The sequence below is a fragment of the Phaenicophaeus curvirostris genome, chromosome 4 (genome assembly GCF_032191515.1).
Source record: "Phaenicophaeus curvirostris isolate KB17595 chromosome 4, BPBGC_Pcur_1.0, whole genome shotgun sequence".
NCBI classification, from domain to species: Eukaryota; Metazoa; Chordata; class Aves; order Cuculiformes; family Cuculidae; genus Phaenicophaeus; species Phaenicophaeus curvirostris.
In genome coordinates this window covers 55,483,275-55,555,363 of record NC_091395.1, presented here as the reverse complement: position 1 = coordinate 55,555,363, position 72,089 = coordinate 55,483,275, and positions in this window count along the sequence as shown.

Sequence of the window (72,089 nt, the reverse complement as noted above, 5' to 3'; positions counted from 1 at the left end):
TTTCTAGAAGTGTACAAGGACCCCTTCCTTTTTAGGTCAATGTCTCTACGAATATGTTCACTATATAAAGTGTATGAATAAACTCTAATGTCAACATAAGATTTACAGCGGTGAGTTCAGCAGTTTGACAAGGCCTCTAATCTTTCAAAAGATATTTCCTTAGAGGATCATTTGAAAACATTCATGTCTATTCTCTGTCATCAAAAGTTTTCTAAGACTGGTTCTGCCCTTTTAAAACATTTGTTGTTTCCCTTTCTGGGTACACTGGAGAAAAATGATGTTTCATAAGGCCAGTGCTCTATTGGACATGATTCAACACAAATTTCTTGATGTAGTACTTGAAAAGGATGTTCCAAACAACACCTCATTAACATGAGCAATCACCCAGTCAAAGTTAGCTTAAAGCTGACATGGAAGGAGGTTTTGGTATAGAATATGCCTCTTTTTCCAATTCCCGCTGTTTCTCAAAGCACCACATGTTTTCTGTCAAAATCAGAGGTCATCATTTAATCAGATTTGCAGTTAGAAGGACACAGTCTTTCAATCAACCCTGATTGCCTGTAAAGATGAACCTTGTGATTGTCTAGACAGGCAGAACTTTGCTCTGATTCAGTGATTCAGTAGACTTTTTCTCATTTTTATCTAAAGCCTTTGTTTCTTTCTTTTTTTTTTTTTTTAACATCTATTTCCTAGGTTCTGGAGTAAAAAACAATTCAAAGACCTTTCTTTCCAAAAATTAAGATTTAGAACCATAGTTGAATATGGATTTTCTTTGATTCTTTCAGTTCTCTTTTCTGAGCTCTCAGGAACAAGCCATTATTAAACACAAAATTTTATGTATTGTTTCCATTCTGGGAAGAATAAAAATACAATACAATTCACTTGTTCTTGCACCTCACAAGAAGCATTTTTGACCTCTTAGAAGGTTCTTTCCTGTCAAAATACATTGTCCAGAAGCACTTGCACTCACTTCACCACTATGATTACAGTATTATTGGCATGCAATGGCTTTTTCTGAGTTAACATTCAGTTCAATGTTACACAGCTTCTTGGGTGAGAAAGACTGAACTATGACCTATTGCTGACTTTTGTCAGTTTATACACCAGTAAGAGATGTAATTCATCTAATATGAATCGTTAAGGACAACTGAAAGCCCCAGCAGACACTGTTGCCCTCTAAGTTCAGTAGTCTTCTAAAAAATTTGAAAGCTCAAAGCACAGTCTGGGACCATATGAATTTATAGATGTCTCCAATTTAACTCATGTCAAGCTCTGGCTTGTATCCTGTCTCAAAGTTATCCTTGCTTTCTGTTTCCTGATACATGGTCTACAACACATACTGAATACTGTTTTTTTCCATGCTCAGTTATAATATTTTATATTTCTATAAAATAGTGCAGATAAATTTATATAGACAAGCAAGTAAGTTTAGGCTGTAGAGGACAGCTTTCCAGGAAAAACAACAAATAACCAAACAGCTTGATAAGCTGCAGAAGGAAAAAAAAAACAAAAAAGCACTGCAGAACTAAAGATCACCAGAAAAGTCTTGAAACCACATAATCACAAAGGCCCAGAATAACAAAGCACATTTACGCAAGTAATTCTTATTTTCAGTTTAAGCAATGGCCCTATTGATCCCACATTTCTGATGAACAGCAAAGCAAAGCTTAACCGCATTCCCTGCTCCCAGGATAGCTCCTTCACCCCTAATTTTAATTTTGTATTCCTGCATCTCTTCCATTCTCTATTGATCAGGTTCTTTATACTGCTCACATACAGTGCTTCACAGATTCATTTAAAAAACTTTAGCCTGTCTTCAGGTATGCAACATTTTCATCTCTGGCTCTTTATACAAATGAAAATATATTTTAAAAAAAACTGAACAAAGTAAAGGACAGCATATCTGATATCAAGGATTATGCATTTCATGAATTCAGTAAACTTGAATATTTTATTGTTGTTCTAGCAGTCAGGGGCACATGTAACTACAAAAGAGCATATAAATCTGCATTTATTTAAAAATACAACCATTTCAGCATTGCCTTGTGGATGAGTTAATCAAAACACTTGGTGAAAACTGGGTGATTTAAACATTGAATACCTGCAAACCTACATACTAAATTAAAAAGCTGACAGTTGGGGAAGAATAAACATGAAGATTTTCCTCACTGACACAGTAACTTCTTTTAAACAATACTTCATGGGTCTGTAAAGCTACTATTCTGCTGTCATTCTACATTGATTCTATGATTCTATCAATGACCTGGATGAAGGGATTGAATGCAACCTTAGTAAATTTGTGGATGATGCTAAGCTAGGAGGAAGTGTCAATCTGCTGGAGGGTAGGGAGGCTCTGCAGAGGTATCTGAACAGGCTGGATCAACGGGCTGAGGCAAACAGGATGAGGTTTAACAAAGCCAAATGCCAAGTCCTGCACTTGGGGCACAACAACCCTATGCAGTGCTACAGACCGGGGGAAGAGTGGCTGGAAATCTGCTTCGCAGAGAAGGGCTTGGGAGTGTTGGTCAACAGCCGACTGAATATGAGCCAGTAGCATGCCCAAGCCACCAAGAAGGTCAATGGCATGTTGGCCTGTATCAGAAACAACGTGGCCAGCAGGACCAGGGAAATGATTCTGCCCTGTACCCAGCATTAATGTGGCCACACCCTGGATACTGTGTTCAGATATGGGGCCCTTCATTACAAGAAAGACATTTAGGTGCTGGAGCATGTTCAGAGAAGTGCAACAAAGCTGGTGAAGGGGCTGGAGAACAAGTCTTATAAGAAGCGTCTGAGGGAACAGGGGTTGTTTATCTTGGAGAAAAGGAGGCTGAGGGGAGACCTTTTCACTGTCTACAACTACCTGAAAGGAGGTTGTGGAGATGTGGATGTTGGCCTCTTCTCCCGAGTAATGGGCAACAGGAAATGTTGCAAATGAACTTTCATTTATCGTCTGTATATTGTTTTACATACGAGCTACTGGATTTTGAGGATGGGTGTACTCTAAAATTGATTCTTTACAGAGTGTTTCACTGTTCCTTTGAAATTTTGCAAGCTCATGCAGATTCATCTGTGTATGTGTCTTACTGTGTTAAATTAATTTCCCTGAGCAAGTTTGCGGACGACACTAAGCTGGGTGGAAGTGTCGATCTGCTGGAGGGTAGGGAGGCTCTGCAAAGGGATCTGAACAGGCTGGACCGCTGGGCAGAGTCCAATGGCATGAGGTTTAACAAGGCCAAATGCCGGGTCCTGCACTTGGGGCACAACAACCCTGTGCAGTGCTACAGACTAGGAGAAGTCTGTCTAGAAAGCTGCCTGGAGGAGAGGGACCTGGGTGTGTTGGTTGACAGCCGACTGAATATGAGCCAGCAGTGTGCCCAGGTGGCCAAGAAGGCCAATGGCATCTTGGCTTGGATCAGAAACGGTGTGACCAGCAGGTCCAGGGAGGTTATCCTCCCTCTGTACTCGGCACTGGTGAGACCGCTCCTTGAATCCTGTGTTCAGTTCTGGGCCCCTCACCATAAGAAGGATGTTGAGGCTCTGGAGAGAGTCCAGAGAAGAGCAACAAAGCTGGTGAAAGGGCTGGAGAACAGGCCTTATGAGGAGCGGCTGAGAGAGCTGGGGTTGTTTAGCCTGGAGAAGAGGAGGCTGAGGGGAGACCTCATTGCTCTCTACAACTACCTGAAAGGACGTTGTGGAGAGGAGGGTGCTGGCCTCTTCTCCCAAGTGACAGGGGACAGGACAAGAGGGAATGGCCTCAAGCTCCGACAGGGGAGGTTTAGGCTAGACGTTAGGAAAAAATTCTTTACAGAAAGGGTCATTGGGCACTGGCAGAGGCTGCCCAGGGAGGTGGTTGAGTCACCTTCCCTGGAGGTGTTTAAGGCACGGGTGGATGAGGTGCTGAGGGATATGGTTTAGTGTTTGATGGGAATGGTTGAACTCGATGATCCGGTGGGTCTCTTCCAACCTGGTTATTCTGTGATTCTGTGATTCTGTAAATTTTCTAGCAGATTAAATAGCACATCATAACTAGACTCGTTTTTAATACAGATTATATTTTCTACAACTGTACCATTTCATTTCTGTTGGAGGTAATAAGATGAAAAATTGTAAACTATACACTATTTCCTTTACTATGTAAAGTCTAGAAAGATCTGATACTGGTAATAATTAAGACTCCAACTTTTGTAGAGATGGTCTATGAAAAGTGTTAATCTCTGAGTCAGAACTGGCCAGAATTTAAATGAACACTCCTAAACTGGTTTTTTTTTAAATTTTATTTGGGAAAAACAGACTTTTCTCCCTCTCCTCTTTCTTGTTCTGTGGGTCTTGGGGGATTTGTTTGCTTGTTTGGCTGATTAGTTGTTTTTTGATTTATTTTTTCTTGGTTTAGTATTGTTTCATCTAGTCAGTCAAGTGAATAGCTGAGTATCAACCTACAATGGGAATATTTTACAGAAACCCAAAGGATCAGCTGCTTGGCTGATCTTCTACTTGACTTCCCACCTACTACAAGCCATAGAGTTCCAAGAAAAATTGACCTTTAATCTGATCCAGTACAGTATTTGTATGTGCTGAAAGTTATCAAGTGCTCTCTGTTGTTACATTTACTTACAGTATTTTTTTTGCAAAATCATACTATTACATACATGTAATTCTTTCAATTTAGCTGATAAAGTACATAGCTACAGATTAAAAAAAAATAGATCAGAAGGACCAATACTATCTGTACAAGAAAGACAGACATAAATTATCTCCTAATTGAGGTTCAATCATAGTTTCACAGAAGTCTGAAACTCTACAAGTTGTTGTGGATATAATTTTCTAATACAAAGGAAGGAAGCATCTAGGATTTTTTCCACACTTGTTCTAGTTTCAGGTAAAGTAGAGTCAGTTTCCTAACTTCAGCTAAGTCTCATCTAAGTCGCTTCATTTTCTGAAAGTTAACTGCATGCTTTTCAGAAAAGGTTCCTCTCTAGAAGTGATAACACAGGGCACCGGTATGCATAAAAGCCATTGTTTATACTTGTTCTTGTAGTAAACAAGGCCATCCTCGAGCTGGCAGAGTGACTTAAGTCAAAGAGGTGGAAAAAGGGTCACGTCCGCAGGGAGGGACAGACAGGACAAGGTGACCCCAAACTGACCAGCTGTCTATTCCATCCTATAGACATCATACTCAGCATAAAACTGAGATTTCACAGTGGTCTCACTCTCTTCTTTGACAGTTGACATCCAGTGAGGATCTGGCCTGTCTGTTTGCCCCTGATCCTGGATCCATGAATTCTTGAATCCAGTTCCTGTGCCCTGCTCCTTCCTGCTGCTCACCATACCTGCCCTGTAGCATCTGTGGTAACATATAGTCATTGAGGGGTGGGGGTGCAACTTCATATATTTGTATATATTTTATAATTAACGATTATTATTGTCATTTTATATTGAAGCTATTTTAATTTTGGTTTCCAATCTGCCAGTCTTTTCATCTCATTTCCCTTTCTTTTTTTGCCTGGGGATAGGGAAGAATAGAACTGGGAGCCCAGCTGCTTGGTTTTAGCTTCCGAAAATCATCGTGACACTTGAGAACACTACATTAGTCCTTTGCTTTTAGAGCTTTTAAAAGAAAGCAAAACTACTCATAGCACTAAGCTTGCAGGCAAAATGCCTTTTTTTCTGCTTTAGGAAACAATCTGTTGTAATATCGTATGTACTAATGGTTTGATATATATACATATACAAAAAAAAATGTAGGATATATTGCTTTCTGTTAGCAAGCACCAACATGTAGAAAAAGGCTGCTCAGATAGACAGTATAATTTCTGTTGCAGGAGACCCTTTTCAAACAACCAGCTGTCTTCTATCAATGACATTTCACTGTGAACTTCAAAAAGAGAGATTCCAAGTCTATCACTTAAACATCAATATGTATATATGACAGGAATCTCTCTCCAATAGAGAAATCTATCTAAGAATGGCCTTCTGCTGTTGATTGGAGTATTTACACGTATCTGTGACAGTTCAAGGTAAAGATACAACAGGTAAGGCATGTTTCCATCAGACCATTCAGGGCTTTCTTACCTTTTTCCTTTTCCTAGACTTACTATTTTATACTTTTACTATGCTTCAAACAGTTTGGATATGCTTCAGTACAAAAGCAAAAAGAAGAATTTTAAGTCTCCAGAGTTCAAAAAGCACAAGAAAATATCTCTACCCAGGACTCTGCTGGAGACTCTTATTCAACAGAGACAGGAAATGCTGAAGTTCTTGTCAGCAGAAACATGGCTTTTTGATAAAATCACTAGCAGCTTCTCCTTCCTAAATCTGGTCCAGTCTCCAACTTGTAAGCCAGTGGGATTGCAATTACATAACTAGAACATTGTAACACTTAAGGAATATGACATTAATTTGAGGTTTGGAATTGTAGCAACAATTTACAAAAGACAATGATTTTAAACTTTTCACTTAGAAGGAAATATTCTTACTTCAAATAAATAGCTTTAAATTCTTGAAATCAATAGCATAGCCCTCATGAAGCTCTTTATAATTGATCAAGACTAAAACATTCTCTCTGTATGCACCTTTTACTTCTAAAAATTCACCTCCACTGATATATATCAATTTGAATATATTAATTCAAATTACCAATACAAAGAACCGAGATTTGGCAGTCATAGACAAATACAAAGAACATTGTAAGTCCACAGGTTTTGAAAATAAATCCCAGCATCACAGAAAGACAAAAATGTCTTCAACTCAGTTTTCACTAATAACAATACTTCTGCTGCCATGTTCCAATACTTTCTTGAGATTCCACTTAATATATAAGAATGTAAACAATAATAGGAGCTCATTAAAATGATAGTCTCTTCACTCACAATGTTGGTGAATTTAATAGGCTGAATGACAGATGCAACAAACAAAAGAATCATAAGATATGCAAAAACTGAAGGGAGAAAATTTCAACCAGTATGACAAGCAAACGACTGAGTTAAATTTGTTTAATCATCTTATCATAAAACAGCCTCACTATCTCACTCTTATTTAGACAAAAATGGTATTTTTGTCATTCATGGCAAATACTTCTGATGAACTACTATGTTATTTTACTTAACCAGCAGTAAATACATCTGCACAAAAATAACAAATTTGTAGAAAATACACAGAAACATGTTAATCCTACAGCAAACCACAAAATGTGGCTTTCAGGGGAAGGTATAATTTGTCCACTAGAAGATGTTTTTCTTTTGTTCTCATGGTCACTGTACTCTGTGGAATATGAATGTATATGCCTTTGCACAAAGATGAGAGCCACAGAAATGCATGATAGATAGGACTGTAGTGCTATCAGTGGAGAACATAAACATCATGTTAGCCTCCCATGCACGTATTCCTTTGCCCTTCAACAGCGAGACTCTCGACAATTGCACCACAGACTTGATATAGTAGATGCCGTCCAAATATTGTAAAGCTACTTCCATTTGTGTCATTGAATCTCTGTCCCAGAGATGGTGTTCCCACAGCTGCAGGCACATATGTGAGCTAGTAGTCTCATATAATAACACATATAATAACACAGGAAAGCCCTTTAGATCTTTAATTATTTGTCATTGCCATCAGACAGCAGGTATACACAGTGTAAAGCCTCAGGTGAGATGCTATGCTACATCTGCCCAGTTCTGATTCACTCACCTAATCCAGTACAAGCTGGAAAAGCAATTAAACAAGATAATAAGATTTGTTATGTAACTGTTGCAAACTCCTCATTTTTTGTGCCACATCTGGGATGGGAGATCAGAATGTGTTAGAAACCATTATGAAAACCATGCATTGACTTTCGGTACAGAGAATGTCAATGAAATTAGCCTTTCACCACATGACCAGCCAAACTATTGCCAGATTCTCTCAACAGTTTACTTTAAAAAGCAGCACATAGTTGAAACAACTGCTCTCCCACCACATCCAAGATTCTGCAGAAAGCTGAGCCAGAGGTGCAAGCACTATGCACAGAGGTCAGGCCACCAACAAGGAATGAGGCACGCTAAGTAGCTAGAGTGAATGTCCTGTTTCTTGGGTCCATGGTGCTGGTCAACAGTAGTCCAGACAGGCCAGAGGCCTGGTCTGAGTGAGACAACAATGCAAGTGCCATAGAATAAAAGTCTTTCTCAGAAAAGAAATCACAATCCATCCACTGCATCCATCTTTCCTAGTAAATAATTTTTAAATTGCATACCACTGATTGCTTTTTTTCCTGTCTCTGCCCTACCTAGAGGTTCCCCTGTGACATACAATTATTCTTATTTTCATTGAACTTTTAGAATTTCAGATCTGCAAAATGATAAACCAATAAGAGATGGAAGAAACATTCATGGTGAGAGATTAACAGATGTTGAGCATATCTCTAATGAGATACAAGGTACGAACAACAAACATGAGTGAAAACTTCTGAGCCAAGAAGCTTGCTTCAGGATCTCAACCAAGCACAGAAGGAAGTTACATATTCACTTCAGATTCTTACATCTTCCCTGTCACCAACTCACAGCTCATCATATTAGAACATGCAATGAGTTTATCATCGTAGCAAATCTTTTTAAACAGTTGGTGCAACTATAAATTAAATTATAAGCTACACATTTAAACAGTTCAACAAAAGTCAGTATAAATTTAAATAATCCAATTGCTGAATTCAGATAAGAAATCAACCATTTAAAATCAAAGTATAACCTTAGGCTGAGCTCTTTACCTTCTACCTCTAACTGACTGCATTCTAATATTATGAACTGCTCTTTATGAAACCATAACCAGCTGAATATGACCATGTGATTAAAGAGTGTGTAAAGAAGGCATCATATCAGAAAGCTGAGTGTGATAATTATTCCAGTCAATTAATTAGTAAAAAATTAAAATGATTTAATTACCTATATAAGTTTTCTTGATTCTATCAGCCATTAGATACTTTAAACCAGAAAACAGTTGACAGAACACAGAATGTTCTGTGCATTCTTTTTCATGGAAGGAAAGCATGTCATGACCTCAAAGTGACTAAGTTAATTTTCTGTTGAGTACTTAAAAGCAGGTAATTCTGGGTCACAAATTCTGTTCTGTACCAGCATAAAGCCCTTTGGTCAAGGCTACAGGAAAAAAGCATATACTGAAACAAGGAAAGCATTAACTAATTCACATCATAGTTTATTTAATTCTGACTATGAAGTCAATTAACATACAGGTACTCATTTTTTGAAGATTTTTGCATTAAACGTCTCTGAGGTATTCTTTTTCTTTCTTATCTGTTATTTAATTCCCATTATATCCTCACCCTAATAATTCTAGCCATTATTAGAAGATGCAATGTATAAAGAAGTAAATTTTAAAAAATGTTCTAGTATTGACAAAAAATGATCCAACATAGATACCATTCATTTTAAATAGCCACAGTGCTGAAGGATAAGGTGAGGATTGGATACTGTTTGTTGAGCCCTGCTGAAAATTCACAGTCCTAAAGGAGCTTATACCTCTTTTATACTTTTAAGTGGCCTAACTATTCTATGATTCTATGATCACAAAAAAATGTGAAACTGCATCTGTAGCTCTTTTCATTTAACAAATTAAGAAAATCAATTGCTATCTCCTTCAAAATAGTTCCCTTCTGAGTTGACACACATCTGTATACAATGCTGACAATGTTCAAAGTGATTCTGTAGATAATTTTCTGAAAGGCCGTTGATGATCTCCATTTTTTTTGTTTTCCCAGCTTCTACCAAGATGAAATGGGTTCCTTTGAACACTGACTTAGTCTTCAACATCTCTTCATTGTAAGACTCACTAAACAAAAAGGTTCCATCACGGATTTCTTCAGTTTCACATTTGATGTATGTATGCAATTTACAGTTCACTCTTGCACACTGACATTTTCCAACCAAGAGTAAGGAAACATCTGTATTTGAACATGCATTCATTCATACTGAGTCAACCAATCGAGTTGAGTCTTATCTCAGTGTGGCAGGTTAGAACATGCTCTATAGCATCTCATTGTCCCTTTCCTCCCCGTCTTGGATCCTGAGTTTTAGGGTTAGTCTCTTTTTTTGGTGTGAGTCAGATCTCATGTACCACTGATTACAATAGCTATGACATTTTGCATCAGATTTTTGTCTTTTTGCTTCATGACTTTCTCATATTCTCCTTGTAATTGCTTCTTCTTCAACCTTTGAAACATTTTAGTAATAATTTTCAGTACTGAAATTCCAGCAGAGTTAAGAGTTGTACACTTGAAGTACCAGATCAAAAGTAGTTCTTGTCCTCACTACAAAGACAAATTTGAAGAGAGCATTAAATCAAATGTGCTCAACCACTGGAAAGCCAAAGCTATTAAATTGCCTACAGCAATAAAACAGTTGAAACATGGCAAATTGTAGTTGTTATGGTTACTAGTTCTTCCTCTGAAGGGTTTTAATATTAAAGCTAAAAAAAAATAAAGTGTAAATACAGAGTAATGTGGAATAAGGCCCTCATGCTTTAAAATGCCACTGTATGACCTCAGTACCTATTAACTTCAATGAACAATAAATGTATACGACATTTAGGAAGAATGAGGTTCTAAACTATTTACATGACAGTTGTGCTCCATTTCTGCATGATCACAAGCCTCCATTTATTTAGATAGAGGCAAAGATTATTATTCTAAATAGAAGTATCAGTTAAAATTGACCTTGTGAGTTAGATATGATTTCCATAATAATTGTTGTTGCATTTTTGCTGATGTATGCAGATGTAACTAAAACTCTAGTTCATTGCAGGAGCTGATAGAAAATTGCCATTCAGTTTTTGAAAGAATACCAAATACAGGGTGATGGAGGATAGCAACATAAGGAGTTGAAAAAAGTCACATATGAAAGGAAACTGGAAAACCGAGGACCTTTTTTTTTTAATTATAAAAGGAAGAGGAGGACATGCAACAAAATAAAAAAAATACAGTATAGAAGCAAAACTATGCAGAATATTCATAGAATAGAATCACAGAATGGTTTGCATTGGAAGGGACCTTTAAAGGTCATCTAGTCCAACCGCCCTGCAATGAGCACAGACTTATTAACTAAATCAGGGTGCATAGAGACCCTTCCAAGCTGACCTTAAATGTTTCCAGGAATGGGGTTTCTACCACCTCTCTGGGTAACCTGTTCCAGTGTTTTACCACTCTATGTTTTTGTAAAAAAATTCTTCTTTATATCTAGCCTAAATCTACCCTCTTTTAGTTTAAAAGCATTACCCCTTGTTCTATCACAATAGTCCCTACTAAAAACTTTGCCCCCATCGTTCTTATAGGCCCCCTTTAAATACTGGAAAGCTGTTACAATGTCTCCTCACAGCTTTCTCTTCTTCAGGCTGAACAAGGCCAACTCTCTCAGCCTTTTTCCAAAGGACAGGTGTTCTAGCCCTCTAGTCTTTTGTTTGGCCCTCCTCTGGACCCACTTCAACAGGTCCCTGTCTTTCCTGTGCTGAGGGCTCCAGGGCTGGATACAGTACTCTAGATGCAGTCTCACCAGATTCGAGTAGAGGGGCAGAATCACCTCCCTTGTCCTGCTGGTCATACTTCTTTTGATATAGCCCACCAGTACCCTGAAGTCCTTCTTGGAAGGGCGGGTCTCAATCCCTTCCTCTCCCAGCCTGTATTGATACTGGGGGCTGTCCCAATGCAGGTGCAGGTCCTTACATTTGGTCTTGTTGAACCTCATGAGGTTCACACAGGTCCACTTATCCAGGTCCCTCTGCACGGCATCCCATCCCTCAGTCATGTCAACCACACCTCTCATATTCCTTACTTTTAACGTAAACATACTGACATTAAATGGCAAAGCCTTTACAGGGCTAACTTACTCTAGTTAAGTCACATTGCCAGATACTTTGGATATTCTTGCATACATTGATGATGTTTTTTATATCAGTCATTATCACAATCAAGATACTGGACTACAGAGACTACTTAACTTCTCCACATCAGTATATTTAAATCAGTTCAGAACAGTTTCAGGGAAAAGAATTTTAATATTAATTTTTGTCAGGTCTTCACCCCACCCTCCACACCAAACCCCACCACCACCACCTGAAGATCTAGCTTCTATAAGCACTTCTAGATCAGAGGTATTTCTGGTTATATTTGATAACACATTGGCCATTCTGAAAAGAATGTCTGACAAGCAATTAATTACTCAATTTAGCATTACAAATCCTATAAGCTTAGGAGACATATGCAAGAAAACATAAATACATATTTAAGGCAGTAAAAAAGTAAAAAAAAAACCCAGAAAATACATAAGCTTTGGAAAAATATTAATGCAATAGCTCTTCATAAGATACGGATTAGATGATGAAGCAGTTTCACACTCTAAAAACGAAATCATGGAAAAGAAATCTGTGAGTAATTTGTCTATCAGCTACTGAAGGCAAGTAGCTTAGGAAGTGACTGAACTGTCAGCTACAGAAAAATAGGAAAGTATGTAGGAAAACCTTTGCATTGTTCTTATTATTCTTACTTCTTTCTATTATTCTGGAAGCTTCGTATTATTCTCACATTTTTTTCTACATAGCCAGATGGGGTGCTGGGCTAGACAGACATTCAGTCTAAACCTGTATGACCATTAAAATGTTTTCCTTTTATATCTTATGATATTTGCTTTTGTGGCCTGGCAACTGTAAAGAGACTGTTCGCTGAATTATATTTCTCTACCCCCTGTTTCTGAGTTCTCATCAAATTAGAATTTATTTGATGGCCTAGCAGTTTAATTATTACTGGCCAAAATTTAGATTTTAGCATATCTGTTATGTTTTGACCTACCAGAAATTCAGATTTAGATTCAGTGATTTGGGCTTCTTCATGGTTTTGGGTACTTGAAAATAACCCTATGCACTCTTCCTGCTTGGCACAAAAACCAGATACATAATTCCTACAGCAAAGAGAACTACTATAGGAATTATATATCACTACAAGCAAGGCATGGACATAAATCTAGTAAATCCAGTAAAGAGCCATGGAATTCATTAGGAGGTTGAAATATCAGTGTATGAGGAGAGGCTGCAGGAGAGCTGGGACTATTTAACCTGGAGATGACTCAAGGAAGATCCAATCAATATTTATAAATAACCAAAGTGGGGCTATAAAAAACTGAGCCGGGCTCTCCTTAGTAGTCTCCTGGGAAAAGAGAAGAGGCACAAACTGAAATACAAGTAATTCCACTTAAAGATATGAAAAAACTCTACTGTGAGCATGAATAAGCACTAGCACAAGTTGCCAAGAGAGGTTGTAGACTCTGTATCCTTGGATATATCAAAAAACCATCTGCACACTGTCCTGCATAACTATCGCTTGAAGGCACTGCTTGAGCAGAGAGGGCTGGACTAGGTGGCCTCCAGAGATCCCTTCTAATATCAGCCACTCCCTTATTCAAGGTTCAGAGCAACTATGATATCCACAGAAAATGCCTGAATACAGAACCACAAAAGTGCATCAAAGAAAGCAATTCAATGATTCTATAATATGAAGAGAAAGGTAAATCACACATTGGCAATTATGAAAGCTAAAGCATGGGATGTCAAGAATGAAAACCAGTGCAAATAAATGTTATCATTTTCAGTAATGTATACTTCCTAGTATTTTTCATAATAGCTACCTAGTGTCAAGTCTGATATCTGATGTAATGTAAATTAGCTGCTTTTACCAAAGAATTTTGCTTTTATTTTTGCACAGCCAATTAGATTTATATAAATGTATGAATACATGTGAACATCAAAATAAGAAAGGCTTCTAAACTATGCAGCATAAAAAAATATTGAAAACTGCCAGTGATTAGTTACTAAGGTAGATTCCCATGCTTCACACTCTCAAGCTTTCATAATACTGGGGGACTTCACCCACCTTGACATATACAGGAAAAGGAGCAGGGAAAGCTTTAGGCAGTCTAGCAGACTCCTAGAGTGCTTTGAAGACAATTTCTTAATCCCAGTAATAGACACCCCACTCAGGGATATGCAATACTGATCACCAGTACAAGTGAGGTTATCAGTGACATCAAGATCAGAGGCAGCCTGGGCTGCAGTGATCACAAGTTGGTGGAGTCCGAAGTCATAGAATCATAGAATCGTAGAATAACCAGGTTGGAAGAGACTCACCGGATCATCGAGTCCAACCATTCCTATCAAACACTAAACCATGCCCCTTAGCACCTCATCCACCCGTGCCTTAAACACCTCCAGGGAAGGGGATTCAACCACCTCCCTGGGCAGCCTCTGCCAGTGCCCAATGACCCTTTCTGTGAAAATTTTTTTCCTAATGTCCAGCTTAAATCTCCTCTGGTGGAGCTTGAGGCCATTCCCTCTTGTCCTGTCCCCTGTCACTTGGAAGAAGAGGCCAGCACCCTCCTCTCTACAACCTCCTTTCAGGTAGTTATAGAGAGCAATGAGGTCTCCCCTCAGCCTCCTCTTCTCCAGGCTAAACAATCCCAGCTCTCTCAGCCACTCCTCATAAGGCCTGTTCTCCAGCCCCTTCACCAGCTTTATTGCTCTTCTCTGGACTCGCTCCAGAGCCTCAACATCCTTCTTGTGGTGAGGGGCCCAGAACTGAACACAGGATTCAAGCAGCGGTCTCACCAGTGCCAAGTACAGAGGGAGGATAACCTCCCTGGACCTGCTGGTCACGCCGTTTCTGATACAAGCCAAGGTGCCATTGGCCTTCTTGGCCACCTGGGCACACTGCTGGCTCATATTCAGTCGGCTGTCAACCCACAGCCCCAGGTCCCTCTCCTCCAGGCAGCTTTCTAGACAGACTTCTCCTAGTCTGTAGCACTGCACAGGGTTGTTGTGCCCCAAGTGCAGGACCCAGCATTTGGCCTTGCTAAACCTCATGCCATTGGACTCAGCCCAGCGGTCCAGCCTGTTCAGATCCCTTTGCAGAGCCTCCCTACCCTCCAGCAGATCGACACTTCCACCCAGCTTAGTGTCGTCCGCAAACTTGCTAAGGGTGCACTCGATGCCTTCATCCAGGTCATTGATAAAGACATTGAACAGGGCTGGACCCAGCACTGTGCCCTGGGGAACCCCACTTGTCACTGGCCTCCAGCTGGATTTCACACCATTTGCCACCACTCTCTGGGCCCGGCCATCCAACCAGTTTTCCACCCAGGAAAGTGTGCGCCTGTCCAGGCCAGAGGCTGACAGTTTCCGAAGCAGAATGCTGTGAGAAACTGTGTCAAAGGCTTTACTGAAGTCCAGGAAGACCACATCCACAGCCTTTCCCTCATCCAGCAGCCGAGTCACTTTGTCATAGAAGGCGATCAGGTTAGTCTGGCAAGATCTGCCTTTTGTGAACCCATGTTGACTGGGCCTGATCACCCGGTTCTCTTGCATGTGCTTCATGATAGCACTCAAGATCACCTGTTCCATGACTTTCCCTGGCACTGAGGTCAGACTGACAGGCCTGTAGTTTCCTGGGTCCTCCCTGTGACACTTCTTGTAGATGGGCACAATATCAGCCAGCCTCCAGTCCAGTGGGACTTCCCCAGTCTTCCAGGACTGTTGGAAGATGATGGAAAGGGGTTTGGCCAGCACATCTGCCAGCTCCTTCAATACCCTTGGATGAATCCTATCCGGCCCCATAGACTTGTGGGTGTCTAGTCGGGCTAGCAAGGCTCTGACCACCTCCTCTTGGATCATGGGAGCCTCATTTTGCTCCTCTAGCTCCTGGGTTTGTACACAGATGGAACAACTTTCTTTACAATTAAAGACTGAGGCAAAGAAGGCATTAAGTACCTCAGCATTTTCCTCATCCCCTGTCACTGTTGTTCCTTCTGCGTCCAATAGGGACTGTATGGTCTCCCTAGTCCTCCTTTTATTATTTATATGTTTATAGAAGGTTTTTTGTTATCTTTCACAGACTTTGCCAATCTGATTTCTAGTTGAGCCTTAGCCCTTCTGATTTTTTCTCCACGCAATCTCACTTCCCTGCTGTATTCCACCCAAGAGGCCTGTCCCCTCTTCCAGAGCCCATAAACATTTCTCTTCTTCTTGATATCACTCAAGATCTCTCTGTTCAACCAAGCTGTTTTTTTCCTCTGTCGGCTTTTTTTCCAGAACATGGGGATGGCTTTCTCCTGAGCTGCAAGGATTTCCTTTTTGAAGAGCTCCCAGCCCTCCTGGGCTCCCTTGCCCTTGAGTACTGTCTCCCATGAGACTTCGCCAACCAGCCTTCTGAAGAGATCAAAGTCTGCCCTCTGGAAATTTAATGCTACTGTCCTGCTAACCACCCTCTTCACTTCACCCAGAACAGAAAACCCTATCATCTCATGATCACTTTGTCCTAGGCATCCACCTACTGCCACATCCCCCACAAGGCCTTCTCTGTTCACAAACAGCAGGTCCAGGAGGGCACCTTCCCTTGTTGGTTCATTCACCAGCTGTGCAAGGAAGTTGTCTTCCACGCACTCCAGGAACCTCCTAGACTGCTTCCTTTCTGCTCTATTGTACTTCCAGCAGATATCAGGAAGATTGAAGTCTCCCACAAGAATGAGAGGCATTGATCTAGAGATTAACCCCAGCTGTTTATAGAAGAGCTCATCAGCTGCTTCTCCTTGGCTGGGTGGTCTGTAACAGACTCCCATCACAAAATCTACCTTCTGGTGGGCTCCTTTGATTTTAACCCACAGGCACTCAATCTCCTCATCACCACAGTCCATCTCAACCGTGTCCAAGTCTTCCCTTACAAAGAGGGCTACCCCACCTCCTCTCCTACCCTTCCTATCCAGCCTGAAGAGTTTGTACCCCACCATAGCTGCACTCCAGTTATATGAGTCATCCCACCACGTTTCCATGATGGCAACAACATCATAGGCTCCTTGCCCTACGACAGCTTCCAGCTCTTCCTTCTTATTCCCCATGCTGCATGCATTGGTGTAAATGCACTTCAGCTGAGCTGGATGCTCTGAAGCTGGTGCTTCAGATGGCTGGAGCACCCCTACAAGAGAGTTGGGCTTATTCAGCCTGGAGAAGATAATGATGAAAGGAGATCTTATAGCGGCCCTCCAGTACCTGAAAGGGGCATACGAGAAAGCAAGGGAGGGACTTTTTACAAAGTCATGTCGTGATAGGACTAGGAGGAATGGGTATAAATCAGTGAGAAGAAGATTTACACTAAATATAAGGAGGAATTTCTTCACAATGAGGGTGGTGAGGCACTGGAACAGCTCACCCAGGGAAGTTGTGAATGCTTCCTTCCTGAAAATGTTCAAGACCAGGTTGGATGGGGCCTTGGGCAGCCTGATCTAGTGGGAGGTGTCCCTGCCCATGGCAGGGGTCTTGGAACTAGATGATCTTTAAGGTCTCTTCCAACTCAAACTATTTTATGATTCTATGATTCTATAATTCTCTTGTTCAGCGAGGGGAAAAAAGAAGAAAAGCCGTATGTCAACTGGGTCATCTAAACTTCAATGGCATGCCACAGGAACTCTGAATATTGCAAAACTAGTGCATCAGTTGTATAATTTTCCCTTTGGATAAAGTACCTCATGATTTTTTTATATGCATATAATAGGAACAGGCAGTGATTTAGTGGATCATGCTATCTTTATGTCAGAAAAGTATTACAAGATTATTTTAACTTGTGGAAAATTTATCTTTGATTAATATTCATTGTTTGCTGCAAGATAAACTTGACCTTGATTTTTACTTACAATATTAAGCTTTCTGGGTTTTTTTTTTTTGATTTGTTCTGTTGTTACTTTTTTTGTGTTTTCATCAGACACTTACTTTTTAACAGATCTTTAGGGATTTTGCTTAAGTTTATGACTATACAATAGTATAAAATTGTTAAGATTGACAATCTTTGGGGATTAATGTGCTTTTTCATCACTGTAATTGCTTTTTGTGAATAGAAAAAATTACAAGGAAAACCTGGGGGCTGGTTATGAGTATTCACATTATATTTTGCTAAGGGATTTCAGAAGCATCCACTGCCCTCAGCAGTAAATGGCTCAGTAACTCCTCTTGCTTGACCCTGGAGTCCAGCCCAGAGATTCACTGATCACCATCCCAGGTCAATGGGCAGAGCTACTGCCTTCTCATTTGCAGTTTTAACTGGTGGTGACATTGAGTGTGTATCCCAAACACACCCAGAGAACATCAGCACAGCCAGCTACACAGGCTACCAGGGAGAAAGTGTTGCCTTCAACATCACCTACATGCAGGGCTGACATTGAGATCAGCACAGACAGCCATGTCCCCTCCTCCTCTTCAGCCAGTAAAGGCTGAAGCTCTCTATTGACACTACCCACAGAGCACACTTTCAATTCACAAATCCCTTGAGCATCATCATGACCCCTCTGTTCATCCAACACACTCAACCAGTTTTCAGACCCTCTTACCCTTCCCATTTTCACCCAAATCAATGGCTGGTCCAGCGTGGGGCTCATTAACAACTAGATGCATGTACTCACACTTGTCTCACAGGTACCACACACTCTGCCTTCCTGACCCAAATATCAGCCTAAGTCTTTTATCTGCCTAATAAGACTATCCAGACCCAAAGTCTCTTACTCACTGGATGACAATATGCAAAACTTTTCTTTATTATTCATTTTTATTTTTGTTTGTGCCAAATACTGTATATTTCTTACTATTTTAATTTAAATTTTACAATACTAAGTCCTACTCCATAATGCAAGCCTGTTGTCACTAGACCAGTCCAAGTAAGAACATAACTGCTCAGCTATGTTCATCCTGCTATCTTCCACTGAATCTCAAGCTTTCAACCCATACCCTTCACTACCCTGGAACCTGGAATTTTAAGAATATTTTGGAATTTGGTTGAAAGCAAAATGACTTACCCATAACACTTAAAACCAACCAGTAATAAACTACTCTTTTTTCCAGATAATACATGGTTCATATGCAACATAATGATAACTGGTCATTTTGTACATGTTTGAGAAAGAAAAGGAGAAAGGAAACATTATTGACCAACACATTGCAGATGATGACAAAAAAGGAAAAAAAAAAAGGAAGTAAAGTATCTGCTAAATAATTCTATATAATTTTTCATCTACCTCAGTACTGAAGTGAAGGAAAAATTACTCAACTAAATGTGGGAGGGGAGAGAGCAAAATATACTATAAAGTATTTATGTTTCCATACCTTTAAGACACTATTATAACTAGGCAGCTGTTTCTAGGGTGGCACACTGTGTTACGGCAGTGTTTAAATCATTTTGAACATATAGGAAAAGTAACAACAATGGTGTGGCCAGGATTGACTACCATTTAACAATAATACGTACATTTCACTCATGTCTTCATTTTGATTTTTTTTTTTAATAACTAGGTAAATCACAGCAAATTCACAATTTATGAAGATCCATTCCTGAGTTGAAAGAGTGATGTTATAGGGCCTTTAGCAAAACAGGAGAGAAAAAGTTTTTAAGCGGCAGTAGTTTTACTGTTTACAACCACTGTATAAAAAGAAAAGTAGTAGAGTCAACTAGTGATTCCACTGCGCCTTAATTTTTTTCTAGATATAGTTGACAAGTGTTTACATTTGTATTTTGCTTTTTACATTTTCAAGGTATTACATGCAAGTTGTATAGTTAATCCTTACAATGAGAGTGTTAAAGTTGCAGAAAGTAAGTCTGAGGACAAAACAACTTCTTGAATAGGGAATTAAAGACACAACCATAATAAATATTTGGGAAATGTTAACAGCTTCAAATGTCATGCTTCAAAGACACCTTGAAGCCTCTGTTAAGAGTAGCAGGACAGTTTTCTGTTTTGCTCAGTCTTTACTTTCACCAGTGTCTGGAACAAATTCTGCAGCTATAAGCATTACATTTTCACACTATAGACTTCACTTGTGAAGACAGTCTCTAACGTGAATCCCTTTACAAGTGCACATCTATTTTGCTCACAGATGTTATAATACTAAGACAGATGTAAGACCTGTATTATAGTGATTTATCACAGAAAGCATCCTTTAAGATATATTTATGAGTATGTGGAAGATTAACAAAGGAGTTTAAAAGCACATCCTATTCTGTTTCCTAATAGTTTGAAACTCAGAGACCTCTCTCTTCTTTTCCTGTGTGAGGTTTACAATGTTTCAACAAACACATAGAAAACACCTTAATAATTCAAAGTGGCACCCTGAAATTTTATATGGAGAATAAACAAGACCAACTTCCCTAAACTGTTCAGAAGTATTAGATTATTTCTGATATGTACTCTACATGGTTCAAAGTGTTTGTTTTTACAATTCTATCACAGAAACAAGAAACAAGAAACAAAGGAGCCAAAAAACCTTCATCTTGCAGAGTATGACCTGTTAAAAGACATCAGATTAGCATTGTTTATATTCACTATCATCTTGGAAAATGTGTGTTATCACTCTGTTGCCTAATTCTGCAATCAGAGTCTTAATTCTAAACAGAAAAATAAAGTTAATGCAGCTGTAAAGTCCAACTTTAATTCTTTGTTTGCCTTAAACTTTTAGTCCGAAGGCTGGCCATTTATGCCCTTGTTTTGTGGTGCCAAAAATGGATGGAGGAGGGGGTACAGCAGCAGGTGCTCCCCATAGACTGATCTTAGGATATTGCCTGAGCTTCTGCACACACATGGCAAGACCACCCCCCACATGCTGATGGGACACAGACTGGCCTTATAATAGAACTCACAAGGAGCCACGTGGTGTGCATGCCCATCCCTCCAATCTGACCAACCTGGACCACATGGCCTGGAAGAAGCTGCTGCTGCTGCAGTGCCCAGGTGTTCCTGAGGAACTGCTGGCTACCTACTGATGTGGTGATTCTTTCTTTTTCACTTCTGTCTCTCTTTCTCCCTTCTCTCTCTCTATATATAGATATAATTTACCATACAGTGTTTCCTTGTCTAGTATCAGTGTGTGTCAGATCAAATCCAAGTGACTTTGGCTGTGTTCGGGGATCAGATTTTAATCTGACCAGATTGAAATCTGTTTCCTGTAATTTGGGGAATTGCACCCCCATAGCTCAGCTGTGCACCTGAGTATTTTGGTCTGTTTATTTTAGTCGAAGCCAGAATAAATTTTGCTTTTGATTTTCACCCTGAGAGTGACCTTATCAGCCTCTGGTTCACAGCACAGATAAGCAAACCACAGGTAAGCGACCACAGTCTTTTGACTGTGCAAGTGTGTAGCTCCTGGGTTCAGGGCATGACATGCAACAAAACAAAAACACCTGCAAGACCAACCCTATAACCCTATAATTTGGGAACAAAGAGTGGGAGGGGCAAGTTAAAGAGATGGTTATAGAATTTCTTCTAATCTGTCACAGTGAGACAAGGCTCAACTGAATAACTTCATGCTGTACCAGTGGATGCCTGTTCAAATATAATCATTTTCTTACCCTTTGTTGGAAAATGTCAGCGTGTGCCAGTCCATAATGCTTGGTCTGTGAAGAAGTTGTTAGATAATAAGAACATCACTTGGTTTGAGCACCCACCCTGTTCACCAGACCTGGCTCCCTGTGATTTCTGCCTCTTCCCAAAGATTAAGTTGTTGCTCAAAGAAACCCGTCTTTTGTTGGCAGAAAATGTGAAAGCAAAACCAATGGAGATCCTCAACACCTTTTCAGAAAATGATCTGCAGAATTGCTTTGAATATGGCAGCATTGTATACAGCTGCATCAACTCAGAAAGAATCTGTTCTGAATGTGATCATAGATTATTTTCTTAATTTTTTTAAATAAAAATACTTACAGGCACAGACTTGGGGTTTTTGTGTTGAACCTTGTATGTACAGATCTTGTATGGCTGGAAGTCTAAGTTTTGTAGCATCATAAGCTGTCCTCTTCTCCAACACATGACTTCTCCCAGGCTTTGGACCTCCTACTAAGCAATATCATTTTTTCCCCACAAGCCTAAGCAAAGGATCAAATAATTTCTCTAAAACAAATATTAATTATAGAATCCTAGAATCATAGAATGGTCTGAGTTAGAAGGGACTAATTAATCTAATTCCATTCCCCCTGCCATGGACAGAGGAAAAATATAAGTATTAAGAGAACTTGTAAAACAGGTTGTTAATAACATGTTGTGATACAATAACCAAACTAAAACTAAATCATAAAAGACACACTTCTCACATCCCTCAACCAGTGGACATGTGTCTGCACCTTATGAGTTAATTAGACTGTTATATTGTGCATGCTTTATATATCTAGGAAGCTAGAACACAAAGAAAGGGTTCTGCTATTTACCATGCACGGTATATTGTGGCCTATTTTAAGAAATCATCATAGTATACAATTATTTTTGTCAATAGTAATGTCTTATTTATAGAAAAAAATATAGAAATATTATCCCACTAGGCATATGTTTCATATAAAGTTGATAAATGTGACCAAATTAAAATATCATACAGGCAAATTACAAAGAAAATTAAACTGTTTGCCAAAATGCCTGAGGGGAGCAACAGATTTTTTGATTCTTATAAATCAAGGCTGGATTGCTTTCTGGAAGGCATTTTTCTTCAGACTATTGGGCTCAATGATGAAATCCTGTGGTCTGTGCTATCTCAGCAGTCACATTAGATGATCTACTAGTTTCTAGTTATCTGTGAAACTGTCAGCTGTATTTAAATGAGTACTTTCTTCATATCATCCTTCTATAATTGGATGAGGTTGAGCATTGCCTTAGACTACCCCAAGAGCAAGGTTAGGTTATATTTACATGAATACTTCTCTTATAGAATAGTTCTATAACTGGAATTTGTTAAGGGTTACTTTAGACTACCACAAGTGAAAGGCTAGGCTATAGAATAACAAATTTTAAAACCTTTATGAAGATAATAAAGATCCCTAAAACTCTGTCTTTCTGCCCTTCTGTTAAAGAATAAAATTAACAGCACTAAGCATATACTGCTGCTGCTTCATGGCAGAAGTCATTGCTCTTCATGGCAGATGTCAGAAGGGCAGCCATAATGGCGCCAGTTACTAACTATTTATTATTTTTTGTAATAGAAAATACATTGTTGACATTAGAATGGCTCAGAAAAATAAAGGCATGCTTGTTTCTTTCATTAAATAAAAGGAAGAAGTAGCTATGCAAACAGATGATAATGGGGAAAATGGCAAGAGATTTGGATCCTACAAAATATCACAATTTACAGTCATAAATCAAGTAGGCCTCCAAAATGTTTTTGAATTTCAAAAGAATTACTTTTCTCAATCAGAAAATGCACAACAATGCTAATTGTTGGCAGACATGACTCTTAGTCATGTTAAATTGTACGGTTTTCTGCAAGCAGTCCCATTAAGGTTATCAGCTATCCCTAGGGATGTGTGCACTTCCATTCACTATTCTGAAATAAGCTAATCAGCATCTGAAACCAAAATAACACTTTTCATGTCGGGACTTGATATGATACATCATACAATAGTATTAGGTAGGTGCAAAAATAACTGCAGTTTTTAACCATCAAATTTAAAGCAGTATATTTCAGCTCAGAATAAAATTTATTAATCAAAATAAGAACCATTAGAATTAATGCATTCTTGCCAACTGGAAACAAGTCTATTTATACCAGTCACATAGATTTCTGGAGTTTGAATTCATCAAAGGCATTTTGAGTTGCCAGTTGTTTGCAGAAAGCATTCTCTTGCATGAAGTTGTGTAGATGCTTGAAAACATGGTAGTCAGTGGGACAAATATCTGGTGAGTTAAATGGGTGATGTAGCATTTCTAAGACCAATAGAAACTTCCAGGTATCCTCTCTGTATGAAAGTATTTATCTGCAAAACAAATCTTACTGGTTTTAGTTTGACTGATTTCCAAAATGACTGATGGATTTTACAGAAGAGGTAATTTTAAGCTACCTTCATAATTTTTCCACACTTTACGAAAGCCTTTCTCTTTTACTTAGTTGCGATTTCATTTAATTTATGCATGGTTATAAAGATATGGGATAATTCTTAAATAGAATTATTACAAATGCAGAATTAAACAGCAGTTCTAGACAGTGCACATTTGCAGATCTATTCAATATTTATGGATTGTGTGGGTTATGCTTGTAGCTGTAAAGTTCTTCTTAAAGTTCATTTAATCTAATCCACTCAGTCGTCTCAAGAGACAAAGATCCTCAATTAGTGTCATGTCAAAGCTTAGTCATTGTTTTGACATTGCTGAGATAGAAGAACCTTTGATTCCTGAGGCTGCCAAGTGGAAACATGTAACTGCAATGATTAATCAGATTATTAAGAGGGGGTGGGGGCTGTGGGAAAACAAATAAGAAAAGAAAAAAGTTAATGGTCTTCTCTGAATGTGATTTAGGAGCAAAAAGACCGAGGACTCTCAGTTCTTCAGCTGAATGGCTAAAGCTATAATGTAATTTCTTGTCAAATGCATGCAAGAAAAATACATTTACAATATAGTTCTACCATACTATTAGACATGATAACTGCTTTATTTATTTAGGAAATAATTTTCTGCAGCCAGTTCAGAGTTAGGGCTTTTTATTTTTTCAATTCTTTATTTACACACAGCCTAAGAGAACAAATTTATGCGTGTACTTTAAAATTGATGTACATCTTTGTTGTGTTCAGATGAATGTATAACAATGAAAAGTAGCCCTCTTTACATGTTCCATGAAAAGAGAGGGGAAGGGCTTATTCTCAGAAAAAAAAAGATACTACAAAAGTTTGTATGTATGAGTGACATGTTTAGAATACAATATCAGCAGACAGATTTTGTCATTAATTTCAACAATGAGCTTATTAACATTTCTACAGCTTTTCTTGCAGAACCAAGAGTAAAGATAATGGAACATCAGCAACTATATTAAGCATTCTCTTCCAGTTAGGCAGCCACGTAAACTCATTATCACTTGGACGTTAGATCATCTTTCAGAATCTTCACTAGTTTTTTTCTAAATGTACTGACTGTAATTCATTAGTCTATCCAGAGCTGTGAAAATGATATCATTTAAAATGGTTTGGGTTGGAAGAGATCTTAAAGATCATCTAGTTCCACCCACCCTGCCATGGCTTGGGAGAACTTCCACTAGATCAGGTTGCTCAAAGCCTCATCCAACATGGCCTTGAAGACCTTTAGGTATGGGTCATCCACGACTTCTCTGGACAACCTGTTCCAGTTCCTCATCACTCTCACAGTAAAAAAATTTCTTCCCAATATCTAAATCAGCATTTCTGTATGCTTCTTTTACAATCATTGTGTACTCCTGAGCCTAACATTTAAATGCTATGCCCTCTTTTTAAATTTCACTGTTCTTATATTCACATTTCCAGGAAGTTTGGACTTTTAATTTTTGCTTGTAATATACCTAATGTTTTTAATTTCTCTCCAGCAAAGTTCCCTCTGCAGTTACATAACCTAAGCAAACCTATTAGACTAAATAGAATCTGACATCTCTTAATCCATTTATTCCTGTCTCTGTTAATGATACCACTGGAACAGAACTACCAAATACATAAGCCATATCTTCTTTGTTTCCTTGCATGTTTCACTAAACAAAATCAGATTTTAAACAAGCAAAAGAATAAACCAACATCTTTTCCTCCTAACTCAGTCAGATGGGCAAGGTGTGAAAACAAAAGGAAGATGCAGACAATAACTTTATACTGTGTGTATATTTATATGACATATGAGGATATGTACACTATATAGATATATTCTTCTCAATTCATAGAAATATTTTATCTTAAATGTAATTATTTGGGAAAATGTGGAAAGTACTTAGTCCACTAGATCTGAGGCCAAGTACTCTCTAAAGAGTCATCATTAATGCCATGTTGTTTCTTCCTGGAACTAGGATTTGGCCAGAAGTTTGTTACCATATTTCACCTTCAAAGCCAGTTCTTAGGCAGTCAGCCATACAGAATCTGATTATTGATTATTTGAAATTACATACATCATTTGAGGTTGCTGATCAACACCTGACCCAAGTGTCACTCTTCCTCCTTCAAAGCTAATACTATCAATTATTGTGATTTCTCCCAAGCCTATTGTAACTGTCCCTGTATAATAAGGTATTGTCCACATCAACCTTTATATCCACATTAACATTCTGTTTTCTCATGTGACATGATAACATCTACAATTGCTGTTCAAAACAACTGGCTTATTACTATATGCACGTTGGCAGTATTTCTGATAAGTGAATAGTATGGCTGGCAAAAAATAAGAGCAGCCCAAAATCCTTCTGTGTTTTCTCCTTTAGTTTTAGCAGTTTATTCTTCTTAGTCATTCTCATCAATCCCACTGAAGCTATCTTAAATGGCTGCTCAACAACGTTCACGAGCATGAACTTGCACAGTACCATGTCACTGTCATCCCACAATTTCACCATGTATATTTCTTGTGAGAGCTCATCCATGTTTTCTCAGATATACTAAAAGATAATGCATGTTCCTACCACACAACTGCATGATTTCAGATCAAGCTTGCCACCCTCAAACAGAGACACTCTTACAATAAAAGAGTCACTGTAGGATGCCCTAACCATCATTAAAATTCTTTCACTCAGGAAAGAACTGCAGAATTTATATCTTCATCAGTCCATTGACAGCTCTTGATCCATCTGACAAAGCGAATCTTTTTGAAATGACTGTACCAAAATCCACTGCCGGTTTAATTTCTCATGAATTAAAAATCATTAATCGCATGAATAGAAACATGACATGTGGAGAATTAAAAAAAAATACTAGAGATTCTTTGTCCTGAGACATTAAAAAGAGTTTGAACTTGTCTAGTCTTTAGCCTTCCTCAACTATCAGTCTTAATATACGTGATAATTTTTGACTGCCTGAGCCATATCTCTGGAAGCTGGAAGCAAAAGAACATCACCTACCCTTCTGGTTCTGATGTATCTTCTACAAAAGCTAAACCAGTTACCTCCTAATGACCCAACTAATGCTATTAAAATGTCTGTTAAAGGGCTGCCTTCTTTGTGAAATTACAATTACCAGTAACACCCTGAACTTCAAAGACTGACGGCACTCAACAGCAAGCCAGTGTCAACAACCTTAGTCTCAATCTTTCAGAGTTTTTCCCACTAAAACTTTCATAACAAGTAAACCCACAGTTCATGACAAAACCTGGCAGCCTATAACAGTGAATGCTGCCAGGTCTCCTCTATTACTGTGCAGAAGGTCCTTCACATACTGAAGAGGCCAGCACCCTTTCTGAAATTCAGATACATATACGTTGACATTTTTCAAAAAAAAGCAGCATTACTCTTGGATCACTGGTGCTCTGGGAGGGTTCCTCTCTCTCTCATCCTGAAAACAAAAAAAAAGCAGTCGCTATGCCATCTAGTCCCACTATGTGTTCTACTCAGAACAGGATATTGTGTCAAAAAAATAAAGTACAAAAGCCCGTACCAACCTCAGGATTCATGAGACATTTGACATCTGCTTTTAGTATGGGCCACAAACTGATTATTGCACACAGAGAAATTAATGCAGCTGTTTGCTGCCTTCTGATATCTCATCACTGTCATTAAGAAGCGAAGAAGAGTTACGGCCCTTGTAACAGACGTGTGTGCAAGAGTGTGAGCCCTCATGCTCCCCATGGGAGTGTGTCTTCAATTCCTGCTTCCTATTGTTCTCAAGCTGTCGCAATGAAATCCTGTTCTGTCACGTAAGGAAGGAATTTCAAAGTCTTAAATATTCCTCAGATCACATAAATAAGCCTGTTTTTCAGTTCACATAGTGCTGCTGCAGCATGAAATATCTTACAGAGTACTACCAACTTGTACTCAAAATATAAATATTTTTATTTTGCTTGTTTACAGACCAATCTCTAACTAGCTCTTGGATCACTGGGAAGTACTACATTATAGTTTCTGCACAGTTTTTTCTTTCTCTCTTTTTTTCAATATACCCATTACCATCTTGAATGCAATTAAAACACTAACGCTTTCTTCCATTCAAAGTCTTCCTGAAAAAACAGAGGATAAACCACCTAAGGAACCCAGATTTCTAACCTAACATTCAAATTCAGCAGTGAGTTGATTTTTTTCTCCTACTGTTTGGTCTATAAAACTGTAGAAGCATAAACAGAATCATGGAATCATGGAATCATGGAATGTCTTGGGTTGGAAGAGACCTTAAAGATCATCTAGTTCCAAGGCCCCCTCTGCCATGGGCAGGGACACCTCCTACTAGACCAGGCTGCTCACAGCAAGATTTCATATCCACAAAGACAGCTTAAACAATATACTTACTAAAGTCACTATCTCACTTTAAAAGCCTTGTTATTTTACCACAGTAACTGTTAAAAGCCTTGTACTTTGTTTGGATATATGACACACTCACTCTGACCATACAATTCTCCATTAAAAGCAAAAGGGAAAGACATAATCATGATGAATGGGTTAATCAACATCACATTGCTTGCATCAGTGCAGCACTTCTTGCTTTTTTTTCTCTCATCTTCTTTCTATAAAGTAAAAGCAGAAACCACTTTACTAAAATTCCATTGACAAAATATCACAGAAGTTACATTCAGTTTGCTAATTGCTAACCCTTCTCCACCCAGCAGAGAAACTACAAAAAGGCAATGCAAATCCATGCAACCCCAGGTGGAAGGATCTTCTTTTAAATTAAAAAGAACATTCAGAGAGACCTCATACTGCATGTACTGGGTCCTATCTGCTCTAAGCAGAAGCTCCCAGTTGGAATCATACGACACTCTCCCAGCCAGCAAACTGGCGGGACATCTGCCTGCATGTGTCTCTTCTATGCTAATTCCCAGCTCCCAAAAGTATGCACTGCAGCTTCAATTCTCTTCACTTTGCAGATGGCTGTGCCATGTTTATGAGTTATTTGGCTGGTACAGATATGTCTTTTTTTTTACAATAGTGGGGCATATAAGTGCCTGTTGTTTACTTGAGCATAAATCATTGAAAGCATCCAAAGAAGATGACTTAGTTACAAGCAAATCTAAAAAAAGGATAGTACTGGAGTTCTAAGAATGAGAGCATACCTGATTTGGCTCACTTAGAAGAAAGAGGTCCAGCAATTTTCCTATTCTACTAGCTGTTGATAATTCAAAGGAGAAAAAGGAAGCAGATAGAGACAACCACTTGCTTTACTCAATGTTATATTACAAAGCAGAGCTATTTTTCTATGTTGCTTAAAATACAAGGAGGGGGGAAGGATTGTTTTCCATCTGCAAAGAGACTGTTCTACCTTTATTTAAGTGACCAGATGAGCTATCAAAAGAACATTTCCCATCCACCGCCCCTCCTCTCTTTGTAGACTAGTGCACCCAATTTATATAATTACTGACAGAAGTAGATTCTAGATAATCTGTTAGTACTACAAGCAAAAATGTAGATGAGGAAAAACCCACAGTACCGAGCCCTTAGACGTTATATTGAATCTGACCTAGATAAGAAGAAAATTAGAGCTAATAGGTTTGCAGATATTTAATTAACCAGAATTTGCTTGGGTTGCCCAAGTTGATTCTGACTTTCTTATTATTACCTACATTTGTTGTGATTCAGATTCAAAGAGTTGTTGAAGTACCTTGTATGATAAACCTGGTACTCAAAACCACAGGCTAAAATGACATTAATCACATTAGGAGTTAACATACAAATAAATAAATCCTACCAGAAGTGATACTTTTCAATATGCGTGTATATAAGAAGAAATATGAAGATAGTATCTCTTCTGAACACAGCACTGGAGAGACTGGTAGTCTGCCTAAATCTTAAAAAAGTTTTCAGAAAATCTAGAAAAGGTTCAGACAAGCCTCACAAGACTGATTCAAAATCTGGAGTTTGAGATTTAAAAAGCTTACTTAACTTTTCAAAGGCAAGATTTTTTAATCTACTAAACAAAGGCATAACAACTGCAAGTTGATATTAAACTTCTAGCTATACATAAGGCACAATTTTTATTAGTAAAGACAATTATGCATAAGAAATCACTTAGTAAAGGATGTGCTGAATTTCTCTATCACTAAAAAGTCTTCAAATTAAGACCAAATATTTTTCTGAAAGACATACAAATCTCAAGCAGAAGTTGGAAACTTACTACCTGAAATTTCAGACAAAACTTTATTCTATGTTATTTGAAATTCAGACTGGTAAAATATAATGTCATCTTATTGCCTTAAAAATCTATTGAACAGGTCAAATAATTTAATTCCATTCTGGTGTCATCATTTCCCCTTGAGTAAATAAGCTAAAATAGTACTGAAAATTAATTTCTTTTCCAAATACCTGACCAACTATCAAAAAGACAAAAGAGATAAAACGTGGGGCCATGTTACCTGTCACAAGACATACATGTGCCATATGTATGACCACCAGTGTTTATCAACTGAAAGGAAGAGCCTGTAAAATCAATTTTCTTCCTCATATCTTCCATTCGGTTCAGCTTCACTGAAAGAAATCTTAAATATAAAAGAATAATTTCAAGCATCACTGTATTTCTAAATTGTTGGTTATTGGTACAGATTCTTGAGAATAAATACATTCTTCATGAAAGAGAAAAGAATCTAAGGCGTATTTCCCTATCAGTAGTCTAAGGTTTGTGAGCAGATTATGAGCTCCCAACTCCCAAATCTCTAATCTCAACAGAGCTGAGAGCCAGGACTTGCTGTCTCTTAGAGTTAAGCTTTTGCTTTTATAAGAGACAAAGACATTCGGTCCCCACTGAGGTCTGAGGTTAGCAGAAGAATAGAAATGCACAACTGCTATGTATGAGTAATTTAGAATAGAAAATTCTGTAAGTTTTCTTCCCCCACTTAAAACTTGCTAACAGCTATTTCAGCTCTCATGAAGTTCATGCAAGTATAAAAGCTCTTCACTATTTGTAAACTGACCAGAATTCCAAAACAAATTTTGTTCTTACATTTGATGTTTTAGACTTATTATGGCTGACAGCCACCTGTCTCAAAACTGTTACTTAAAGATCTTTCTGCAGAAGCTTTAAAATCAGTTTCTAGTCTGACTTAATACAAATTAGATTAAAATACATACTTGAAATCTAAAATATATATTTCTATCTCTGCTAATAGGAAATTCTATTTAGGACATAACTGACCATGGAAAAGATCGAGCAGTGTATCTTCTTTCTAAAAATAGACTGACATTTTTCAGACTTGATATTCCTCCTTGTCTGAGCCTACATGGAAAGTGACCGTTATGTAGCACCGAATCACAGAATCATTTTTTAAAAAATAATAAATAATTATTTAGTGTTACTTTTAACAATTTGATGTTTAGAAGCTTAATAAAGGTGTTTGGTCTGTACATCTTAATCTTCTGAAAATCCAAATTTGCATGATGATATGCAATAAACATAGTCCAGGAAAAAAAGAATTACCTTTTTAACATATCTAACCTTTTTCTTTCCAAAGGAAATGTGAGATACACGTTTACCTCATTTTACAATCATTATAAACAAGATAGTTATTAATAGTTCATGTACAGCTCTAAACCAAGTGAACATGATGACTTGTATCAGCTATTTCAGATTACAGAATCTCAGGATACGTCTATTACATGCAACACTTTTTAAGTTTTCCCTTGAGAAGGGAGACATACTTGACCTTACAGAGCTGTACTGACAACAGTTTTCTGATACTGTCTGCTTGAATTCCAGCACTCTGACAAAACACAAAATTGTCATGTCTCCTCAAATCAGGCACAGAAAAATTTGTTGTTGAGTCACCTTCCCTGTAGGTGTTTAAGGCACGGGTGGACAAGGTGCTAAGGGGCATGGTTTAGTGTTTGATAGGAATGGTTGGACTCGATGATCCGGTGGGTCTCTTCCAACCTGGTTATTCTATGATTCTATGATTCTTCTTGTCCACTGATACAGCGTGTAGTAAGGTATACAATAGTAACATTTTCAATAGTTAAAAACTACGTTTGAGCACTTCAGACAGAAATATGCTTGTGAAAAGTGGTCACTCTAGAATTTCACTGAGCTCTATTTACAGGTTTGTGTTCCTCTCATAAAGGATAAGAGACCACTTGGCTATTTTAATGTGTCATTCTCAGTTTGCTACCCTCAGCGCTGCTCTCATAACAATAAAGAATCAGGAGACAAAAGGAAGCTTAGGCTTTCCTATCTCATAATTTTCTGTTTCACAATCCAGTGGACTAAAGGTAAACTTCACTGATGTTTGGATCCATTGGATTTCAGTTAGAACCCATGCAACAATTTTTGTGCCTGTTGCAAGATCACGCATTGTTAGGAGACAAAGACCTATAAAAGAGTAGACACAATTATTTCAGTGATTTCTTAGACTTCCAGCAAAACATTCCACTTGTGGAAATATTATCTATCTCATAAATTCCATTTTACTACGCAATCCCATTTACTCCTGGTATTCACAAACAAATTAAATAACAGCCTTTGACATTTTGACAGCGCTGAATAATTTTGTAGGCAATTTTCCTGATGGAAAACCTACCTCATCATACTCCTCAGAGTTCTGAATTGATCTTTGGCAGTGAGGCTGATAATTTGATTGTTCTTTAAAGCACAAATGCATAATTTCAAAACCAAAAATCATTTTACAGAGAAACTAATTAAATGCAAATGAAGTCTTCGTACAAGATGTTAATGCATGAAGTGATATATGCAGCTATAATTTAATAAGAATAATAAAGAATACTACTTGTCATTAAAAGATGATTTTTACATCAAAACAAACACAGTGATATGATATAGTCCACTGCATCATTAATAAGAAATATAAGATATTTAATAAGTCTTTGCTTCCTTCTTGCTATCCATCTATTCCTTCCTAATTTTAGGTTCAAATAATCTACATTTTCTGTGCTTACGGGTAGTCTTATTAAAACAGAATCAAGACACTGTCTATCAAATAAGGAAACTGCACAAAGAAAGGGAGTACTGGATAATGGGTCATAAACCCTATTTTAATCTTTCACTTCAAATGACCACTGGGCAAACTCACATTCATTTCCCTTGGTCTCTTATAGAATATAAGGTCATGCTTCCCGTGTTAAAGACGCACTCTTCACACATTTAAATATTTCTGAAGAGTCCAGTATTATCAAGCCAACTTAAGGAAGTTTGCTGTCCAAAACAAATGGGAAAATATATCACCTCCAAGATAAATACAACATGCACTGTAAAATTAATGTCTTACAAAGAAAATTTTCCATGCATTTCATCTATCGGGTCTTTAAAATGTACAATGATCCTGTGCTTCAGTAGCAGTATGCATGATGTATGCCAAATGAGAAATACTATACAGTACTGAACTACCAAAAGTCTCAAGTAGTTTTAGGCAGTGGAACTGCCTAAAATATCATTCCCCATAGCATTTCCAAACAGGTAGAAGTACTTGCTGTCCAGTTTCTGCCAGGGCACAGGAGGGATCAACATCTCTTTCGTGGCTGGGAGTGGCAGGGGCTTCCCATGAGGATGGGCAGGGCTGGGCCTCTCACCCGACCCCAGACAGGGAGCAAGTGAGAGTGGGGCAGGCAGGGGTGAAGCAGGGCAAGCCCTGAGGCATCTGGAACCTCCCTGGGGACAGGCAGAGGCTGCGTCAGGAAGTCAGCCTGCAGGTCAGGGCCTCGGCTGGGCTGCCCCTGGTCAGTGCCAGCCATGCAAGGCAGTTTGCAGCCCAGACTCCCTCCAGTGAGGGTTCTTCTGGGAATTGGGGATGCAGCGCCAGGTGTTGCCGAGGCCTTGGGTGAATTTAGTCCAAAAGTTAGTACAGTCCCCAAAACCTGAACTGTGCCTCTCCCGTCTATAGCGTAATCTCCTGTGGAAAGTCTAGAGTTTAGATAGAATCATAGAATCATAGAATCATAGAATCATAGAATCATAGAATCATAGAATCATAGACTCATAGACTCATAGAATCATAGAATAGTTTGGGTTGGAAGCGACCTCAAAGACCATCTAGTTCCAACACCCCTGCCATGGGCAGGGACACCTCCCACTAGATGAGGCTGTCCAAGGCCCCATCCAACCTGTCCTTGAACACCTCCAGGGATGAGGCAGCCACAGCTTCCCCGGGCAACCTGTGCCAGTATCTCACCGCTCTCATAGTGAAGAAATTCCTCCTTATGTCTAGCCTAAAGTTGCCCCTCTACAGTTTATACCCATCGCCCCTAGTCCAATCACTACCTGCCTTTGTAAACAGTCCCTCCACAGCTTTCTTGTGGCCCCTTCAGGTTGCTATAAGATCTCTTCAGAGCCTTCTCTTCTTATCCAGGCTGAACAACCCCAACTCCCTCAGCCTATCCTCCTATAAAAGGTGCTCCAGCCCTCTGATCATCCCTGTTGCCCTCCTCTGGAATGACATCAACAGCTCCATATCCTTCCTGTGTTGCGGATTCCAGAACTGGACACAATACTCCAGATGAGATCTCACAAGAGAGGAATAGAGGGGCAGAATAACCTCTTTATAGTAAATCTTCCAGTCTGCCATTTTTGCAGTTGTGCCTCATACTCCATGTAATTTTATTTGCTACTTTTTCTTATCTCAACCTTTCGACTGTTACTAGGGCTTTTTTTTTCTTTTCTTTTTTTTTATTCTTTCAGTGATCCAACATACCATTTAAGGCATTAAATGCATGTAATTAATTCCCTGATTTTTTTTCACTATGAACAGCAAAGAAAATTCATTCTGACAGGAAAGCTTTCTAATAATTTTAGTATTCAAGTAATCAAATCAGGCAAAAGTCTAATAAAGGCAGTATTATTACTCTCAAGTGTAGCCTGTAATCAAGCATAATCTGATCTAACTGATCGAGGAAAAGGAAGAAAAAATAAAATTCTCTGCATCAAGTAAATGTTACAGACCAGGAGATGAGACTGAGCAATTCACTGACATATTTCTCTGACTGATTAAAACTACAAAAAGTAGCTGAGGGTCTTCTGGATGTGTTTAGACAGGATCAATCAACATACATTGCCTTCTTTATTTTTTTTGTTTATTGATTAGAGACAGCATGACATGCTTATTTAAGCAGAATCGTCTGTATAGAGTTAATCTGTTTTATTGATTAGCGCAAAGCAATTGTTTTGCTCATTCTTATTGATACAATATGGTGGACCAGTATCCAGAACAACCTCCCTTTCCAGTTTCTATATCTTTCATAGATGGTGATTTTCTAAGGATTTCTATATTAGCTAATTGTTATAGACTGTAAAAATCATTAATTTCTTTCAAACTTCCATGAGTACCTATTGTAAAGAGTGTTTTATTATTATAGCTTGGCCTGACATTTATTACAAAAGTAAGTTCTAGCAAACCACTTAACATCAATTTAACAAAGATGTGGCATCGATTTTAACAACAATTATTTAACAGTTAACTTTAAAGACAAAGTATTTGTACATGTATTTCAAATTGCTCATTATTCAACTTAATTGTGTGAACCAGAGCATTTAGGCCTATATTTTTCTTGTTTGGAATTCTAGAAAGCTTTAAAAATATTCTAATACATCAATTAAGTACAAGAAAAGTGTTACTGACTCATCTGACGTACATAACATAAGAAATTGAAAGAAGGAACTGTACTTTTTTATGGACTGTTGGATATATCTGTAGTAACATCACCAGGCCTTAATTGCTGCTGTACTGAAAATTCACTTAGTTACATAATTAATGCTGCTAAATATATTGCGAAGGGCTTTGAAAAGACATGACTGTTAAAGTAAGACAGGGAATTGCCTATGATATGACAAGAATGCATCAGAACATTCTGACTTTCGGAAAAACGACTTATAGATTACAAGCTAATGTTAATGAATTAACATATATTTATTAAGAAAAACTAACTGTATGTAGTAGGTAATAATGTTTCCTATATTAATAAGTTTGAAGGGAAGATACACTTTGAAGCTGCTGCTGCAGAGCACATGAAACCAAAACCAGAGCAATGGGAATCATCATGACCTCTCAGAAGTGTGTGGAAAACACAAGATGTTTAAATGTGGATCTTTACAACAAGCGAACCTTAAAAATCAAAGGTGGGGCAGATACTGGAAAAATACACGTAATTGAAAGCAAGAGTTCATTCATTGTCACTGATTCATTCATGGCAAAATGCTTCCTTCAATCATACTAAGTAATGAAGTTGGCAAAAATATTTCAAGCCATTAAATCTAAACTTCACTTTAGATGCAGGAAATAAATAAATTACAAAACTGTTTAAGATTTTTTTTCTTCCTGGTTGTTGATAACTTTATTTATTTCATAGGCCTCCTTTTGTTAATATTCTAATTTTCTAGAGGATCATCTTATTTAGATTTGCTTATACAGCTAACTGCCTCCATGCACATCTTCAGTGGGGAATTACACTGGAAATTTAAAGGCCATGACTATTCCCTAATCCTGCTGACGTATGCCCAATAATTCAAAATATCTGAGCAGCTGCATTTTTGGATGTCCAAGTAGATTGCTCTACAAATGATCATTTTTATAGTATGGGCTTAGTGGACAAAATGAAAAAAGATTTTTTATCAATAGTTACATTTTTTTGTACATTTTATGAGTTAATAGGGTTCAATTAACATTGCCAAGATGTGTGCTTCTTGCACAAGTCTCCGGGGCTTGACAAAGTTGAGAATAAAGCTTAATGAATGGTCGAACAGTTACACTGGTACCCTAGTAATTAGAAAAGGAGTAATTAATGTGCCTCTGTGGTAGACTCTGGTGTACTGTCAATGACCCTGCACTGTAGTAGAAAAAGGAATTATGAGCTTGGCAAGGGAATACAGCTTTTCCTATTTTCTTGCATTTTAGATATACATCCATGTTTAATTAGAAGAAGAAATGAATTACCATTAACACTATTAGGCAATGAGCTATGATTGGTTAATGTCCACACAGACTGTGAAACTGATGAAAACTCAGGAGATCAGATAAGATTTTATGGGGATTTTTTAAAATGTCTGAAGGACTTTTCACAGAAGACAGTGGACTTTGCACATAAGTTACCAGACTTTTGAAAAGAAAAATAAAAAAAAAGGCAGAAAACCTGACAGGCTGGAAAGCAGACTAGTGAAAAATATCTGTATTTTTGTACAACTTCTACTCTTACCAATTTTTTTTCAAATCAGAGAGCAAGGGCCCAGGCACTGGCAGCAGGAGCTACAGGACAGCCCCTGTAAGAAGAGGTGAGGACTGGCCCATCCAAACACAGCTGGTTCTGATATATCCACCACAGGGCACAGCTGAGCTTGTCAGTAAAAATGGTGGTGCCTGAGCAAAATGCACTTACAAAAGGTCAGAAAGTAGGAGAGAAATGTTAGAAGGCACACCAAGGTCAGAAAAAGAAGGAGGAGGTGGAGATGCTGTTTCATGGCACCAAAGCAAGTATTCCCTGCAGCCTGTGAATCTCCCGTGATGGAGCTGAGTAAAAGTGTAAGAAAATAGGTGTGGTAGAGATGAGCTATTAGAGACTGACTGTAGCTCCCTCTCTGGGTGCTGTTTGAGGAACAGGCTGGGATTGGGGGAGGTAGGCAGATGATTTGGGAATGAAGTTGAGCCTGGGAAAGGGGGTAGGAATGGCTGTTGCTTTAAGGTTTGTCTTTTTGTTTCCCTCTACTTGAATTAATAGTTACATTTTTATTTTGACTAGCAATCGGTTAAGTTAAAATTTGCCAAGTAAAGCTATTTTTGCCCATGACAATAATTGATAAGCAATCCCCCTGTCTTTTCTTGACCCACAGGCTTTCTTCCTGTTCCTTCTGTTTTCTCCCCCTGTCCTGCTGAAAGGTAAAAGGAAATGAGCAGCTGAGTAGGAGCTTGGCCCAGGACTAGCCCACCAAAAATGTTATCATTTTAAATCCAATGAGGTAAGGTCTGTTCAGAACATATACACTTTTGTCTTTTTTTAACTTCAGAAGAAATATAAAAAGAATCTTCTTCATGAAACATTTAGTTTGTACAAGCCTTGCACGAATTAATGATACTGAAGAACGTTCGTTGAAAGATAGCCCTCACAGATGTTACAGATGACTGGGTAAACTGATGCACTAGTTTCTAGAGGGATTCAGATGAAAATTGCTTTTATCTCCTGAAGGAAAATAACATCCCATATTTCACATGGTAATAAAATGTATCCTCAGGGTAAATAAGTTGTCTCTACTTTTAAAACAAAACAGAATTCAATTAGTATGCAAAAGTGAAGTACTATTTTACAAGAACAAGTAACTTTCCTGAGCTTACTATTTAGCAGATTCAAATACCTTTTGTAACAGTACACTAGTAGCAAATTAACACTGGTTGGTCATAACCAACCAGATTTACAGGATTCATCAAAGCATTATGCATCAACTACTCACAGGGTGTTCCAAGACATGGCTTTTGATAGTTTAGAAAAGCCTCTTAATACACCTAGACGCTTTAGAATGTCTAAAACTTCCAGCTTGCTCAAAAAACATGGAGGTTTATACACTGAATGGTTAGTTTAGCTGGGCATGTAATTAAAAGGTATCTAACAAAAAAAAGAACAAAATGGATTTTAGACATTTAGATTTTAAAACATCTAAATACAAGTTCAGTTACATTTATTGCAGAAACACTTTGGAATACAGGTCAAGAATAGTTAAGAAAAGCAGTCATAGATGAATTTAAAGGCAGCTGAAAATACTCTAAATAAGAGCATTCCTTATTTTTTCTTCTGCTTTTATTTTTTTCAGTTGACTAAATAGAAAATCATCAGTTTAGGTGTATTTCCAGTAAATGTGAAACAAGCCATACCTACAAGCTGTATAGCTATAGGCCAGATTGCCTAAACATCAGTTAATTTTATACCAGAATGCATGGGTTTTTTTTCCCCAGAGTAATTCTGTTCCCAAACTAACATATTTGGCTCTCCAGTAAACAGCAAGCAGAGAAAAGCTGCTTGCGTCTTCCTATGTCTATTACAAATACTTCAAATACTCTAATATTCCAGGGCACTACAAGTCAGAGTATTTCTAACATCAAGGTGTTTTAATTGTGAAGTAAATAGAATGCGATTACTATATAAATGGTTAGCTCTGGGACTGCTATGGTTAGTTTTTTAATAAAAACACAGTTTACTTCTATAGCTGATAAAAACCCTACTCTGAAAAATTGTGCCAGTGGGCTGTGGAGGGATCAGGGGCAGAGGAAGATCTGTAGCAATGTCAGCAGTGAGTTACACAAAACACTGTGGATCTTTATGAAGTAGATTTAGTTTTTTCTTTTTTTTTCTTTCAGAATGTTTGCAATTTCCCTCTTTTTCCATCTTATAAAATGAGTCAGAGCTGAGAGAGAAGAGATTCATTTAACCAATGTCTATGATATCACATAGAACCTCAATATCTTCAACAGCAATGGGGTGAAATGTTCTTAAAATACCCAGCCTTATAAATATAAACTTAAAAAGCAGCAATGAGTAGGCAGAAATGGTTCCTTGAGCATGCCTGCACTGAATGTCCTGTTACCCTGTACGTAGCTTAGGTCTTATATAGCTTCAGCATGGCACATAAAGGAGTATCTATGTGACACAAGGAGGAGCTTCACCTAGTGGCTGCTTTCTCAGTAGGCAGCCCTGTGGTGACTATTAAGCTAAGATGTTCTGAGAAGTTCTCTCATGCAGTATATGACTACTCTTTTCCTGACAGGTTGAAAGCACATTTCCAGTAATGGGGAACATTACAAAGACCTTTATAATGTTTATAACAAAGCCAAAACCAACTGCTTTGCCTATTGGAATCTCTGTCTGCTAGCAGTCGCCCAGCAGTGCTCATTCCCATTGTCGTAGAAGTCCATCTCAACATTAGCCAGAAGACATTTTAGGATATATGTTTATTAGAGTAGTTGGCATGCTCAGTCACTCCCTCAGTTGGAAGTCTGAAGTTGCTCTCACATGCTGAAAGACAAACTGAAGACTGGTCATGATGGGCAACTTGAAATGTTTACTTCTAAGGTGATACAGGAGTATCTAAGAAACACTCTATCTAATTTTCACTCTAGTATCTGTGTTAGGGATCATTTTACAGATACGAAGTAGTCATTTTCTGTTGAAAGCTCCAATAAAAACATTTCAGTTAAGTGTAGTTTTAAGTACAACAGCTATTAAACATATGATGTTATTATCAAACTATTCTATCAGTCACCAGAGCCAACATAACCAACATGCAAGATGGAAAGAGGAGAAAATCGAATACAATAGAAGAAGAGAATTTTTACAGGAAAGTTTATGGGGTTTATTTTTATGCTAGTTTTCAGTTTGTAAATTAATAACTTAGGTTTTCAATAAAATTCATCAAATGCATGTCTGATAAAGAGTTTTTTCATGTTCCGAAATTTTGTTTCTTTATTTTATTACAGCTTTGCAAAATTCCTGCCCATATTTGTCATGGTGAATCATAGAATCATAGAATGACCTGAGTTGAAAGGGACCCACAAGGGTCATCTAGTCCAACACCTATCTCTGCATAGAACAATCCCAAAATTCACACCATGTGTATAAGGGTGTTGTCCAAATGCTTCTCGAATGTTTGAGTGCTATCATGAAGCACATGCAAGAGAACTGGGTGATCAGGCCCAGTCAACACGGGTTCACAAAAGGCAGGTCTTGCCAGACTAACCTGATCGCCTCCTATGACAAAGTGACTTGGCTGCTGGATGAGGGAAAGGCTGTGGATGTATCTTCCTGGACTTCAGTAAAGCCTTTGACACAGTTTCTCACAGAATTCTGCTTCAGAAACTGTCAGCCTCTGGCCTGGACAGGCGCACACTCTCCTGGGTGGAAAACTGGTTGGATGGCCGGGCCCAGAGAGTGGTGGGAAATGGTGTGAAATCCAGCTGGAGGCCAGTGACAAGTGGGGTTCCCCAGGGCTCAGTGCTGGGTCCAGCCCTGTTCAATGTCTTTAGCAATGACCTGGATGAAGGCATCAAGTGTACCCTTAGCAATTTTGCGGACGACACTAAGCTGGGTGGAAGTGTCGATCTGCTGGAGGGTCGGGAGGCTCTGCAAAGGGATCTGGACAGGCTGGACCACTGGGCAGAGTCCAATGGCATGAGGTTTAACAAGGCCAAATGCTGGGTCCTGCACTTGGGGCACAACAACCCTATGCAGTGAAGAAGGCCAATGGCATCTTGGCTTGTATCAGAAACGGTGTGACCAGCAGGTCCAGGGTGGTTATTCTCCCTCTGTACTCGGCACTGGTGAGACCACTCCTTGAATACTGTGTTCAGTTCTGGGCCCCTCACCACAAGAAGGATGTTGAGGCTCTGGAGCGAGTCCAGAGAAGAGCAACAAAGCTGGTGAGGGGGCTGGAGAACAGGCCTTATGAGGAACGGCTGGGAGAGCTGGGGTTGTTTAGCCTGGAGAAGAGGAGGCTGAGGGGAGACCTCATTGCTCTCTATAACTACCTGAAAGGAGGTTGTAGAGAGGAGGGTGCTGGCCTCTTCTCCCAAGTGACAGGGGACAGGACAAGAGGGAATGGCCTCAAGCTCCGCCAGAGGAGATTTAAGCTGGACATTAGGAAATAGTTTTTCACAGAAAGGGTCATTGGGCACTGGAACAGGCTGCCCAGGGGCGTGGTTGATTCACGTTCCCTGGAAGTGTTTAAGGCGTGGGTGGACGAGGTGCTAAGGGTTTAGTGTTTGATAGGAATGGTTGGACTCAGTGATCTGGTGGGTCTCTTCCAACCTGGTTATTCTATGAATATTGTCTGGCTTGGCGCCATGACTACTTCTCTGGGGAGCTTATTCCAGGGCTCCACCATCCTCTGAGTGAAGAACCTTTTCCTAATATTCAACCTAAACCTCCTCTGGCACATCTTCCTGCTATTTCCTTGGGTCCTATCATTGTTTACCAGAGAGAAGACATCAACCTCTGCTCCTCCTCCTTCTCTTGTGAGGAAGCAGTAAACTGCTATGAGGTCTCCTCTCAATCTTCTCCAGGCTGTACAGACCAAGTGACTTTAGCTGCTCATCATATGGCTTCCCCTCTAAATCCTTCACTGTCTTTGTGGGTCTCCTCTGGCCACTTTCCAGCAGTCCAGTATTTTGGAATTGCCTGGCCCTGTGCTCTTAGAAGGTGATACTTAAAAAGTGAACAGCATCAATGGACCCCAGCACTTTCAAATGCTTTTTCCCAGGGAACCTTACTAAGCAGTTCCCTGAGCAACCTGAGGTCTGCATTCCTCATATCCAGAGTTGAGGTCTTTCTAATAGTTTTCCTTCTGTTACCATAGATGTTAAACTTGACTGCTTCATGGTCACTGTGACCAAGGCAGCCTCCAATCACTTCACCCATGAGACCCTCTTTGGTAACAAGCAACAAATCAAGTCAGGCACCTTTCCTAGCTCAGTTCCCTCAGCACCTGTACCATGAAGTTATTGTCCAGAGAGTTTAGGAAACTTCTGGATCTGTTTATGCCAGCTGTGTGGTACTCCCAATTGATATCTGGCAAATTCAAGTCACCGTGAGGACAAGAACAGATGACTTGACACATCCCTTCGTTCTGTAAAGAATAACTTGTCAGTGTCGTCATCCTGGCTGGGTGACCTACAGCAGACTCCCATAAGAACATCCATTGTCTGCCCCTTAATCCTTACCCAGAGGCGCTCAACTATGCCATCACCAACTGCAAGCTCCATGCATTCCAGCCCTTCTGCTACAAACAATGCCACCACCATCACCCCCTATCTCCCCCCCCAGCCTCACCTGCCCTGTCTGTCCGTCCTGAAGAGCCTGTAACCATCCATCATGGCATGCCAGTTACAGGACTCATCCCACCAAGTTTCATTTACTCCAGCAATGTTGTATCATTGGGACTGGGCCAAGGCTTCCAGCTCCTCCTGCTAATTCCTCACCCTTCTTACATTAGTGCAGAACCACACTGCAAGCGTGCATCCTCAGACTTTGGCATACCTTCCCATTGCTCATCCCTGACTAGCCTGACACTGCCCCTTTTCCCCTTTGAAATCTAGTTTAAAGATCTAAAAAAATATAGAAATATAGAAAGCATCTTGCTCTTTCCATCTTTCACAGCGGTCTGTAAAACTGGCCTAAAGAGAGGGTACGCTACATACTGTTGGATATATGAGAACTTGTTTCTTGTTGTGATGAGATGGCTTGACCTCATCTAGGCTTCCTGACACCAATTGCTTCTTTCACTTAACAAGATAGGTAACTCTATCTTGATTTTTGTAACTGTTACAAGCTAAGAGGCATTAACAACACCCTTTTTTTCTCCCAGCTTCCCCTTTCCTTGTATTGGATCAGAAAAAAGGAATGATAACACTGATAGAGCTGCAGGGACATGAAACAGGATACTAAGACATGCACAAGAGTGGCTGTGACTTTGATATTGGCATCCAGCCTCTGAGTCACTGTGCCACAGGAAGGGAATGTGGGGAAAGTGCATAGGAGGCAGACAGCAGTATTGAGAGAAGGTGCCTTTAAACATTTTCCCAATCAGTCTTGAGATCAAGATGGTTCATCTATAGCAGTATGCAAAGTAAAATACATTCAGGATTGATGCCATGTTAATGGCTATTGTTACATGAGAAACAAGTCATTTGCTGGCTGAACTCTGCAGGATTAATAACACTTCTATATTATGCTGCCAAGAGAAGTTAGTTTAAATATGTATGAACGTACACTTCCATACAAATGCAATTGCATGCCATTTATAAGAAGAATGGAAACAAAGTATGCAAATAATACTGTGTAAAAGCCTGGTGTTATATCAACCATTCATTAGATTCTCAAATTCTTTTGTCCAGCAGTACATTTCACGTTTTTAAAAGCTCATAAATAAATAAACCATCAAACAGGATGAATATCTTGCATATACAAAGTTCCTGACAAAATATCTGACACAATGGATTCTTCTTAATATATAAACTCATAATAGGTTATTTTTAGTTATTTTTCCCCTTATTTTCCCTTTATATTGTGTGTAGCCTTGTTGCACATTTTCTCCTATAATTTTATTTTCTTCAAAAAAAAGGTAAGAAACTGTCAATAGATTTACCAACAGATTTACTGTATATTGGCTTTTCTTATAAGAAAGATACTGTCTATTAAAAAAATGAAAACACAGTTGCAGTCATTTCACAGGAGCCTCACTGCCATAGTAACTTTGTTCTCACTGCCTGCAAATTCATTTAATCTGTGCAGAAGTGTTGTGCGCATTTGAAGTAATAAGTGTCATCTTCAAAGATCTTTGAGTGTGGTGAAGAGTAAAATAATAAAAATTAGCAGATTCTCTGGAGTGAATTTTCAGTACCACAAGAAGAAAAATATTGGAAAAAAAACCCCCATCCCCAATTTATTTTCAACCTGGAATGCAAATATCTCCCTAAAGATATTGCATATTGATTTCAAAACAACAAAGATCACTTCCTTTGGTTGAATTAAATGAAAATAAATGTATTCTCTGCAAGTATATTTTTTTAAGAATAAGTTAAATCATGTGTGTTGAGCAAAGAGTGAAAGAAAAGAGAGGGAAAGAATGAGAAAAAGAGAGAAGGATACAATGAAATTAATATTGTGAATTAAATGTTTTTATGTATTGCTTCAGTCCCTTAAATTATAGCTTTCAAACCAAGTAGTTTACCAACATATTTTCTGTTGTCTAGTATATCTGTTTACTTCAATGGTCTCTATACTGTGAGGTCAACATGTTACAGATTTTTTGCATATGTGATATTTAATTGAACATACACCTCTGAATGACATCATACTATTAAGAGATATAGTCAAAATTCAGACATGTTTGCTATTGCTGCAGTTGCAACTATGGCAGCACTACTTGGGCATTACTGTCCCTGATGACAAACGGTTTTGCCACAGAATATGATGGGGTTTATGAGTGCAGTGTTGTGATAAGCCTTATAAGCAGTAGCTTTCTATAAGTGAAGACGAACAACAACAGAAGATTTAAAAGAAATGCAGAAATTTAATATGTGACCCCTTCAGCCCTTATCAATCCAATTAGTACAATCCAATTAGATCCAGTACAGAAAACTGCATCATCTTCTTTGAGTTTTGGAAATAGAAAAGAACAAGCTATTTTTATTCTGTCATTTGTAAACAGTTTCATCTTTTTGGAAAGCACATGCTTATATCAGATTCTACAATGAAGACCACAGTATAAGAAGGAACAATTTGATGCCTGAGATGAAATATTAACAAAAGTGATTTTGAGAGTAAATCAAAGCAGAAGCAAAAAAAGTGTTGCCTAGAATCAACAATACATAATACTAATTATTCTCATGCTTCTAAAAGCCTGGTTTACAAAGTAATTTCACCAATTTAAACATTATTTTCCTAGAATAATGTTTTTCCCATCATAAATTAGGGGGATTTGACCTATGCTTATGGAGAACTTACTACACTGGAATGTGGAAAGTAATGGAAATCTTGAGGTTAAGATGAAGTGCAGCAGAGATAGAGTGAATTGAGCAGAATGACTTTTGAGTAAATAGAATAACCTTTAACATAAACTTTTATAAATTAGAAATCAGTTTTCTAATCCTTTGTCACTTTTATGAAATAAGATTTAACTTAATCGCTTGTAGATGATGTGTTTTCATTATATCAATCAAGATACTTAAGCGGATCTCTTATTTCCTTTGCTGGTAAATAGAAGCCAATCGGATGCCAGGAAAAATAAACTTCATTACACAACCAATCCAACTAGTGATAGACTTTCCCATTCATTGTTTCTGTTTATTTAACATGTATACAGTTAGTACTCTACACATATAGTGTGCAGTGAGGGTGAAAAGGAACAGAAAGAAGGATGAATTCTGTATAGTATAGTTAATCTTTTGTCATGCACCAGGGCTGTTTACATCTTCCACAGCAATGTTTCATTTTCCTTCTCTTTCTCCACTGATTGTTTCCCACTTCAGCTAATATTTTCATATGGCAACTAAAAGCAATCCAGTCACAAAAGTCTTGCACACTATCAACATTGCCTCATTTCTTGGGTTTTCTTGGTTTTTTTTTAATTAAAAGAAGAAATGCTAGCTGAGATTACATTTTCTTGTACATGTCAAATCACAGTGGAAAGCTAGTTATTAGACTGAAATGCTTTAGCATCTTATGTCCAACAATGAACAATGTGTATTTTAAAGCAAGCAAACAAACCAAACACCTATAAAATCTCTGAAATAGATCATTTTCCTAATATGCCAACAAGGAAATTTACTCCTAATACCAGACAGTTCCTATATGGATATTATCTTCATAGAACATTATGGGTCTTAAAAATCTTGCCTATTTCTCCATAACAAATTAACTTAGTATTCTCAAACTGGAATAAAAGATTATATTTCAAACTCTAAAAGCTCTGTAGGCCATATTGAAGGAATTAATAAAATGGTTCCAAAAATCTTCTCTATTACCAATTCTTGTAGACAATAAACTTCACTCCATAAGAACATATCATCTCCACAGTGACCAATGCAAGCAGACCTTGGAGACCTGTTTCATACTGGTAAAACATTATGTTTATAAATCCTATTCCAAAATGTGCTGTGGTGCACAGTATTAATATCAGTTGTTGCGTAGCACCAGCAGCAAAATTGGTTTGTTTACTTCCGTTTCTTGTTCTCCTTCCTTCTCTACCCTACTCACCCTAGTAGTTGTATTCTTGTACCTAGTTCAGGGCAATAGAATATACATGTAGGTTTCTCTGTATATATTTTTATTAATTTAATCTTTGATGTTTCATAGTTACCACAGAATATTTGATGTTTAAATGATGCCTGAGTGACATATTGCTTCATTCTACATGCTGAAAAGTTACTTCTTTCTTTCTATAGAAGATTGTTTAATATCTTAAGTGTTTTTTGCTTGTGTGTTATTTTATACTTCTTGGTTTTTTTATTAGCTGTCTGAATTTTTTACAATTACTTTTTTCTTATAGAGTTAATTAAATAAGAATAATAATTCTTTCATGCATAATTTTTACTTTTCTCTATACCTGAAGCTCTTCCATAAGACAATTTTGTTAAATCAGACCACACAATCTAAAGTAATAGCTACTATTGGGCAAACTGAAGACATTATACTCCAAGTTCTCCAGTTTGAATTTCTTCTTGTCTATTGCTTTATTTTAGAAATGTTACTTGAAGCTCATTCAGTTCTCATATCTACATATCTTTACTCTGTGTGAAGCCTAGTTGTATGTATGGACTTTGCAGCACTTTGGTCTCATCTAAAGGAAAGCAAAAAAATAAATTCTTGAAGTCATTCTCGAATTGGGGCAAATGCTGTGTATGTTCTGTCTCTTCCTTTGCTCTTAGAAAGAATGAAAATGTCCTTAAATTTTACACATTTATCTTCTATCTAGATAGACTAAGTACCACACAATTTTGATCCTGCGTAGTGTATTCACTGCATCAAAAGAACAAGTTCAAGGGCCAAGGAAGTTTTCAGAGAAGTCCAGCTAAGACTTCAAGTTTTCTAATACTAAATAAAAAAAAATAATTTCTGTGTTAGAATTTGTGTTAAACAAAATTTACCTATAACAGTATTGCAAAAAGGAACCGCATACAAAATCTCCAAGAAATTGTCTCACTATGAACGGAAATACAATGACAACTCCTAAAATTATGTTTTACAAAGTTATTTTACATTCTCTGTGGTCAAGAACATTCATATAACATGCCTATTGCTGCATAACCAGAGATACACAAGTCTGTATTTTTTTCCTCTCTAACTAATTAAGCTGTAATTAGTATTTAATCTATCTGAAGAAATAGCTTTTTCTGTCTAGGACATCAGGTTATTGGCTTACTTAAGTATTCTCTAAAGAAGCTGGATTCTCAGCCTGCACTTTTTGTGAAGAACAGTCTTTGAACACAGCAGAAACTATTTAAGCTTAGCATGCAATCAGTGGTACATCAATTTTAAATTCTGTTCATTCATCATTACACATGGTTATGGAGAAAAATTCATACTTTGACTGAAAGTAGCATGTGATGTTACAATAGATAATAGCAACAATGAGTAAGGTAGGTTTTGTGTGATCATCCTTTTTAAAGAAGTTTTGCTCCAAGTACTACTACAATTCACATAGTAGATGATGATTTGTTAAGTCAAAAATACATTCTTTGTCGATGAATTCTATTTGGTTTCACTATATAATACCAGCAGATGTTATGCAACCATAAATAATACTAAATTAAAGACACACTGTAAAATGTAATAAATATTTGAAATTGCCATAATGTAATGCAATGTATTGTAATATATAATTAATATAATATAAAGTAAAAAGGGTAATGCAATACTGACAGCACTACTTCCATAAAGAATTCTTTTTTTTCAAATAGTAAATAATTATTTACTATAACTTTTAATAATTTGATGTTTAGAAGCTATTTAAGTACTTGAAATGGAAGCATCTAATAGAAGATAAAGGAACAAAAATGGAGGGAAAAATCTGGCTAATCATAGGATCATAGAACTGTAGAATGGTTTGAGTTGGAAGGGACCTTTAAAGATCATTTAGTTGTAACCCCCCTGCCATGGGCAGGGACACCTCCCACTAGATCAGGCTGCCCAAGGCCCCATCAAGCCTGGCCTTGAACACCTCCAGGATGGGGCAGCCACAGCTTCCCTGGGCAACCTGTGCCAGCGCCTCACTGCCCTCATTGTGAAGAAATTCCTCTTTATGTCTAGTCTAAATCTGCCCCTCTCCTATTTATATCCCTTCCCCCTCATCCTATCAGTCCATGCCCTTGTAAAAAAGTCCCTCCCCAGCTTTCTTGTACACCCCCTTCAAGTACTAGAAGACTTCTAAGTTTTCCTCAGAGCCTCCTCTTCTCCAGGCTGAACAACCCCAACTCTCTCAGCCTGTCCTCATAGCAGAGGTGTTCCAGCCTGCTGATCATCTTCACAGCCCTCCTCTGGACCCATTCCAACAGCACCATATCCTTCTTAAATTCAGGATTCCAGAACTGGACACAGTACTTCAAATGAGGTCTCACAAGAGAGTAATAGAGGGGCAGAATCACCTCCCCCAACCTGCTGGCCATGCTTCTTTTTGATGACTAGAATATGGTTGGCCATCTGGGCTGCAGGCGCACATTGCTGGCTCATGTTGAGCTTCTCATCAATCAGCAACCAAAGTCCTTCTCTGCAGGGCTGCTCTCAATCATATCACCCCCGGTACTGTATTGAAACCACGGATTGTCCCTACCCAGGTGTAGGACCTTGTTCTTGGCTCTGTTGAACATCATGAGATTCACACAGGCCCACTCCTCCAGCTTGTAAATTTTATACTGATGCATATGTACAAATTTGTCTCATAAAATGACATTAAACTATTAAATAAATTATTAAAACATTTAGAAGGTAGGCAAAGCAATTGATATAATATCCTTTCAATCTGTTTGAGGCTCCCTGAGCCCCATTGTAAAGGCCTAAAACTGAAAATTACTCCATTCCAGGAATTTCAATAGTTAAAGCATCTATTACTTTTTCTTGTCTTCTTTTCTGACTTTTGTTGATTTAATGGCATATATGACACTAGTGATAAAATTAGAAAAGCTTCAGGAAATTTACTGCAATGAAGAAAGATTAAAGAAAATACTGTGCCCCCAAAACCTTATTATCTCTAAATATATGCATTGCTAGTGTCCCAACATTAAGCTAATAGATTATGTCAAGCCAGAAAAGGTATCTAAGACCTATTCACTCCCAAAGTGAATTTTGGTATAGTAGAAGATGGAACAGAATTTTGTTGGTCTGCTTTCTGTGCAATTATTCATCCTGAGCATGATAGCTTTCCTACCACCCATGCCAGGATCTGTTAAGCAGGTGTGAATGCTGTAATCTGTTGACAAATAACACTGTGCTTCCGTAAATGACAGGAAACCCGTTATAGAAAAGAAAGTAGACTATAGTTTTAATGTTCATTTGACAAAAATATCTGGCCTTTCTAATATAAAAAAATTCAATTTTTTCTATCACATTTAGCAAATATAGACGTGAAAAGTGCTTTTTTGTTGTTGTTGTTGTTCAGAAGGGCCCACACAAAAGCTTTCTTGATTGGTTCATTCATAAGCAATCTATTTTTTTCTACAGAGAAAAGAAAATTCAAGGTTGGGGTTTTCTTTCCTTTTTTTTCCTTTTTATGTTTTTGTAACTGCATGAACAGAAACTTCCCTGAATTTTTCTCCTGCTCTACCTTTTTATTGGTAAACACTGCAACTAGTACTTTGGAGGATGCATATAGGTCTCAGCTGAATAAAGATCATCTTCTTTGCCTCAGTGGCAGTACTAACAAAAGAAGAGGATCTTCAGGGGCTGAAAATTTGTTCTGGCAGCTGGAATAAAATGTTTGTTGTCACTAAGCCGGAAATCATGGTGATTTTATGATTAGCTGTGGTTTGACACAATAGACATAGCTAGATTTTTTGAAAGCTGTATTTCTGCTAAATGAGAAAGGATTTGTAGAAGTCTGTCCAGGCTATAAATTAAAACTTTATACCACAGCATAGTATCTTAAAACCTACATGAATCAAGTTGTTGGAAAAAAAGGTTCAGAAATGTTTACTTTTTTAATTGTAAGTTATAGTAAAAAATTTCATTATTTTCAGTTATAAAATCCAGGGCTATTATCTTTGAGTCCCATTCTCCTCATCAAAAAGAGAAAATTACTAATTCATGAACGTCACAGTTTAAAATGAGAACATAAGAAAAATATTCACTGGTGAATCATAGGTCCTATAAAACATGACACATAGATAGGACACCAACATTGGGTGTATCTTTGGCTTCAGTTTAAAGGAATACACCCACGAATTTTTTTTTTCTGTCAGTCCAGTTTCTATAGTGACAGCACAAGAACAAGGGTTATCATATGTTTCAAGACTTCAGTTCAATAAAATAAAACCTAAACAACTGTTAAAGAAGTTTTAAAAAAAAATCCACAGTCATTATCAAAAAATAAGGTGTAAAAATGTCAAATCATCAAAACAGTAACGGGAATGAATAAATATGATTTTTGTACCTCAAAACAGTATTTCTTTGACATTTTGTGGGTTCTTTCTTTTCTCTTACTATGTAAGATTCCTAGGAATTTATCATAAAGGAATTTTGAAAGAACTTCTCATTGTTTTCAAAATATCAGAGTATTTATTTTCACATATGTTTAAAAAAAATCTAGGAACTATCTCTTGAATTCTTGAACTTCCCATTTTGAAAACATAAGTTCATTAGCAGATCTGCAGACAGTGAATTTTTACTGTTATTTGTCCTCACGTTTTTTTGCATAATGTCTTTCTTTCCTAATTTCTTTGACACCTATAATGAGTACTTTTTTCTGCTGACCATTATTTGTAAGGAACCAAGTTCAGTTATAAACGCTGTTTAATAGATGCTCTTTTCTCCCTCTATCATTGTTTTCTTTCATACTTTATTTCACTTTAAATACCTTTTTTAAAAAATACAGATGTTCTGTGTTGTTTAAATGATTATATTTAACACAGTTGTGCACATTTTTAAAAGGAAAACAAAGAATAAGAAAATATTTATGTATTGGAAAATAGATTATCTTCTTTATTTTTGCTTTTTAAATTTAACTTTAAAGCAGATTTTTACTTGCCTTTTAAAATGAGGATGTTAGGTCAGGTCCTCTTTATCTGTAATAAACAATGTTTCAGTGATTATCTCCTAGACCAGGCTTTTTTCTGTTGACTTTTACAGATTATTAATATGGTCCCTTGCCACTGTACTAACAAAAATTCTAGAAAATTATTTGAGTACAAAGTGGCTTATTGACCACTGCCAAGTAATACACAAAAGTGTCAGGAAACAAGAGTATGCTTATATATGCTAATCTAGCATAATTTTAATTAATTCTTTGGTCAATCTGATTTTCAGGGATTCTGAGAGCTACATTTCTCAATGACTTCAAAAGAAGTTCTCAGTACTTAACATTTCAGCAAGATAAATCCATGTTTCCTACTTCATCATTTGTTTCAGGCACATTAAACCCCTTAGGGGTAAGTCCTGCTACTTTTCCAGTCTCCTTGACACCTGAAGTCAGAAATTGTTTCTGGCTGCAAACATATGGTGTTTTTTTCTCTTATGCAATGTCCTTAACTAAAAGACACACAGTGAATGCGCTGTAGTTAAACTTCTACTTCAGATGTCACTTCTCTCCACAGTGTGTACTAATTCTACCCAATTTCTCCTTCCGGAGAAAATTATATTCAGTTGCTATAACCTTTAAGTAAAAAGAATTTGGCAGTACATTTAGCTTCATTGTGGTAAGAACATTATTTCTTATTGTTAATGTCTGAAGGAAGTTAATGTCAGCAATTCGGCCAAAAAAATACTTTATTGTCTTTCTAATACCTATGCAGGTATGTGTTTTTTAATTTTTGCCAGCGGAATAGTAATCAGCTCTGAATAAAAAGTGTTGTTTGAATTCAAAACAGCCAGCAAAACAACAATTTTTCTTCCAAATCTAAGATTGGTGATTGGAGCACATACAATTTCAAGAACAGCTTGGTAGGGGTTTTTTTCCATTTTATATGCAAGGCAGAAATGTCACTTAAATCTAAACTAGGTAAGGCAAGAGTGAGTACTGTAATACAAATGATTTGGAGATCTTTCTCCAGTATTTCATCAGAAAAATATGAACAGAAAAATTTGGTCATTTGTGGAAAATTTGCTGAAAAGTCATGAAGAATGACTTAAGGACTGCTATATATACTTAAGCATAAATATACTCAATATTCCTAAACAGTGACTTTTAAATTGCACACAGCTTAAAAGCATTTATGTGCAATTTTTATTGCTTGTAAAAGACTTAATGAATTTGTGCAGTTCTTCACGCATCTTGAGTAAGTGGGCAGCTTGAGATTGTTCCTTCACAAAGAAAGATTTATCTGATCAGTGCTAGTTTTAAAGAACATCCCTCTTCTTGTCTCTTAACTCCACTTGAAATGTAATAGGGATGTGTTGTTGTATTAGCAAATACTCTCATTTTTTCCAAGTTTTGTCATGAAAGAGAACTATTGTGAACCCAGTTCTACATCACTGGGATAAAAAGATAATCTTTTGTACATGTAAGCCCTCACCTTGATCTAAATCAAGAGAAATAAACTTCAAAATGACTAAACAATGCAAACTATTTCTTTTAATTATATGTAATCATATAGATTAAGTAAAAAGAGTTTGGGCTTTGTGTCCCATAATACTATATTTCCATATAAATAGCTGAATTTTGGAAAAGTTGATTTTTAGATGTTAGAAGATTAGGGCAAAAAGGGTTATGATTACAAGTGCATGAATTCTTAATCTGGTTTGCAATGAGTTTGAAATCTCAGGTTATACTGGAAAAAACGTATTATTTCTGTGAAATGGGAATCTCAATTTATTATTCAATGTTGACTTTAAGAACTTTATCAGTGTGACATTTACACAAAAGCAGAGTGCTAAATAGATTGAGAAGTAAGAAATTAAAACTATTTTAAATTGGTGAAATAAATATAGGTATAGAACAAGAGAATAATAAATATAATATAGATATAAATAATAATATAGATATAATCAACTGTATCCCAATCGGCAAGAACCGGTGGCAGGGAAAGTAAGCAGCTGGGCACTAGATCGAGGCAAAAACATGCTCTGTGGAGTGAGGGATCCCCCCAACAGGGAATGAGTGGTGGGTGGACCCTGACTCTGGATTCCAGCAGCTGCCACATAGTGGCTGATGCAGGGGGAGATGTGAGGGGGGAAGGCAGTCCCAGAAGCAGCTGCAGGGGACTTAAACAGCTCCATAGGAGCACCGCGACCGCCGTACTGTGAACAGGAGTGTGCAAACAGGGCTGGGGCTTGTCAGAAGGGCAGGGCTCATCACTTTGTGAGAGCAGTTCACGAAGGCAGGACAAGCAGGAAGGGTGTAGAGAGGGCACAGTCACCAGGCTCAGGAGGTGAGATCAGTTGATGAGAGGGAGCCCAGCCGTGGTGTACACCCAGCGGGAGGCTGCATCCTCTGCACCTGCCAGAAGGGATGTGACAGCTCAGACTGAGCTCCCAGGAAAACATGCAGTGACCCAGGTCTCAGGCTGCAGGGAGAGCCACCAGCTTGTATTGGAAACATAGGGCAGCAGAGGCAACAGTTTTATGAGGTGTGAGCAGGTAGAAGATCTACTCAGCCTGATGGTAGAGCTGCAAGATGAAGTAGATGAGCTAAAGAGCATCAGGGAGTCTGGGCAAGAATGCTGACCAGTGCTGTTCAATATCTCCATCAATGATGTAAACAGCAAAATCGAGTATACTTCAGCAAGTTTGCAGAAGACAATAACCTGAGTGATGCAGTTGCCAAACCAAAAGTATGGGATGTCATACAGAGAGACCTGGACAAGCTGGAGAAGTGGGCCTGTGTGAACCTGATGAGGTTCAACAAGGCCAAGTTCAAGGTCCTACACCTGGCTCAGGGCAGTTGGTAGTTCAATATATGATGAGGGATGATGTGATTGAGAGTAGCCCTGCAGAGAAGGACTTGGAGTACTGATTGATGAGAAGCTTGACATGAGCCACCAATGCCTGCTCACAGCCCAGAAGGCCAAGTATGCCTAGGGCACGCTCCTGGGCTGTAACAAAAGAAGCATGGTCAGCAGGTTGAGGGAGGTGATTCTGCCCCTGTACTCTACTCTTGTGAGACTCCACCCGGAATATTGTGTCCAGTTCTGAAATCCTCAACATAAGAAGGACGGGGAACTGTTGGAATGGGTCCAGAGGAGGGCCACAAAGATAGTCAAAGGGCTGGAGCACCTTCCATATGAGGACAGGCTGAGAAATTTGAGGTTGTTCAGCCTGGAGAAGTCTCCAAGGAGAACTTAGCAGCCTTCCAGTACCTGAAGGGGGCTACAAGGGGGAATGGCTATACATTGGAGAGGGGAAGATTTAGATCAGACATTAGGAAGAAATTCTTGATGATGGAGGATGGTGTGATACTGGCACAGGTGGCCCATGGAAGTTGTTGATACCCCCTTCCTGGAAGTGTTCAAGGCCAAGCTGGATGAGGCCTTGAGCAGCCTGATCTAGTGTGAGCTGTCCCTGCCCATGGTAGGGGACATGGAACTAAATGATCTCTAAGGTCCCTTTCAAACCAAACCATTCTATGATTCTATGAGTCTATGATTCTATGAAATACTGCTATAAAATATAGTTCTCTAAAGTTCTCCTGATGAACATGCATTTGTTAAGCGACCGTACATCCAAGAAAAAAAAGTGGGACGGGCCTCTTTTGAACATCATCAGTGGGTAAAATTATCAGCTGTAGGATAAACCAAAAATTTCATTTTTTAATTAATGATTTTTTTAAAATGTCTGACAATTTTTTTTTATTAGTGTTTGCAAATTTCACAAACATTTCATAGATCTCTTAGTGAACAGGCTTTGAAGCCCACAGAATTATGTTCCATCCTAAAACTAGCATACTTGAAATGTGCTTAAAGGCCTTAAGATTTACAAAATCTGTGGCAACTTTCCTTTCAAAGGGAAAAATTGAAATTTTTAGATTTCATGCCAAGATGGAATGAAAGCAAAATCTTCCATAAAAAGGAAATAATATCATTTTTACTGTGACACTTGTGAATAATCTCAGCTACGTTCACCAGAAAAAAAAATTAAACTAATACAGATACACACAGAAATATCTTTTGTTTTGTCTTCTACAGAAGTGTGAATATACTTGCACATAGATTTCCATGAGATATATTACTGTCTGAATTGTGTCATGATTTCCTCTGCTTCCTGTACAGAGAAATCATTAGGTAGCCATTTTTCTTTAAATTTTTCTTTATATTTTTTTAAAAATGTTTTATGTGGCATAGGTCAAACTATAAAGTTGTCTTTGTCAGTCAAATAACAGGTTTTATAATTATTTTAGTACAGCAGAATAAGCACGTTTCTTTTACTCTGTAGACAAAGGCAAGACTGAAAAAAGAACAGGATGACAGCATCTTAAGGGATTTTTTTTCTATGTATTTTATGTTATTGGAAATGAGAATGCTTTTTGCATCCTAAAAGGAAAAGCTAGCAATGTGCACATGGAGGCTTTTATTTTTACAAGCATAGCTTTCGGCAAAGTATCGAGGGATTATTTTCACCTTTCTGACTAAGGGTTAGAATTTTTGGCTGAGAATCTTTTAAAATTAGTGCTTTGTTTTATTGCTACTATTCTAACCTGATGTTCAAAGAACAGGGGCATATCTCATTGAACTTTAGATAGTTATGTAATTGTTACAGGAATATTAATTAATGAATTAATGAATAATTAATGATTAATTAATTAATATATTTTCATATAATAAATCTGGAGGATTTACATTAATCTTTAATATTTTTGTTTCTTCCACAGCCAAATTCATTAACTAAAAGGGGACTTAATTTAGAAAACTATGCTTTCAGAAGTATGTAAAATTCATTTCCAAAATAGCAGATACCCAAACAGAACAATCCTTGATACAATGATTTTTCTTCACTTGGTATCAGAGGAGACATCTATCTGACTTAAGATGTAGAACTATAATAGCTGTGAGAAAGATCAATTACAGATTCATCTCCTACTTTAACAACAACCTAGAAGAGATCAGCCCAGGAGGTGAATCAGCACGTCCGCATGACAGAATGTTTACATTTGAGTTTAAACCCTATAAGCATCAATAGCATGGAGGTTAAGCATCGGCCCTCAGAGCCAATCTGTTCTATTCTGTTCCTTTTCCTGCGTTTTTGAACAAAATAAATACATTATTCAGGAGACTGGAAAATAAACTTCATGAACAAATAAAAAAAATTAACGAATCTTTTTAGGGTTTTCTGAAGAAGTTTCAAATCCTCTGAAGTTAATGAGAGCTTTCTCCGCCGACTTTAATAATTCTTTTCACTCAAGTCAGGATTTGTTTTCATAATAGACAACTAAAGGGCTCCTTAATTGAATCGTTAAAAAAAAAAAGGAAAAGAAAACCTAAAGACTAAAAGCCAAAGGTTTTATAGATTCTAAGTGTGAAAAGAAGCATCCTTATTAAAGGGCGATTAACCTTTGGTGTGAATAATCAAAGTGGATTCACTTTCTACCAGCATAGCCTAGGTGACAGATTTTAACTATATGTTATTTTGAAACTGTCTACATGTGGAAGGTAATGAGGAGATGGAATTTCTTTATTTTACTGTTGCCATGGTTACAGTGCCTTTCTGTCTATAACCTACTGTTTGGCTAGGAAAACATCCTACTCAAGAAAACTTTAATGTGTTGTATCTTAATACACTTCCAAAGTACAATAAAATCCATTTTACAGCAGAGTAGGAGTACTCTTCTGGAAAGTTAAGGAGACGAGATAGTGGCCTATCATTTCTCTTTCTAGTTCATTCCACATTTATTTCCCCATGTGGACAAGTCCTTAGTCAAACAGCTTTTTTTCTGGTTGTTTTTTTTTTTAATGTATGGACAACTTCTAGTTTATTTCAGAGTGTGATAAACAGAAAATAGTAGCCTCTCATCTTGAGCTCCCTCAGTATATGCAATTCTTGGCAAAGAAACTAAATCAGTATTCATTACCACTGATATTTTCCTGTGTCTTACTGAATTCCAACAGTATGCCTTGTCAATGCCGTATCTGGAAATACAGATTAAGCACTGCATTTTGCAAGGCATTACAAGCAAAATGCTGCTTTGTTAACACTATTTACACATTTATGAACAACTGACACTCTTCATTACAATACAGGTATGAGTCGTGCTGACTGTTGATACTGAGGAACAAGTCTTGTTGGAGAGGGAGGTGCTGGATTTTCGGGGTTTTTTTTTGTTTTGTTTTTACTTTAACCCCTGTCTGACCTCAGTGCCAGGGAAAGTCATGAAGCAGGTGATCTTGAATGCTATCATGAAGCACATGCAAGAGAACCGGGTGATCAGGCCCAGTCAACATGGGTTCACAAAAGGCAGGTCTTGCCAGACTAACCTGATCGCCTTCTATGACAAAGTGACTCGGCTGCTGGATGAGGGAAAGGCTGTGGATGTGGTCTTCCTGGACTTCAGTAAAGCCTTTGACACAGTTTCTCACAGCATTCTGCTTCAGAAACTGTCAGCCTCTGGCCTGGACAGGCGCACACTCTCCTGGGTGGAAAACTGGTTGGATGGCCGGGCCCAGAGAGTGGTGGGAAATGGTGTGAAATCCAGCTGGAGGCCAGTGACAAGTGGGGTTCCCCAGGGCTCAGTGCTGGGTCCAGCCCTGTTCAATGTCTTCATCAATGACTTGGATGAAGGCATTGAGTGCACCCTTAGCAAGTTTGCGGACGACACTAAGCTGGGTGGAAGTGTCGATCTGCTGGAGGGTAGAGAAGCTCTGCAAAGGGATCTGAACAGGCTGGACTGCTGGGCTGAGTCCAATGGCATGAGGTTTAACAAGGCCAAATGCCGGGTCCTGCACTTGGGGCGCAACAACCCTATGCAGTGCTACAGACTAGGAGAAGTCTGTCTAGAAAGCTGCCTGGAGGAGAGTGACCTGGGGGTGTTGGTTGACAACTGACTGAATATGAGCCAGCAGTGTGCCCAGGTGGCCAAGAAGGCCAATGGCATCTTGGCTTGTATCAGAAACGGAGTGACCAGCAGGTCCAGGGAGGTTATCCTCCCTCTGTACTCGGCACTGGTGAGACCGCTCCTTGAATCCTGTGTTCAGTTCTGGGCCCCTCCCTATAAGTTGAGGCTCCGGAGCGCGTCCAGAGAAGAGCAACAAAGCTGGTGAAGGGGCTGGAGAACAGGCCTTATGAGGAACGGCTAAGAGAGCTGGGGTTGTTTAGCCTGGAGAAGAGGAGGCTGAGGGGAAACCTCATTGCTCTCTACAACTACCTGAAAGGACGTTGTAGAGAGGAGGGTGCTGGCCTCTTCTCCCAAGTGACAGGGGACAGGACAAGAGGGAATGGCCTCAAGCTCCGCCAGGGGAGGTTTAGGCTGGACGTTAGGAAAAAATTCTTCACAGAAAGGGTCATTGGGCACTGGAACAGGCTGCCCAGGGAGGTGATTGAGTCACCTTCCCTGGAGGTGTTTAAGGCACGGGTGGATGAGGTGCTGAGGGATATGGTTTAGTGTTTGATAGGAACGGTTGGACTTGATGATCCGGTGGGTCTCTTCCAACCTAGTTATTCTGTGATTCTGTGAAACAGATGAGTCTGCTACTCTCACACCGCTAGTCTGTGGTTTTGCATCATGTAGCTCAGTCCTTTACTTAATTTACTTTTGCCTGATGTCACAGCTTTTAAACTGATACTCATGAACTTCTGGTTGGTTGAGAATTTTCATCTGCATTGAAACCTTTAAAAACATACCGATACTGTCTTGTACCTACAAAGTATCTTCATACCAAACTAGTAACTAATTTTAACCCTCATAACTGATCTGATCACTTCTGTGTTTTGTAAAACTCAGCTGCTTGAAGGCCTCTCTTTGTTTAAAAATCATGGGTTCCAAGGGTTTTTTTTTTCCTTGAATATCAAAATAACAGTATTCTTTTAAATAAGAAGATTATTTTCTGTGAGCAATTAACTGAGATTCAGTCTACTTTAAACTTTTCAATATAGCAATGAATATTTATAAAGTTAATAGAACTTCACCCTGGTAGGCAAACACTTTAATCTTATTTGAAGCAGCATGGGGCCCAAATCTCACTGGATTAACGTCATATTTTCTTTTGACACACACAGACAAAAAAAATAATTTCCTTGAAATTAAATATTTGACCAATTGATACCTAAACCTACGACAGTTCGAAGTCTGTTTCAGCAAAACTAGAGTGTATATATCTATATTATCTGTGGCTCCATGCTGTGATTCAACAATTATCTCTCAAGCTCATATGCACTCTTCTGCACCATTACAACCTAGTGGTTCTGTGATTAGTACCTGGTGGCTTGCAAATATCAATCATGAAGTAAAAGGTACCCATAACTGTGGCCCTAAAATGTAAGCCAAACAGAGTAAATATCTAACACGAAGAAAAAATATAATAAAAAAAAAAGAAATAAAAAAGAAAAGCAGACATTCAGGAAGCAAAGAAGCAAGCTGGAAAAGAGCAAAAGAAATATTTTCAGTATTGAATTTCCTGTCTAATTTTGCTTTATCTCCTCCATGTAAAGAGTCATTATTATGAAATTGCTTTTGAAGTAAAATCTAGTTTACATTCTTAAAACAAATGGATACTGCAAACAGTTTTCAAGTAATTTCTATATTATTGCCACATACGCAAAATGCATGACAGCTGTTTTTAGTGGGTTTTTTTGCTTTTCCTCTCATTAACTCTGCCATAGCATTTGTGCTTGAAGAACTGTCTTGACTAATTTTACCAGCTGTTTTTGATATGTTTACTAGATTAAATCTTTTTATTATACTTCTCTGTGCTTCTACTTGTCTGAACCTATTCCTCAAGATTTTCTTTTCATATGTTCTTTTATACTGCAGTCTTTGTTTTGGGCTTTCACTGGAGGTAAAGACATTCTTGTGAAAAATGTGTTCTTTTTAATGAACTCTCTAGTTTCTGCAGCTGATTTGACAGTAGCTACCTGCCAAAAAGATAGGAGAGCTCCAGCTTGTTTAAAAAAAAGTAGGATCTCAATCTTTAGGATCATATCATAGTTATTTTTTGTGTAAGAGGTGATTCTGATGCAAAGGACTTTTCAAGAGTAACACAGAGCAAGTGTACAGCATTCATTTATCTCCATGAGAAGAGGCTGCTTTAAGTGATGCATGTTTCCAATGGCTCTGCATATATTCTGAACGTCTCATGCATACAGAATATGTCAGTCTTGCTGTAGAGTATGACCCTTTTTCAAAGCTACAGTGTAATCAGTTATCTTGCAACCAGTTTGAAACTGAAAAAACCTCAAATGGGTAATGAAGCGACATAGCCTTGACCAAAACTTTGCAAACTCAGACCACATAGGAAAGGGTATTGCACAAAAGCTTAGTTGATGAAGACAGGCTAACCAGGGTATAGATGGACAGATACAAACCTGAGAATATTTCTAATAAAGGTAAAAAAAAAAAAAAAAAGCATGTAGAACTTACACTCTATGGGTTCTTAGAAAACCTTTATCATAAAAAGTAGATACCACTTGACCTCAGTTAGAGACTGTCACAGTAAATAAGTACAGTTGTGACAGGTGGCTGAGGGATGACTTCCCATTGAGTCACGAGGTTCAAGAGGGACCCCCTTGCTTTCTAAGCTTCCCTTCAGAAAGGAGCCCAGGTGTAGCTGGATCCATCTCTAGTCCTAGACCTGGGCAATGGTTTATGGCTAAAGGATTATGTGGATGTATGCATGTGTTAGCCACCAGACAGAAATCAGAAATCAACAGTCACCTTTGAGAGCCTCCTCAGAGACTTTCACCCACAGTGTTAATACTTGCTGCCTAGGAGATCAAGCATGCTATTATGAAAGCCTTTTAGAAAGTTTCATAATGCCTGTCAAAGAGACAATTTCACAATGTTTAAGTGTTAAGTAATTTAATTAAAGTGGCAGATAAAACAAGTTAAGGACAGCCATTGATAAATTCACTTGCTGTGATAGCACTAGGTGATTATAACTGGTTAACAATGATTATATACATGTTTATACAAAGAATAAAAATTGAAACTTGAGTTAGCAGTTAGTTTCCCAGGGAACATCCAACAAAGTCAGAGGCACACAATCCTTACCCAAAAGGTGTCCCTTACTAGGGGCAGGGAAAAGAGATCCAATCCCATTACCCTGTCCGTCAGGTACGTGGTCATTTTTCCTTCTCCATAAAAAGCTTTTTCAGGTGCCAGCTTTATACTTTTTGAAAATTCTTTGATGCCTCTTGGTGAGGCAGGACTAAATGAATTAGTATGTGTTCATTAGCTTTTGGCAAGGCCTCTTTTGCCATCAGAAGCAAGGACTCAGTGGTTTGACACACCCTCAGGGTGGGGAGCTTAGAGCACGCTTTTGAGGATGTTTCAGCTCTTAGCTGAATCAACATGAGGCTGTGAGGCCTCCGCCTTACCCCAGGTGTCACTCAGTTGATTTGAGTGACCACCAACTGATCCATCTGCCTTGCAAGTGAAGGTTGCTCATTGTAGAACCACTCCCTTTTGCGAAGTTTGGAATTTGCCATCCACAAAGCCTAGCAAGTCCATTATACCACGGGAACATATATGTGTAATACTGTAGTACTGCACACAACTATACAAATACACTGTATGAACAGTCTCCAAAGATACCTGCTTTTATCCTTCCATTAAACTGCAGTTGTCAAATGGGAGCCAAGCTGTTCTTCTGGTTTGGAGTTCTAGGGAATTTTGTGACCAGCTTCTGTCAAGGGTATAAATCCTTTTTCAGGCAGTACTGTGCACTAAAGGTTGCAGTTCATACAGGAAAACAAGTGAACCGAAACCTCAGACTTTAGACTTCTGCTATTGAAAAGCTACATACTCTTCTGAAAAGCCCAAATATAGCAAGGTTTCAGTAAACCCTTAACAAATATTTCCAGTGAGTGGAATCACACTGTTGTTACCTTTGCAACTGTCAGACAGTATTCAATACCAAAACCATAAAGTACAAATTCTCCATTATGCAACTAATAGTCAACTAAAATATTTGTCAGAATAACAGTGTGAAATAAAAACTTTGAGAAGGATTTTTGCTTCTTGTAATAGTCAGCATGTGTAAATCAAAATGCCCACTTCATCTGTAGAGGTAGCTGAGTAGAGATGATCGAGAAAGTGTGCAAGGACAGCAAGTTGATGTTAATTGTTTACTGCTTCTGTGTATGCCCTTGTTTTTTTTCCAGAATCTCTACAAATTTTGTAGTCTGTTTGGTTTGAGGATTTTTTTGTTTTCCTTCCTCTGTCATCTTTTCCTCTCATTGCAGGTCTAAAGGAGGGAGAAAATAAATAACATATGGGAACATCACATAACAAATTACATAAGATATCATTTGTAGCCTCTGCATTACAAACAGATCTCTCCAACACACACATGTTGGTTGCCTGGTTGACAAGAAGAATGTATGTGTTCCAATTTGGTGGTGAAGGTGGTGGGAAGTGGAAAAAGAGATGGATATATCTAACTATATTATAAGTATAAATGGATTTGTGACATCATGTGTGTTGTAAACATAGGACTTGTATCATTATTTGTATGGCAACACTAAGCAACACTAATGCTAGCACCTTCTTTACTATTCACAGGTAAATTCCAAGACATTATTTTTCCTGATAAAAATCAAACATTTAATGTAACATATCATAATATATCAGATATTTTTCTCAGATGATACACAAATAAAAAAACGGTTAGCTAACCTCATTATACTAGTACAACATAAATTTCTCTAATGTGTAAGAGATTTCTGTCACTGTTCATATGAAGAACTATCAGTTCTCAGATTTTTAGCAAATAAAGGAGCTTTCCATCATATCAGACTTTCATTCCCACGTGTCATTTTTTCTTGCAAATGACATTTTCTTGTCTAAAGGAAAAAAAAAGAAAAATTTGAAATACTGAGATAATACAGGGTTTTTTACAATTGTTTTTAACTGTAGTATTTTTCCATCCTTCTTCCTGTGTAAAACCAATAGCTGTAATACTTGAAGTGATTTGGGGCACAAAGGTCATTGAGAATCTTTAAATGTAACATTTCACATGTAAGAAATAGGATTTTCCTAACAAAACAAAAATTCATAGAAAAAACCTAACCAGTGCTACCAGTTGCAGTTACTTTCAGATGATTTGTAGACTATGTCTTGATGCACGCTGCTCCTGGTATGTTATCTTACTATGCAATGAAAAGTTTGACAAAAGATTAACGGACATTAAATCCAGACTTCAGGTTACCCAAGCCTAAACTGAATTGCAAAGTTATGGGTTTTTATCTTACAGTTGTTCACAGGCCAAATTTAAAAAAACTTGTTCTAAATGATGAAGGTATAAAAATAGTCATAATTTTAAAAGTGTTTTAAAAATTCAAAAGGCAGACTTTTTAAGATGTGTTATTTTTACAAGCCAGCATAAATGTGTCCTGCTGTCTTCTATGTCTAGGTTAGTTCCATTCACACCCCAATGAAGAGGTGAATAAGAATTATCCTTCAGTCTTCATAATATCCATAAATTTTGGAGCTTCACGCTTATGAAGAAATGACATGAACTGATAATTAGAGCGATCTCAAACACTCAAAGAGATATTGAGAAAAATCTTCCTTTAGGAAAGCTTAACTGCTTGCCATTTTGTAGATAAGCCTCAGTTTTGATTGATTATAAAATGATAATTTCTGAATTGAGTAAGAATGTATATATATGTTCTTGTTTCAGATAAAAAGCAGAGAATAGCCACATTCTGAAGAAGTTACCACTAATTTGTCATGATCACAATCAGATTTTTTGATTCTAGCCTTAAAATTACTGTTTTCCTAAGATAGAAAATCTTCTGCTAAATGAAATCTCCTGTTATTTTTCCTGATAAAGCAAAGCTCCATGTCTGATAATTGTGTTCTCTTGTTTTCTTTACTTTTTCCTTATTCACATGTACTACCCAATACTTAAAAATAATACATAATACAATAGCTTTCATTACTGTGTTTTCTATGTGCCCATATGCTTTGTATGTCCTATTCAAATCATTTTTTGTTGCTTTCAAGGACGAAGAGGATAAATGTTATTTTTTTTTAGTATTCTCTAATGTAATACTTCTATTACTGAATTGTTTTAAATTGATTGCATAGACAAAGTCCCTCAAGACCTGCATTTTTTCACCTTTAATCCATGTCTGTCGTTATCTTCAGCAGTCCTTGTCCAATTCCAGTCATAATTCTGACAACACTGTTACTTTGACTGATGTTTGATTTTGACAGCAACCCAGTGTGTCATTTAGTTACCAAAAAAACTGCATGTTTTATTTCCTATCATTTCTTTAGTGATGTTCACTAACTTATTTCAGGTGCCATAGTGTTTTAAAACTGCCCAGAGGGATGACTGTCCTTATTTTCAATTGTCTTTTAAAAGGAAAAAGAATTCAATATGGGATAACTCTGTTAGATGAATGCATTTCCTTTTTACTTTTTCCCTAGGTGGTAGAACAAACAACTGTATCATTTTAAGATAATTCAGAGATTCTTATAATTGCACCATGTAGGTTCTAGAGACATAATTCATCGTTATTCTGCTTGCAGTTGGCAAAAATCCTTTTTATCAAGTTTATTTTAACTTTCATTGTTGGTCCACAAATAAGACAAAATACACAATTTCATCTTTGTATGTACACCTTTATATAAAAAAGCTGGATTTTCTATTGACAGCTAATTATAATATGTATTCTGTTATGAATGCACTTCTTAATTAAGACTATTTTCTTAATACTAATAGTTCTCTGAAATTCTTACTTAAATTAGAACCATGATTGCTGTTACAATGCCCTACCAGAAAACTGTCATAAGGCTTGTGTTCAAAACCCAAAAAGATTTTATTTTGTCTTTATTTGCTAAACTATAAATATTCATTGCCTCTCTAGGTATACTGGGCAAAAGTTGAGAGAGAAACAAGAGTGTATCAAGAACAGAATGGAGATTCAGAAAAACTGAATACAATTTGTGCGTGATCAAAAATTCCTACTACAGCAAGCCACTTAATTGCTCTATAGAACAGGAACAAAACCTTTCTCTTTTCTGACTATGACAACTAGGATAAAATGTCCCTTATCATGCTTATAAAGCATTTAATCCTAATTTGGGATTATTGTATAAAATAAGATAGTATATTGACAATCTTTACAGGAAATAATAAGCAAACTCAGATATCGTTATCCCAGTATAGAATTTCTGTGATTTCTGCCTTCTAAGCATTTTTCATAATGTCTTGTTCTTTAAACACCTCAGATATACCACCTAGTTACAAGCCTTCTAGTACTGTAGATCCCACCCTTGTTAAAAGGAGAGTTTAGAAGTCCAGCAGGATATACATGAAAGACATATAGGATCTAACACTTCTTAATTAAATTTTCCATTACTATTACAGTCAGTAATGAGCAGGAAATCTCTAAGACTCAGATGGGCCATGTGAGGTGTCTAATATGGAATTTATGCATCATTAGCCTTTCTTCAGCTATTTAGATTTCCATCTACTTTGAACTTGTTATTTTAGGAGTCCATTGCATATGCTTATACTTTTTTTTTTTTACTTCAAACAGATTACCTCTTCCTGCTTTCTGTAGAATTATGTATTTTTACCTTGAGATTATTTTCCTACAGGTGAGTTAAAAGGAAATCAGTTATAATTTTAGCACTGCATTATTTTTTTTTAACATTTAAAGTCGAATGACAGTACAGAAATAATTATTTTGGTGTGGCATCATTATGTATCAATTTCAAACAGATATTTTAGTATTTTTCAAACTCTGTCCTCTTTACTAATGCCTTTGATATGCTAGCAGATACATTTCTGCCTGAGAAGCAAATTTAGGGGTGTAGGTTAGACTTCTATTACTCCTGGGCATAGATCCAAAAGGCAGCATCAGCTTTGCTTTCTTTAGTGTACTTGCTACCATTTGCAATTCTGTCGTCCAGTGTTGTTTTGTGAATATTGTAAGTCTTCTCACCCTTGAGTAAGTGAATCACAGAATCACAGATTTGCTGAGGTGGGAAGGCACTTCTGGAGGTCACCTAGCAAAACACCCTGCTTAAAATAGGATCAGCTAGAGCAGACTGTTCAGAAACATGTCCGGTTAGGTTTTGAATAACTAAAAGTACAGAGACTTCACAGCTTCTCTGTGCAACCTGTTCCAGTGTTCAACTACTTTCACGTTCTTTTCTGTTAGAATTTTCTGTCTTCCAATTTGTGCCCATTGTCTCTTTTCATGCCACTGGTTACCACTGAGAAGAATCTGGCTTCATCTTCTTTACTCCTCAATCAAGTATTTCTACATATTGTCAAGACTTCTCTTGAGTCTTCTCTTCTCCAAGTTAAACAATCTCTGGTATCTGGTATAGACGGAGTATCATATGATCTCTGCATAAATATTCACTTCTGTATTACTTCACAAATTTCTGCAGGAAGTTAATTTGAATTACAGAATTTACAGATGACACTGACTCTCTAGAAGTGGCAGTTATGAAAAGTTGCCACGAGTAGAAGGTAAAACTAAGTGACCCTTTTTGACTACAGAAGGCAAGCAGAAATCAAAAGAAAAAACCTGAAAAATAATAAAATCCACAGCTGAAAAATTAATACAATTTTGGAGACACTACATTAAAAATTAACTTCTAAATTTTTTTCATATTCATCTCCTAGGATCTTCAAGTGACACATTATTGTAATAACTAAGAGTCCCAAAGGAAAGTATATAAACCATTAAGTATAAAGTGCTGGTAACCTAGATGTAATGCAAAAAGTAAGAGTATGCTTTTACAAATACAATTTTAAAAGCTCTGCATTATAAATAAGACTATTTAACTTGAAGAAATTAAGATAATGATTTCTTGAAAATCGGATCAGTCTTTCAAAATGCTTTAAAAAGAGGTAGAAATAATTTTAAAACAAATGCAGAAAGCATCCTCATACTCTTATGCATTGCATATTTAGTTCCTTGCTATTTCATCCACTATCTTTCAAATAAGACTAGAATTAGAAATTCTATTAAGAAGAGAGACAAGGATGATCAGAGATATGCAGTGGTTTCCAAGTTAAAAGAAATTTCTCACATTAAAAAGCCTAATTGACTATCAAGTTTGAAAATGAGAAAAACTGAGAGAGAGAAGATGCAGTATGAAGTGAGCAAAGCAAGTATTCACTAGGTTTTGTAATGTGCAAGGGGAGCAGCCATTGAAACTGCACATTTGGAATTTTAAAACAGGAATGCTTTGTAAAATGCATAATGATAGTCCAGATAAAGTGTTGACTGCTAGAAGCCAAAAGGAGATACTTGGTAAAGGACATCTTTGTATTAGTCCTCTTTCTGTTATTTCATATAACAGAAATATATATATAATATATATATAATATATAATTATTATATATATTATATATATAGTTATATTTCATATAACTATATGTAAGCTACTCTGCGAAATAAAAATACTGCAGTGTTACAGATGAAAGTTCAGTTCATTGAAGTAAAATGGCTGCTTTCTATTTATTCACTACAGAGACCAAATTTTCTGTATTCATAAGCTTTCTGAGCTGCCATCGAGAGTGTGGTCTGATATTCCTAAATTAAAGATATATACTGGGATTAGTACTTTCATATTGAAAATCAATGAGACATATCCATCTAAGTAATTTAATGTTGTTTATTCATTCTGCTCATGATTTCAACATTTAATTTTGAGTAGCAGGATAGTTTTGTTCAGTGTGTTCAATATTTTCAGTAGTAGTGAGGATGAAGAAAAAAATGTTTAATCTTGAGAAAAGCAATCAGAAAGTTTTATCTGAACTTGTCAAACTAACAGTGTTAGTCCTGAAGTGTCATGGATACAGATTTTATTCTGAGAAATATAGTTAGAAGGAGACAGGAAAAGAACCCTGACTCTATCAAACTTATCTTTTAAGATATATTTTATCTTGACCATCAAGAAAAGAAGTAAAAAAGTTTAATTATGAATTAAATATAAACTGGTTCTGTCAAAGATCAGACGGAGTATTAGCTAAATACGCAAACTAGTTCTTAGTCTAGATGTAGCTGTACCCTTTCTGGTCTCAATGATGGGATAAATGACTTCCATTTCAGGAAGATATGGTTATAGTCCTTAATTATATGCATACAAGAATAATTCACTTCATGCGGGAACAACTGTTCACATTGACAAATCAGATTAATAAATGTCTGTAAGAAGCAGCCTAAGTAAGGAAAACATGAGAGAAAACCATACTGGTAGTGATGAACGTGAGTTTAACTTATATACACATTGCTTACAACCACTCCTATAGCCATCTCTGACTTAATAGTTCTACAGGAAAAAGTATGCACCAAATGAGGAAATATTTTTTTTACCAATAGAATAGATCAATCAGTTGTAAGTCTTTTTACCTTTTCCACTTAGCCACAAGTCTAGAAAGGCAACTGGGGGGGGTTGGGGTGGCCCTTCTTATAAATTGGCGCATTATAATATGCATTTGAGCAGGGTATTTAAAGATTATTACTCTATCAGTGTCATTTTTGCAATCAGGTTTGCTGACTCATTGAATAATTTTTGGCTTTCCTGGTAAGACCTTTATAATTATTCCCTGACTTTAGTCAGCATTCCCACAAATCCATTTGTAATCTGCAAAACTGTATTCTGCAATTTAGTAAGTGTTTTAAAAGTAATTTCTTGAGTCCAGTATTAGTTGCCATCGTATCATCATTCTGTCTAGTAAATGTTTCTTTCAGGCATATTACAAATGCAACATTGTACCCTCGATGAAATGCTGCATATTTGCTATGCTATTGAGAGTTACTTTTCCAGCTAAAAGCAGTCTAATGGCCTCTGGTTACAGCTCTTTTTCACCTCAGGCTGTTTCATATTTATGTGATGCTGAGACTATGCCTCTCATTTGTAACCTGTATAATACATTTAAAGTACTGTGTGTCCTTCCTACTTCAAGAGCTAAAATAATCTGGGCAGTTTGCCTTGAAGTATGTTGGTCTGCCTTCAAGTTGATAACATGCACATTTACAGTGCAAGTTCCTGAGACATTTAAAGCGGTTACTGCTATCCAGTGTCCTTGTCCTTCATGATTAAATTTTGAAAGTCACATTTGTTTCATCTTTTCTGATGAAAAGTGTTATCAGCAGAATGAGATTGGTACACAACTTAAACACCTCTTTCTAGTACCCCTACAGGGATGTGGTGGATGTCATTATGAGGATCTGAAATGTGCATTCTCTGCACTTTCTCCTGGTGCTTCCACAAACAGCTTTTAATAGAAAATTGTACTTTATAAATCCTGCTGGGTTTCCAATTGCTAGGTAAAATGTAAGCTGTTTGAATTAATAACTGCAGTACTTTTTAGTTAAGACATTTAATCCTTCTCTGTCAACAAGTTATTTTCTTATACATGCTTATTTTCTTGTATATTGTTCATTTATCACTTTAGTCTTTTTTTTCTCCTTTTCCTGCTATTTATGATTTTTATTGGACTGAAGAATATTCCTGTTATGCTAATATATATTTTTTCATTTCTGTTTTAGTTGCTCTCAGCAAAATCAGCTGTTTCAATTTGTTTTATCTATATAAAACTGAATTGATATTAAAGTAGTATCTTCTTTGCAGCAAAAGTTGGTATGCAATTACTGTCATTTTATTCAGCACAGATGTCAGATTTGTTGAGACTGATGTGATCTTGTTACTTTCTAATAATAGGTGAATTATTTTTGAAGTGAAATGTAGATAAGCAGTTAACTGTAATGACCTTATTTATCACTAACTGTACTTTATTTCATGAAGTCACCTTGACTTCACTAAAACTTCATTTGATGTAAACAAAGTAGTCTTATATGCATCACAATTTGGCAGTCATAATGGATTTGGCATTCTACATTGCAGCCAAAACAGCAACAGTTTTCTTTACCAGTCTACAAAGCACAGTACAGCAACAAAACTCATATGGTATAAATTACACCTCCATTCATAACAATGTTGTGTTTAATATTTTACTGCACCTCAGCTGATACATAGAAACTGAATATGTACATGATCCTAGTCTGTTGTGATTCAAATTTATTCTTTGGATATTACTTAGGTGAACAAATTTTATGTTAAATTATATCTATTAATGTAAGTGCAATTTCTAACAGGTGCTATAGTACCTTAGTAAAATGAGTTCAACTAATTATACAATTACATTTCTCATAATTTATTAGCTGCCTTCTTCTATAATTAAAACTTTTTGAGGTTTTAGGGTCCTTTTATGTTTCTGGTATCATACCATCTGCGTCCCTCAGCTAGGAATCAGGCTTTTTTGAGATAAGTATGTAGGTAACAATCTCTAGGCAAATGATTCAGGCTGTGAAGACACATAGGTTAGCATGACACATTTCATGGTATTACAGTGTAATAAATGAATACCACAGTACATCAAATACCCAGATATATCTTCAAGTCTTACACAGCTTGATGACTTGTGTAAATCACTACTTGCTTTCTGTGATTTTTCTTAAAATTTGTGTCTCTACACTTTTTATTCTAGGAAATATATTACTCTGACACTCCAGAAAAAAAATAAATAATTAGATATTTCATGATTTTATCTGTTTTCTCATCAGTATAACATTAAGATTCTTTGTTGTTTTGGTTTCTCCCAAAAAAAATTTCAGTGCTGCTCTTTCTCCTTCTTATCTTGTTAAGTTTTCTTTCCAACTGGAGTACATACTTTTAAAATAATAACTTGTCTTGGTACCTCTAACTCTAAAAAAGCCCCCACACTAAAGCAATACAAACGGTTTCAATACAGAACGGGGAATGATGTGGTCAAGAGCAGCCCTGCAGAGAAGGACTTGGGGATACTGATTGATGAAAAGCTCGACATGAGCTGGCAATGTGTGCTTGCAGCCCAGAAGGCCAATCATAACCTGGGCTGCATCAAAAGAAGCATAGCCAGCAAGTTGAGAGAGGTGATTCTGCCCCTCTATTCTTCTCTTGTGAGACCTCACCTGGAATATTGTGTCCAGTTCTGGAATCCTCAACATAAGAAGGATGTGGAGCTGTTGGAACAGGCCCAGAGGAGGGCTACAAAGATGATCAGAGGGCTGGAGCACCTTCCATAAGAGGATAGGCTGAGACAGTTGGGGTTGATCAGCCTGGATGAGAGAAGGTTCTGAGGAAAGCTTAGCAGCCTTCTAGTTCTTGAAGGGGGCGTACAAGAAAGCTGGGGAGGGACTTTTTACAGGGGCATGGACTGATAGGATGAGGAGTAATGGCTATAAATTGGAGAGGGGAAGGTTTAGATTAGACATTAGGAAGAAATTCTTCATGATGGAGCGTGGTGAGATGCTGGCACAGGTTGCCCAGGGAAGTTGTGGCTGCCCCCTCCCTGGAAGTATTCAGTGCCAGGTTGGATGGGGCCTTGGGCAGCCTGATCTAGTGGGAGGTGTCCCTGCCCATGGCAGGGGCGTTAAAA